Source organism: Nannobrachium achirus (genome assembly GCF_963921795.1).
Source record: "Nannobrachium achirus genome assembly, chromosome: 24".
In the NCBI taxonomy this organism is placed as follows: Eukaryota; Metazoa; Chordata; class Actinopteri; order Myctophiformes; family Myctophidae; genus Nannobrachium; species Nannobrachium achirus.
This window is the reverse complement of record NC_137831.1, coordinates 19540322-19592821: the sequence shown is the minus strand read 5'-3', so window position 1 is coordinate 19592821 and position 52500 is coordinate 19540322. Positions and strand designations below refer to the sequence as shown.

Below are 52500 nucleotides of genomic sequence, written 5' to 3'. Positions count from 1 at the left end.
GTGATACACATTACGTGCCTCTCTGCGTTCCTGTCACCTCACACACACACACACAAGACTTTTTTGGCTCAACATCTCGTTTTCTCTCCCCCACGTCTGGTAATAATTCCCCTCTTCATTAATTACTGTAATATTGCTCTGGTTAGGGTGTTAGTGTGTGTGTGTGTGTGTGTGTGTGGGGGGGGGGGGGGGGGGGGGCACTGTATATAATCCACCGCCTGTTTTTCCAAGTATTCTGAAAATGTGTTTATTAAAAGCAGACTCAAAATTGGGGAGCAGGGAGGGAGGGAGTAAAAGACGGAGAGAGAGAGAGGAGAGGAGGGAGGGGGGGGGGAGAGAAAGAGAGAAACAGGAGGACTCATAGAGTGAGAGAGGGAATGTATCGGCAACAGAGGTGGGGGGGAGAGGCGAGGGATTTCGTTTTATAGTCTGTTAAGATTTACAAGTTAGCTTGTATTCAATGTGATCCGCACGCACTTCACAATCCTGAGTGTTCATTCAACTCTTGAGAGTGCAAAAAAAAAAAAGAAAAAGAAAACGGTCCCGTAATTTGACTGTCGTAGCCTCTATTAGCCACAGCAGTGATATGTGTGGTCAGGGGTGTCGCACCAAATTCTGGGCCCTGGGTACAAGGATTCACTGATGCGGGCCCTCCATGAATGTTCTTCATAGGGGGAACCCATTTAGATTGGGAACGCATTATTACGCTTTATTTTGCCACGGACCCCCATCTCAAAATACTTTGTTCCAGGTACCCCCCAGAAGCAAAATTTTAGTTACAAATGTTCACTTAAAAAAAAAATGTATTCAAAGATTTGCACACATTTTCACGACTTTTCAAAAATAGCAGATCTACAAGCTCGCAGCGCGGCACTCGGTGCCACGCTGTGAGCTTGTATATCTGCTATTTTTCAATAGCTAAAGTATAAAATAATTAAGGCCCCTTCAACTCGGGCCCTAGTGACTCAGTCCCACTTCCCCCCCTTGTGACACCCCTAGTCCACAGCAGTGATATGTGTGGTGGCTGGACCGATCTCTGCACGGGACAGCATGGGGGCGGAACACCCCGGAGGTCTGTGGTTGGGTTTAGAGGATGGGAATGCGCCCAGTAATCATGTGATAATAGATCGATCAATAAATTAGCTAGGACAGCATATGGCTTGGACAGCCAGGCAGCGATAGCAATGGGAGAAGATTGTGTTGTTAACATGGGAGTCATTTAATGACTTATTCAGTTCTTATTCTGTTTTGAAGCGGCCGTTTCGAGGCTGCCCCGGAAGTTTGAAAAGCTCACTGAGACAGTCAGCTTCAGTTGATTTGCAAGTTAATGTAGCTACAGCAATGTAGACATGATGGGCACTTTATACAGTACCTACTTTACGCACCTAATGAGGAAGAGGACAGAATGATTGATTGATTGATTGATTGATTGATTGGTTGGTTGGTTGGTTGGTTGGTTGGTTGGTTGATTGATTGAAGACTTTATCAGAGGTTTGCACAGGAGTACAGTTCACTGGTACAAGGTCAACTAAAACTTAAAGCAGGGGTCTTCAACAGGGGGTCCGGGACCCCTAGGGGGTCCTCAGAGTTACTCCAGGGGGTCCTCCAAATCTTTGAGTGATAGAAAAAAAAATCTCTTTAAATATTATTAACCACTTGAACCCTAGTGTGCATATTCAGAGAACTTTAGCCAAAAATAGCACATCTACAAGTTCACAATGCCTCACGCTGCGAGGCGTTGTGAGCTTGTAGATCGGCTATTTTCGGCAAAGAGCTTTGGTGTAGAGGGGAAAAAGAGCAGACCAAGTACAGGGTGAAAGGTCAAGTTTATTAAGTATTGACGGTTCAAGTGGTTACATATCTGATAACACAAATTACATGAATCCAAAATGCACTGATGATTGTGCTGTCAAACGATGAAACTATATGGAATCTGGGGGTCCCTGCTTCATCTTTCTCTCAGCTAAGGGGTCTTTGGCCTGAAATTGTTGAAGACCCCTGCTTTAAAGGTCTGTAACTTAATACTGCGGATTTCACAACGTAAATTGGTGTCCCAGAGAAGAAAATACGTTTCCACGGCGTAATGAATATCAAACTGGGTGTCCTTTAAAATTAAAAAATGGTTGAGAATCACTGCAGTAGATGATATGTGTTTAACCTTTCATGTCACGCAAAATGTAATCTCTCAAGATAGTTACAGAGAAGTATGAAAAAGATAAAAAGAAAAAACAAGAACAGAGTACAGAGTACAGTAAGTACAGTAAGAGCAAGGTACAACAGGGAAAGGGAACAAATAATATATATACATAAAGTATCCTAAAGCACGACTATCAATATAATACTGTGCCCAAATCAAAGTGACCATAACAGTCAATGCTAGTTAGTGCAACAAGTATATCTACATGTCAAACACAAGCAGAAATACTAAAGAAACTACTAACACACAACCTAATAGTGCAGTGTCCAAAGGTCAGAGCGATAAAAACAACTAGCAAAAAAAACAAAAAAAACAAGAAAGGGTGATGCAGCAAGACGCACAAGAGCACCCTCCCTGGAAGGTCCTTAGAGGTCAGAGTCAGTGCAGATATAGTTCCAGTAAAGAAAAAAAGGCTACTGTCGTCCTACGTTAGGAAGTTAGTCCTTGTCAATCGACCGTTGTGTGTCAGACAGACTCTGATGCTATGCAACAAACATAGTGGGCATTCCCTTTTCTTTGACGATGGCTAGCCAGATTGCGCAAAAAGTAAATGCTTCAGTGGGCTGTAATTCTGGACACAGGGGTGGGACCGACGCGTTGGTCAGGATGTGGGAGAGATACGGGTGGCCCCTCACACCTGACTTATACTTGGTTGTGCATCTTGTTGCGCACCGCTGCGCTGCAGCGCATAGTATGCTTCTAGATTAGCTATTTCCTTTGCACACTGCCTGCGGGCAACCAAGACTCTCAACGGACGCCTGGACTGAACCCCGCGGAGCGGAGCGGTGGTGTGCGATGAGGGAGTGTACTGTTCTCGTTTAATCATGCTGACAGTTTCTGGGCTCCGTGAGGAGGTCCCTTTAAGTTAAAAACTGTTTTCCGAAAGCAAATAAACACTGTTCGTTTCAACATCATCCCAATTGTCCGTGTCCTTAAAGGAGTAGTTCACCCCCAAAATTACTTTTTTTTATATTGATTACTCATGCCATGGAGAGTTCAATGTGTGTGTGTGTGTGTGTGTGTGTGTGTGTGTGTGTGTGTGTGTGTGTGTGTGTGTGTGTGTGTGTGTGTGTGTGTGTGTGTGTGTGTGTGTGTGTGTGTGTGTGTGTGTGTGTGTGTGTGTGTGTGTGTTTTGTATTTGTCGCATTCCTAAGACAAAAAAAAAATATTATAGTAAACTTACCGCCATTGATTCCGGATGGGGTCCCGAATGCATGGCTCTGGATGTGGAAACCATCAGGGTAAATGTACTATCATCACAATTTTGTCTTAGAAATGCGACAGAACCCAAAAAATATGACTGAACTCAAGTCTCCATGGTGTGAGTAATCAATAGAAAAAAGGTCATTTTGGGGGTATCTTCTCCTTTAAGTATATCCACCTTGTGCAGTGATGCCAATCAGCTTTTCTCAACCAATGGCTTGGGGATCCAAAAGTGGGCCCTGAGGCATTCTCATGGGGTCAGGGATCTCTGGAATACTTAGATACACCTAGGAACAATAAATGTAATAGGCATTTATTTTTATTCACACCTATACAGTTAATAACTGTTACCCTATATACAAGACAAGTTCTCCTTAGTGAATGAATGAATGAATGAATGAATGAATGATTGATTTATTTACGTGTCATGCCATAAAATTGGCCCATCCCATATGGGATTATATGACACATTACACAAAAAGATGTCATTACACTGACATCAACATGGTAAATGTACATACAGTATACACATGAACAAACTAAGAACAAACAAGACAAAACAATTTTACATGTAAATGGCCCTCTTTCTCATTGACCAAGCCTTGTCAAGAAATGAGGCAAAAGAATAAATATCACATTCAAAGAGTCGTTTTAGCTTCTCAGAGTCATCCAACCACACAAACTCATAATTTGGATCTACCTTATTAAAGAGGCCTTGCCTAATGTAATTGTAGAATGGGCAGTAGAAAACAAAATGCATTTCATTTTCAATTTCATTGAGATCACACAGACCACATAACCTATCCTCCTCCGCTGTGCCTACAAATCTACCTGTCTCGATATGAAGACCAAGTATGCCAGCCTCCACTAGTGTCTATGAAATAGGGACATGACTTATTTTTTGATCCCGAGCCTAAACTTTAGTATAGTCCTAAGTTTAGTAACACACAAAGTAATTTGTCATTTTGAAAACATCTGACGAGATTAAAAACAGTGGTAGTCAGACTCACGACAGAGTCAAATGGATTTGTAGCTGCTACGTGGCAGCTTGACAACAGCTTACATGCACAACTTGACAGAGAGGGAAAATCTGACTTGATTGAGGAGGTAATATTTCAACCCCGGGCAAAACTCCTTTAAGAAGCACTAATGTAAATATTTCAACCCCAAACAGTTCTCCCTTGCCCTCGAGGGGGACAGAGAGGGTTGATTTAACCCCGACGGTGTATAAATGAACTTGTAACTACCGAGGTTTTAACTGTACAGGAGTCTCTTGATGAGCAGAGCGACGGGGCCTGGTTTCCTCCATACAGCATGGCTATGGTATTTTGTTTGTGTTGGACGGGCCTTCTTTTAAAGGCAGCTATTATTTTTTGCATGTGTGCTTTATTGTAATCATGTGCTGCTTTCAGGCCAGATCTCTGTGTCGTTTAAAAACCACACTTTTTCTGAGACAAACGCGACACAACAAAGGAGAGACGGCATACAACCTTGGTAAAAAAAAACACATTTCACAACACGTTTGACCATGCACAATTCTTTATATAAAATGCATGATTAAGTCTGGAAAATCACAACGTAAGACATAGTGCTGGGGTTACAGTGTTTCAAAAAGGCGAGTTATATTACAATTAAAAATAAAACACAAACGACACATACTACCTACTGTATACCAGGGGTCTTCAACAGGGGGTCCGGGAGCCCTAGGGGGTCCTCAGAGTTACTACAGGGGGTCCTCCAAATCTTCCAATTCTTTTTTTATGAACAACTTGAACCCTAGTGTCCATATTCCGAGGACTGTAGCCAAAAATAGCAGATCTACGCCTCGCAGCGCGAGGTGTTGTGAGCTTGTAGATCGGCTATTTTCGGCAAAGAGGTTTGGAGTAGAGGGGAAAAGAGCAGACTAAGTACAGAGTAAAAGGTCAAGTTTATTAAGTAATGACGGCTCAAGTGGTTAAATATCTGAAAACAAATTGACATGAATCCAAAACACACTGATGATTGTGCTGTCAAACGTTGAAACGACATGGAATCTAGGAGAAGGTTGTGGGGGTCCCTGCTTCATCTCTCTCTCAACTAAGGGGTCCTTGGCCTGAAACGTTGAAGACCCCTGACCTATACGATATGCATTCTTCAAGGCCAGCAGTTGAAAACGTGCACTCCTACATTTATTGATTGATTGACAGTGCAAACTTGTATAGGATACCTCACTTAAAGTGTTAGTTCAGCTATTTTTGACATAAAGCTGCGTGAAATACTTGCCATTAAAATAGTGGTTACAAATGTATTAATTGATTACCAGAGTCCTGTGGTCAGAGTTCTGGTCAGTTTTAGATCAATATTAAGTAGTTCCAATGGGGTGGGGGCCATTTGGCGTGGCCCAATCATTGAAAATAGATTAATCCACAAAACTAGCGTCATTTGTATTGTTGGCCTATTTCTACCATATAGAGCGAGGTTTCGTTCTGATCAGCTGACTGCAAAGCACCTTGTTTTGGGGAAATACGTTGCAGCGGCGTAGTGACACTGGACACAAAAATAGTACCATGTGACAGAGGACTCTGGTAATGAATACATTACATTTGTAACCACTATTTTAATGGCAAGTATTTCACAGCTTTATGTCAAAAATAGCTGAACTAACACTTTAAGACTAAGACTGATGAAGTGCTAACACTATTGTTGACAGGAAACAGACACTCAGATTATCATAGCATGGAGATCGTATCGTATCCACTCTGAATGAACATCATACTGCATTTCCTTAAAAGCGGACCCGGCTCTGTGAGAGACCATTCGCGGGCACCAGTCAGTCAACTTTATTTACCCAAATAAAGAGTTTGTGATTCACTCCAGATGCCCGGGGCTGTACTGTTTGTCGGCTTGCGGTCGTCTCCGCCTCGTCATCTGTAAATAAAAAATAATGTGTTCAGCATGGGCTTAGGGTGGGCAGAGGGGGTAAGGGTCGGGCGGGCAGGGCCCCGGGTGGGGGGGGTGGGGAGTGGTTTGACCAAATAGACCTGTTGATAGAGCTGTTAATCGAACCATTGTTTTGTGACTGGGGGTCCCTGTAATGTTGACAGTGGCTGTGCAGGGACTGGGAGGTCTGGTTGGGCTTTAATGTACAATGTAGACTAAATGCACTAGTCTTATTTATTAATCGAACCATTTTTTGTGACTGGGGGTCCCTGTAATGTTGACAGTGGCTGTGCAGGGACTGGGAGGTCTGGTTGGGCTTTAATGTACAATGTAGACTAACTGCTCCAGTCTTATTTTAACAACAGTTTACACATTAGACTCCCAGCATTCTTTGTTGCTGAGTAAATCAGTATATCTGCCTGAGCTGTAAAGACAATGTGAAAATAGCATTATGAACACTTGAATACTGTCAACAAGGAACTCCCTTGGCAAACAAAATAACAGTGTGGGGAGAGATTTGGCTCAGAACAAGGAAGTTTTTGCACTGATGAAAAATCAGAATTTGTTAGCTGAGTTTTGTCCATGTTTGGTGAGGTTGGTCACAGCCAGTTCAGCCCAAGGTGGCATAGCTGCTACTGACTGGTCATCTGCCATATAACCCCTAGGGCTGATATGGCAGCGCAAGTTAAAGGCTGAGTGTATGCAAATCCCACTTTTGTTTTGAGCAGAGCCCTCTATTGGAGTCACACCAACTCCGTTCACTTCATGGAGCCAGGTCTTCTAAATACACATCTACTGTATAGGCGAATAGTGACAAAGCGCGAACCCGGAAGTTTACAGAATGCATTGGAGTATATGAGGGAAAAGTGACATTTCGAGTTACATGAACCACGTGACCGGCGCTGTTTCTGACTTTCTAATACACGGCTCTGGTTTTAAGCAGACAAAACCCTAGCTCTGTTCCATACCGTTAGTGGAGTTCTCCCTAACGCTATGTTCGTCTACCTCCGCACCTCCTTGGCAAAACCGGAAAACCCACTCGTCTGGTCCGAAAATGACAAAAACTGTGTTGCTCCTCACTGAACCAAAGGTATCAGTGGACAGTTGAAAGCTTGCTCTACTAAAGCCCGTATCAGAGTCGGGTCAGTGCCGTGTAGTCTTTTTGAGCGTTAACGTTGTAGTTTTATGACTCAAAAAGACTACACGGCACTACACCGCGGTGGATAGCCTTCCACCGCGGACCCGACTCTGATACGGGCTTTAGTGGACACAGTCTGGGCCCCCCACCACATGCTTAAAATACATTTCTAGGGCAAAATGAAAAAATATTCCACCGGATGGAGACTCTGTTTCTTCTATTTTTTTTAACAATTTGTCTTCGCCATCACAGCGCCAACTCACTACTGCCGCGCAGGTCAGAGGACCGCATTAACAGAGCATTAGTCTCATTGGGTGTTATTCAGCTCTGCGACGTTGGAAGCGCTGTTTCGTAAAAACAGTGTTCAACCAAGAAGGTGGATTATTTTTTATTTCGCCCTTGAAATGTATTTTAAGCGTGTGGTGGGGGGCCCGACAACTCCGTCCACTAAGTAGAGTAAGCTTTCAACTGTCCACTGATACCTTTTGGTTTGGTGAGGGGCGAAACAGTCTTTGTTATTTTCGGACCAGACGAGACCAGAGCTAACAAAACCCCAAAAGTGAAAACCTCTCCTCTTCCTGGTGCTCTTGCATGTCTCTTCCCAGGTCCGCTGGGGGCGCCCCCTGGAGGTTGGAGGGGGATGGAGCAGAGAGGGGAAGGTGGAGGTGGTGCACACAGCCCCAGCCTGAGGGACAGTGTGAGCCCAGAGGAGGTGGGGCAGAGGGGGGAGAGTCCAGATCCCAGCGGCCCCCCTCCGGTCAAGACCAGCCGCATGGAGGTCAACGGGAGTCCGACGGGGTCGCGAGCACGATTCAACGGCACACTGCTGAGGCCACTGGGAGGTGGGGCAACACGCAATGTACAAGTGCATGACTTGAAAGCTCTGAAAGCGTAACGTCACTGTAGCGTCACTGTCGGGCAGAAACCTCGTATCTCCAAGTTTCAAATGTGTATGTTGTTTGGTAAATTAAAGTCCTACTTCATCATACAAGAGTGTCGCACAAAAGTAGTGAAAATAGCCAATCTACAAGCAATGCTTGTAGATCGGCTATTTTCCCTATTTTAAATAGTTTTTAAAATAATAACAAAAAAGGGAAGGTGTTGGACATACAAGTTTCCACCCGACAACAACGATAAATAATGGACCCAAATGGGAAAATATTAGAGGGCCCTATTTTGATTGTCTTAACACTTATGTTGCAATGATTTTTTTCCGGCCAATGTCCCGCGTTGCCATGGTTACCATAGACTTCCATGTAATTGTGCAATTGTGTAAAAAGTGCACGCCCATGCCTAGATGATGCACCACGTGTGTGCAGGCTGTTCACAGCTTTCAAACAAAAAAATCCGCTTGGAAATCCGTTCAGGCATTCATGATTTATGAGCCATTATGTTTTCTTCAGATGTAAACAAACATGGCTGCCATGTTTGAAAGAATGGGTTGGTATGGGGGTTAAACATGCAATTTCGCGATCGCGATCATGCCTAACACATTTCTGGAGGTCCAAAAAAACAATTTAGATTTTTTTTTTTTTTGAAAAAACGTTTTTTTTTTTTTTTCAAAAACGGCCCAAACTCGGGAAACTCAGGGTTGGCACAGCACTAGTACCAATACAAACTCGGGAAACTCGGGGTTGGCACCAGATGTGTTAAGTACCAGGTCTTATGACTTAACTTCAGACCTGGATGCGTGGCCCATGCTACTTGGCTGTTTTGAGTGGCCAAACAGCATTTGCCATACTCAAGACAATCAAAATAGGGCCCTAGGAGTTAACAGTAAATGAACACTAAAGGGGAACACACACTGGACCCGGAGGCGGCGCGGAAGCGGCACGTCAAAACATACGGCCCCATTACTTTCAATGAACTAACCTACACCGGCGCCGTCAGACGCGCGCAGCCGCGGGTCTGCCGCCTCGCCTGCCGCGCCGATACGCCGCTGTTCTATTTTTCCAGCGTTGCCGCGCGGTGAACATGTTCTCCCATGCTTCTCCCCACCGGGGAAATGGATGTGCTGTGTGGCAGCGTGCCGCATTCAGTTGGGGTTACCGCGCGGCACTTTACGTGCACCGATACCGCGACGTGACGCTGCACAGCCGTCCGCGTTCAGTGTGTGCTCCCCTTTAGGCAGATATACCTATGTTCGCGGATTTACTGTGTGCAGGGGACACCAACAATGACCAGACACAAAAACAGCCCAGAACGAACACAATCTTTGTATACCCGATAACAGATTATTCTCATCTGGCTTTAAACACAATAAATGTGCAACAACAATGATGAGAGAAGAGAAAAGGAGACAGAGGGAGAATGGCTGGCGAAAAAGGGCAGAGAGAGAGAGAGAGAGTGGTAGCAGACTGTGTAGAGGTGGTTTCCAGTGTTAATGAGAGCTCTGTCTTTGAACTGTTAAAAACCACAGCATGGCTATGTGGAGGGGAGAGGGACCACACACACACACACACACACACACACACACACACACACACACACACACTCCCGCATACACTCCCACACACACTCCCACACACACACACACACACACCGCCTACAGACTGGTGTGCATGATCTAAGCCAGTGGTTCTCAACCTTTTCAGGCCGCGACCCCCAAAAAATCATATTTTAACTGGGGACCCTACCCACCCTGGGGACCCCCCCCACCCCCCCACCATGACGAGCACTAAGAGTTGAGGCATTACGTTTTGACCAATGTTTAAATTGTGATTTAAAGGTGTTAAAAAGTCCTTAAATTGTCACTTTAGAAATGTGTAGATACCCGCTATACACTTAAACTTTATGTTGGTTTGTTTACTGTTGAGTGAGAAAACAATGTTGCACGTTCAGTTCATCATCTGGGGACCCCCCAAAATAATTTGGGGACCCCCCCCTGGGGGTCCCGACCCACAGGTTGAGAACCACTGAGCTAGCGTACATATACAGTACATGCAGAAAGTCATGCAAATATGCACAGTCACAAGTGGCATCAAATGAACATACTTTTTGTTTATACATTTATTTTACAAGTGTGTTTGTTTGTGTGTGCGTGCGTGCGTGCGTGCGTGCGTGCGTGCGTGCGCGTGTGTGCGTGTGTGCGTGTGTGTGTGTGTGTGTGTGTGTGTGTGTGTGTGTGTGTTCATTTGTTAGGATCTCCGTTTGCTGTGCCCCATAGCACAACTAGTCTTCCTGGGGTCCACACATAAAAACAATTCATACATTTAAAAACATACTTTTCAACTTTATAGTTCATATAAATCATCATTTTAAGACATATAAGACACAAAAATACATGAAACAATCTTACATTTACAGTCAACACAAATGGCAAAACCTGACACTGCTTGACACTCCTAATGTGTATGATGCATGTTCAAGCACACGCAAATGCACCGGAAAGGAGTTAAGACCACGAAAACGCTCATATATACACTTACTGCATATGGAAAAAAACATACACACATACACACACACACACAAAGAATACACACAAACACACACTTCCACAAACACACGCCCACCGTTCTCTCACACAGTTGACCGCACGATTGTCCCACAAACAACGCGCAAACAAAGTACTTGTATATACAGCACAGCAGACACACACGCACGCACGCACGCACGCACGCACGCACGCACGCACGCACGCGTGCACACGCACACGCACACACACACACACACACACACACACATGAACACACACGCACACGCAAACAAGCATCCTGGCCTGTGTGCTCCATCCCTCCCTTCCATACTACTGCTCTCCGGTTGAGTTATTGGCCGATAGCGTGCGCGACGCTGAGAGCTAGGGTTTTGGCTGGGACACGTTTGTCATTGCCTTGTCACTGGGATGATTGATAGCTGTTGAATTACACAGGCCCATGTGGGAGGGAGCAGAGCGTTGCACCGAACAGTTTGGAGGCTCGGAATAGTTCCGTGTCGGTTCCCCCAACGAAATGAAAAACGCTGCGATGCCTCGCTGCTGAGGTTTGTTTACGCATGTGCTCCGACGGTGAAATCGAGCGCGGATAGGATATTTTATGGCGTTGAGAGAGCGTTTTTTTCCCCTCCAGCACTCGTCATGGACTGTGACAAGAAATACAATTGTGCAAGCGTGATATTAAATGACGCATTTACAGGATCTGAAAATGAACTCGGTCTTTCCCAACCTCTGTATTTATCTCCCTCTCAGTCACTTCCTCCACCTGTGTCTCTGTCTGTCTCTCTCTCAGGCATGTGCACACATAGACATTATCCGTTTGTAAAAAGTGCCCTCTCCAGACAATGAATGCATTTTTGGTGAAAGAAATACAAATGCCCTCTTTCCATGCCATACCCGAAGGCAACATTCAAGAGAATTGCCTTGTCCAAACTCACCTGAACCTGAATGCCGCATATTATGTTGAAAGAATTGCCCTCTCTGTGTAGAAATCCATGCCGTACGCCACATCGCCAGTATTCTCTTGATTATGCTTAGTTCAGTGTGGTATCAATCACCGAAAATAGCTGACCTCCAAGCTCACAACTTGTCGCGCTGCGATGCCTTGTGAGCTTGTAGGTCTGCTATTTTAGATATTTTCACCAAAAGGCCATTTTAGAAATGTCAGCCCCTGCCTCTCTAACATTCTCTGCACGTCCCTGCTCTCTCTCTCGCTCTCTCTCTCAGGTCTGATGATTCCAGTCTTCTGTGTTGTGGAGCAGGCAGACATGTCGTGCGACGGGGAGGGGCGAGGCGACAGGCACGCCGAGTTCGTACTGGTCCGTAAGGACATCCTCTTCACACAGCTGGTGGAGACGGCTCTAGTAGCTCTGGGCTACTCGCACAACTCGGCAGTGCAAGCACGAGGTGAGACTGGAATATGAAAGGTGTGTGCGTGCGTGTGATGATGAACGACCGCTTACTCGAGTGTCTCCAAAGTGTCTTATAATGCATTTGCAGTGGTGTAAAGTAACATTTACTTAAGTACTGTACTTAAAGGGGAAGACCACCCATTTTCAATATTGAACTATGTCATTAATATACGTTAGAGGAGTTGTGTGGAAATAGAAAAAAAGTTTCCCCCCCTTCGCTGTTGCCTAGAACTGGAGGATTGATTTTGGGGTTTGTATTGTAAAGTACAACTTGATGACATCACACCGTTGTACTTTACAATACAAACCCCAAAATCAATCTTCCATTGAAAATGGGTGGTCTTCCCCTTTAATTTTACTTTACTTGAGTATTTCCAATTAGTTACTCAAAAGAGTCAAAAGAGTTACTCAAAAGATTAAAGTTCAGACACACCCATTCAGAAAATCACTGAAATGAAAGGCAAGGCTTAGAGTTAATGAATTTGTTTTAGCTTGAAGAGACACTGGGAAGACCAAAAAACTAGAAAAAATTAGAAATTCATGGTGTGTAGTCCCTTTAAGTGTCATGTTGTTCAGGGAGGCGAACCGTTGACCTTCTGATCACCACACAGCCTCTCCGTTTACCCACTCAGCTATGGCTGCCCATGTGGTAAATGACTGGTTTGCCATGCCAGAGACTCGGGTTCGAACCCAGGTGGTTACATTGAGGGCAGGTCAAGGGCTGGTCAATGTACCAGTTTAGCCCAGCATGGATCCCAGAAGCTTATTGTGCACAGCCAACGGGGCATTCCCCTTTGGCTTAGCAGTAGATGCTTGGTTTACCACACAGGAGACCCTAGTTTGAATCCAGGTCGCTACATTTACAGCACTAAAACCAGTAAGCATGTTGGCAGCGTCACACAGTCATACACACACATTCACACACACACACACACACACACACACACACACACACACACACACACACACACACACACACACACACACACACACACACACACACACACACACACATTAATATACTTGTAAGGACAGCAACATTTTAAGATGCCATTTTAACCTTATACTAAGGCCTGAGTTGCACTTAGTCACACGCTGGTATCATGCACCGAAAGCATAACACGCTGTGAGCTTGTAGATCTGCTACTTTCATCTTTCTGTACTCGACACCAGCAAAAAACGAAGTTATAAATCAGAATCAACTCCAACCCTAGCCCTTAATTATCCCCTAAACCCTAAATGCCAAATCCAAATCCTAAACCCAACCTGAATCTTTCCATAATTGTACAGAAGGTCTGCGCGCACCGGGAGCGATTATTTAATGCGATTAATTTGCATTAATTTAAACAGCTGAATGTGTCACGCACACACCGAGCGTGATTATAATGAGGCGACGAAGAAGCAACGTAATTATCTTTTGAAGCCAGGTTGAATTTTCTTCGCGAATAACCAACCATCAACCAGTATGAACAAAAATTAAAGTTGAATAATCGCATTGTATCGTATTATTAGCGACTTTAAGCTTGATGATTTTCAGGACGGCAACGCCAGGCGGACTACGGCTGCTATGACGTAATCGCCGTAGCGGTCAAAATGGTTAAGCAAAGCCTCGGCGGCGACGGGTTCCCACCCCTTTCACTGAACGCTTTGGTTCCCATGGCGACGCGTACACGCAGCAGACGGAGTAGGTGCTACGTGGGAAGGGACCTTCTGCCGTAGGAGAGACGGCTGCGGCGACGGCAGGTTTATCTATCGAGCGCGAATCATTTCCGGTTACCGTTGTCATCTGCCGTTGCCGTAGCGTTGCTTAAGGTCGCTGTTGTTTATTCTCTTTGCTCCTGGCGTGCAATGACCTTTACTCTAAAAAAAATCTTTTTAAACCATGAAACAACCATTTCTCTTGTGAGGGTTAGGGAAATTGTTCTCTTAATGTCTATATATAACATTCTACTATACTTGTGGCGTGGGACATTTGGCCCTCTCTCTCTACACACACACACACACACACACACACACACACACACACACACACACACACACACACACACACACACACACACACACACACACACACACACACACACACACAAAGGAAGGCTCACATTCCACCGCTGTCCCGTAAACACAGGGCTCTCCAACCAACGAACCAAGTGGACCAACGCCCTCGGACCCCCCGTCCCGCCTCCTTCCCAGACGGACATGTTTTTTGTCCAGTGAAATGAGCTTTTTCTCCTCCAAAATGAATAATTTCTGGATGGAGTCATGCATTTTTTCCCCCCGTTCGGTGTGGTCACAACCAAAATTATACACAGTGCCTTCTATTTTTCCTCTCCTCCAGATTCAATTGTGTCTTTCATAACTTTGGCCAGGGCGGTATTTTTAAGCTCCTTTCCCTTGGCACGGGACCTTTTTCTTTAATTAACTTAGACACTATAGCTGATTAAAAAGGGCCTATCGCTTATTTAGGGCCTTATGTTTGGGTCCTGGGAGTTTTATGTGGACCGGGGTGAATTCTTGGGCAGCAGGAATCTTACCGAATTAAGACCAAGTCTGTATTTTGTAGTTCGTTCATTTGATATTTCAGTTGGCAGTGTGCTCACACTCAGGAATAATTCCTAATTTAAAGGCTCGCAAAAAGCTTAATTGGATCCCAAAAATGAACCTTCCCAAAGCGTATTTTTGGAACCGCACCGCATGCAGGACAGTTAAACTTGATGTATTTTTGGCACATCAAGACATGCAACGACGGACAAGGCAAGTTAAACACTTTAGCCTCCTGCATTCCCTGCTTTGTGACTAGACAGGTCTGTACAGAGGCTGTGCACGCAACATTCAGAATATTTGTTTATTAGATTTAGGTTTCTGTACTGTATTTCCTACATTGTTGGCCTCATCTACCTGGATTCTAACCTTGGTCTCCTGCATGAAAAAGCAAGCATCTACCGCTTATCCAAAGATTTCTGTATTTCCTACATGGTTGTAGGATGGGACGATACGCGATATTATAGTTTATCGTGATAAAAAAACACTCATGATAATCCTATCGCGGATTTGAAGTTACAATGGGTGTGTGTGGGGAGAGGCCCTGGGCCTGGAGGGCCTGGTAACATTTACATAAAATATCTAAATATTCAATCAAGCTAATTAAAAACTGTTCAGGGTATTCATAAAAGCCTGATTAGATGATAAAATTACCAAAAGTTTTTTTGAAAGTGAAATACCCCTTTAAGTTCATTTTGATGCCAATACTTTCAAACTTTTACTCAAGTATATTTTGAATTCTGGACTTTTACTTGTAACAGAGTATTTCTACATTGCTGTATTGATACTTGTATTTAAGTATAAAATGTGAGTACTTTTTACAACACTGGCCTCCGTGCTGATTCGATTTTTTATTTTTTTTTGCCTGGGCTGTGTGATAGGGCAGGGGTTTTCAACTGGTGGTCCGTGAACGTATTGCATGGTCCCTGACTACGTAATTACTTCGGCCGCGTATGTACAGTAGGTAGGTAGCCGTGTGTGTTTAAGTCCGTAGCCTAATCAGGGACCAGTATTTCTGGCAACGTCATCATTAACAGCCAATGAGGGACCAGCATTCCTGGTGATGCCAGTGGTGATGTCACTGGCATCACCAGTGGTGGTGAGCGCACCTCGTAGGCCATACATGGCCTACTTGTGCACAAGGGGAAAGTTGGCATCTCAACAGTTAGTAATGTAGGGAAGTGATTTCTATTTATTTATCAACCGTGTATCAACTACAGTGCACTAAATCACCTGGTGACCTATGATGACGCATCAATGTTATCTGAGAAGTCAGACGTCCAGAATTTCCACAGAAAAGGGAGTTACGAAAAGGGAGTTACGAAAGCGTACCGGATTGCCTGGTTGAGTCACCATTATTAGGAAATGTGCCCATTTAATCAATCGCATGTGTCTGCATGTAGCAACGAATCATTTAATATGAGTTTAATATGGACGGTTAAGAGAACAGAATTAAGGAAACCATGGGAAATTGGTTTTCAATTGTTTTTGAGTTCTGCACCACTAGCATATCTCAGTTTAATAATGTCTATTAAAGGCTTGATTTAATTACACCTCGAAAACAGTCATTATTTAATGTGAAGCTTTTCCCACCACACTACGCCCATATCTCCCCCCAACACAACAGTGGTCCCCAGGTTGATTCTTAGTCAGGGTGATGGTCCCTGGTTCATAATCATGGTTCATACCGGTATACGCACACATACTGTACACATGTGCACTGGCATGCACAGTACATGCCGTGATGCACGTATAAATACATACATGCGTTATTGTAGACGCACACATAGATCTGGACAGAAAATCATGAACACACAGACACACACTCCAGGCTGGCAGGCCAGGTCTGTGTCTGATTTAGCAGATTTTAATGCGATTAGGACTGTTTAGATTTGCGGATCCAGCCAACAATCTTGTGCAGGGCCAGGGGAATGCAGTGCCTCGCAGCACACAGCCTGCAATGATGCTCCGAGAGAGGAGGACGGGAAGGGCAGGAGAGGGGACAGAGCTGTAGGGCACACATTTTTAGCATTTATCTTAGTGTATGTTACAAAGATTGCCCAAAAATCTTTTTTAGAAAACAATGAAACAAGAGAAAGAACGACAGACATAATATTGCACATGTTCTTACAACAGCGCTTGTGTGTGTGAGTATTTCTGTCCTTTGCTAACTTTATCTGTATGTGGACATGGAGTGAGTCATAGAAATGTGTGGTCCAAGTATCTCTAAACACTTGAGCCCTATAAAAATAGAAAAAATAGCGACTATATTGCGGTATTGATACTCTTACTTGAGTAAAAAAATTGAGTACTTTTCCACCACTGGTTGAGGCTTTTTTTGGTCATTGTTGAACGAAGGTAGGCTTTCAGTCGACAGAAAAACTTGTTTTCGTGTCTGTCTGTGAGTGTTCCCCCCTCAACCCCCTCTCTGAGAGGACCCGAGTGAACGGTCTGATGATGTTAAGTAGCCTACAGGAAATCAAAGGCGCATAGGTACTTTTGTGTTTCTGTGAGTGTCCCCCCACACCCCTCTCTCTGTGGGAGACGAGACACTGTGTTTAGCGAGCGACCGCGATGCGAGCAGCAGCAGCAGCCGTGCTCAAACGACTGACTCAGAGCCAATATACATCGATTTGCAAATCCCCCCTCCTCGGAAAAGAGGGGGGACCCAGCAGAGTTCTCAAATTCTGCCCGAACCCGACCCGACATTTAGGGTAGGGTAGGGTCGAAAATCTATGCTATTAGTCGGGCCGGGTAGGGCTCGGGCTCAATGAAAAAAGAAAATGTATATTGTATTACTATTACTCTTTGAACAGTATGAACAGTAAATGTGTGTGTGTGTGTTCCAGGTATCATTAAGGTGGGTCGGTGGAAACCCATGCCCATCCACTACCTGACCGACGCACCAGAGGCCACTGTGGCTGACATGCTGCTGGACGTCTATCACATGGTCACCCTGCGCATCCTACTGCACAGGTACCTGTGTGTGTGTGTGTGTGTGTGTGTGTGTGTGTGTGTGTGTGTGTGTGTGTGTGTGTGTGTGTGTGTGTGTGTGTGTGTGTGTGTGTGTGTGTGTGTGTGTGTGTGTGTGTGTGTGTGTGTGTGTGTGTGCGCCAGGGGTCTTCAACGTTTTCAGGCCAAGGACCCCTTAGTTGAGAGAGATGAAGCAGGGACCCCCCAATCTTTTCATAGATTCCATATAGTTTCATTGTTTGACAGCACAATCATCAGTGTTTTTTGGATTCATGTCAATTTGTGTTTTCAGATATTTAAACACTTGAACATCATTACTTAATAAACTTGACCTTTCACCCTGTACTTAGTCTGCTCTTTTTCCCCTCTACACCTCTTTGCCGAAAATAGACGATCTACAAGTTCACAACGCCTCGCAGCGTGGGTGTACTGTAAATTGTGTCTGTGTGTGTGTGTATGTGTGTGTGATACTGTAGTTTGTCTACGTGTGTCACCACAGCAATAACTTTATTGCCCATAATCCAATTGCCCGTAGTATCGCTTCTGTGATATGAACGGTACATTAGATCATAAATCATTAAACTGGAAACAGTTACTGTAAGTTATAAAATCAGGAAGTTATGTCATCATTCTGTGATGTTACAGTTTGACACATCACACACTTCATGAATTGTGTTGTGTGTTGTGTGTGTGTCTCCTCTAGTCAATTAAGACTGATTTATATTTTTTTTGCGCGAAGTCACATTTCGAAAATTGTCGATCTGCAAGCTCCCAAGCCCGTTAAGTATAAGTCAAGCTTTACATGCCGGAGACCGCAATGAACTTTCTCTAACAGCCAAGCCTCTGTATCTCAATGGGCATATGATCTTACACATTACAGGTTTATTAGTGGTTAACAATGATTTTAAATGTGTCCAGTTTTGCTAGACTGGAGGACTTGCCTTCGGAGCAGTGGAACCACGCCACGGTGAGGAACGCCCTCAAAGAGCTGCTGAGGGAGATGAACCACAACACGCTGGCCAAGGAGTGTCCCCTCTCACAGGTACTTTAGCCACTGTGATGCCGTTACTTCTTTCTTGTCATTTTGTTCTTTCTGTGCCCCTTTCGTTTCTTTGTGTTCCTCTGCATGTTGATGTGTGTGTGTGTGTGTGTGTGTGTGTGTGTGTGTGTGTGTGTGTGTGTGTGTGTGTGTGTGTGTGTGTGTGTGTGTGTGTGTGTGTGTGTGTGTGTGTGTGTGTGTGTGTGTGTGTGTGTGTGTGTGTGTGTGTGTGTGACTCTCTCTCTCTCACATGCATTCACGCACGCACGCACACACATACGTCATCGTTTTCACAGATCTCTGTTTTGCCTGTCTACACAGATACACCGAATCGGATATTTTGGTAGATCTTCACTTATTTATCTGTTTACAAAAAGATCTGTTTTAGCGGCGGAAATCACCGTTTGCGTGTGGCTGAAAGACCCAAACCCACAAAATAATGTGTGTTTAGAAAAAGATCCATACTCATGTAGCCAGAACCTTAAGGTATCTGCATACTACTCTTTAACAACCGGAAGAAGTTTGCTTCAGTTGGGCTCCCTGAACCGAACAAAAGACAGACAAATATAATGTCATACTCGTGCTCGTGCTGTTGTTTGCGAGTGGAGACTCGCTAAAGCAATGTGTAGGCTCACCTGTAGCACTGCTGGAAGTGTAATAGATGGTTAAATTAATGCCTGGATATTGTGACTGCGACGAGCTGTGGGGAATTATTTGTGACGGAGGTATATGGAGGTTTCCCTTTCTAGAGATAGAGGTTTCTAGAGGTTGTGTTTATGAATGGTCTCGAGATTTCAGAGGTGTTTGTACATTGCATATACTAATGCATTGGTCTTAAGCATGACTAACCCTACTTGCATCCCCAATTCAATTTTATCCAGTTCCAAATTTGTCTTCTAATTTCTTTTGTCCCCTTCCAATTTCACTTGTTTATCCTGTATCTCATAATGAGGCCTTTCTCCTGATTGGTAACTCGGCCTCAAAATGGATTTCCTGTTTACTTAAAAGCTGGAGAGACCCCTGTTATTGAATAAACACACTATAGCAATCATTACTATCGGAGCTATTTAACTATTTAAAAAAATATCACTTACATCATAAGTGGTTAAGAACAAACTTTGTTCTTCTGATTGATTGATTGATTGATTGTTTGATTGATTTTATTTGGTGACATCACATAAAAAATAGCACATTAGAATGCAGTCAAGTAGCATCACACAGGATAAAAACAGAAATATTTCAATTGTGGTCCTCTTTGTTTCCTATCATTTCAACATCTTGGGTTTCTCTCTTCGCTCAGGAGTTGTGTGGTGCTTGTCACTCATGTCACTACTTCACCATAGAGGTACCCCTCTACTTAAGTCCTAGAAAAAAAAAGACCAAGGACGTCTTGGGACTTGATAACCATGCCTGGATGTTTTTTCTTTTTTTATCTTCATTTGCAGCCAGAGAGTTGGCAAACGTAACGGTTCCAGTGACATAGCTGCTTCTTCAAGAACTAAATGTTCTTTTACCTCTGGGAATCGTTCGCATGCATGCACACACGCACGCACACACACACACACACACACACACACACACACACACACACACACACACACACACACACACACACACACACTGGGTGTACTGCACCACATGTGGCTGACATCGTTTCAGTACAGAGACACACATGCAAACACAAACACACACCCACATACAGTATGTGCGCGCGCGCGCACGCGCACACACACACACACACACACACACACACACACACACACACACACACACACACACACACACACACACACACACACACACACACACACACACACACACACCATCTGAAATTATTGAGTCACACTTCAAACACACAACCCACACACACACCCACATTGTCTGACGCAGACACCCATGCAGTAGATGTACACACACCGATAAAAGTACACAATCACAGATATTGCTGACTAGAACGGAACACACAAACAAACATGCGCCTGCGTGCGCGCGCACACACGCGCCTCAATTATCATATTTATACACACCCTGCAGTCATTACTTCAGTGTATCATTTAGACCTCTGATTTATATACAGTACTTAGTCATGATCTAATTAGTAATTAAGGGAAGTGTGTGGGTGGTGTGTGTGCAGCCTGACTCATCTTCAAGTTCATCCTCACATTTTCCCATGTATACTGGTTTGACTGGTCTCTTATATGGGCGGCACAAATCTTTTCTTTTTCATTGTGGCTTTGCGAGTTTCCCTCTTATGATCCTCTGGCTGTCTGTCTCGATATACATCTTTATTTGTTTAAATTTATACCGTAGGTACTAAATTATTTAGGTGAGGACTTTATGATGAATTATAGTACTTTTAAAGTACTATACTGTTATAACCTTGTATGTCCAAAACCGTTCATTTTGTGTTTACCATTTAAAGAATGATTTAAAAGAGTGAAAATAGCTGATCTACAAGCACACCACGCCTCGCACTGTGAAGCGGTGTGTGTGCTTGTAGATCTGCTATTTTCACTAGTTTTGTGCGACAGTCTTGTATGATGAATCAGGGCTTTATACTTTATACATACACATTTGACACTTGGAGATATGAGGTTTCTCAATTGTGTGCCAGTTACCAACAGAGGTAAAGTTTGGAGAACATTTTGTTTTGATTATGATTACTATCTATGATTGCTATCTTAAACATTAAATATTGCCTAATATTCTAACCACAAGCTCAGTGGTCTTGTCAGTGTCCACCCTGAGATTGGGAGGTTGGGTTTTAATCCCCAGCCGAGTCATCAAAGACTATAAAAATGGAACCCAATGCCTATCATTGCCTAACTGCTTGGCACTCAGTATCAGCGGTTGGACTGGGGGTAAGTCCCTGTGACGTACTAGCGTCATGTCTAGGGGGTGTAGTTGTACATCAAGCTGCCCCAAGTTAACCCTGTAAGGCCCGAATTAATTTCTACTTGCAAACAAAAAAAATCAACCTTTCAGATGGTGTTGTAGGAGTACTTTTTTTTTTTTTTTTTAAGGTTTTATAGCCATAAATCATAAATCATGCTCTAATTTACATTCGGGGGATATCTTTCAAAATAATAACATAATGTACATGTTCTAGACATTCTAATGATCACCAAAAAAAATATTTTACTTATGTTTTTGTGAGGAATAGCTTCAGTGAAAAAGAGAGAGTTGTTCATCTACTCTAGACTCTGGACTCCAAGGTTCTTGAAGTTGTGTGAATCTCAGCCTCTGTGGGGGGTATTCGTATGCAAATATCGTGGCCAATGACATTGTAATACTAAACAATAGGATCCAATGGTGATGTTTAGGTGAAAAAAAGAACAGGAAAACAAATTATTTAAACGTTTTTTTTTTAGTTTTTTTTTTTTTATAAAATATAAGCGAAAGCGGGCCTTGCAGGGGAGAAACAGGAGATACGCTCCTGACCTCTGGGCCACATGGCTCAGGAATGTCTGGTTCCCAAGAATACTTGCATACTATTACTATTGCTATTGCCTAATATCTTTCTAAAACAAAATGTTGGTAACTGGCACGTGAAGAAGATTCAGAAACATAATCTGCCTGGCATTCACAGCTGTCATGTGCTGTATACCCGTCTCTTTCTCTGACAGAGTATGATCGCAGCAATAGTGAATAGTTCCTATTACGCCAACGTCTCCACCTCCAAATGCCAGGAGTTTGGCCGCTGGTACAAGAGGTTCAAACGGATCAAAGGTAAGCCTTAATGTCCCCAAATCTGACTACACCCAGGGGTGTCACACCAAATTCTGTGCCCTGGGTACAAGGATTCACTACGGGCCCCCCATGAATGTTCTTCATAGGGGGAGGGGGTTTAACCCATTTAGACCGGGAACGCATTACTACGCATTTTGTGCTTTAACTATTGAAAAATAGCAGATATACAAGCTCACAGCGCGACACAGAGTGCTGCGCTGCAAGCTTGTAGATCTGCTATTTTTGAAAAATCTTGATTTTTTTGTGTGTCAGTGGTGCTCAAACCTTTTCATGTGAAGGACCCCAAAATGATATGTATTTGGCCACAGACCCCCATCTCAAAATATTTAGTTCCAGGGACCCCCCAGAAGCAAAATTTGAGTTACAAATGTTCGCTTAAAAATATATCAAATATTCAAAGACTTTTCAAAAATAGCAGATCTACAAGCTCGCAGTGCGGCACTTGGTACCGCATTGTGCGCTTGTGTATCTGCTATTTTTCAATAGCTAAAGTATAAAATAATAAAGGCCCCTCCACCGTGGACCCTATTACTCAGTCCCACTTTTCACCACCCTTCACATTTATAACATTTAGACAAACATGCTGTTCAAAAGACACAGGGAGCCTCTGCACCCTGGGACTATCTGTCAAATCTGTATAATCTTTTAAAGCTTCTCAAATTACCACTTAATACTCAATAAGTCCTGAGTATTTATTTAACTTTACAATTGACACTCAGACTGGCCCTTTTGTCATCGTGTCTTATGTCTTCTATTCTCAAGGATTTATTTCCTAACTTATGACTTAAAATGTATAATTATAACTATAATATTGATATGTTAAGTACTAGTCTGGAGCTGTTGATTTGACAAGGCTCACATAAATATAGTGTATTGTTATTGATGTTTGACACTGGGATGCAGAAAAGAACATAAAATCCAACACATGGGGAATCCTGGGAACATAGACAGGGCTTTGGAAGCAACTGATTGCCTGAAACATGTTTATGTAATTCAATTACAAAATAAATGTAACTGTAATCAATTACAACGTACAAAGAGAAATATGGTAATTAAATTAAAGTTTCTTAACAACATGGTGATGAAAAGCAGTGTTTTCTCGGCATGGAGAGGACCCGACATACTTCCATGTAATAATGATGACTGCTCACATCTTTCACCAGTGTAAACCATTAAAAAATAAACATTTGAATAAAGTAAACTGTGGCTTTGGGAAAATGAACAAAAAATGGCCATTTTCTTACTGTTAAATAATCTGTGGTGTAGTGGTCATGCTGTGATCTAAAAATATTGGAAAGCTTTGTGTGAACAGCCTTTAGTACTGTTCAGACAGATTTGGTTAGACTCATTGGCCCAGGAGTTTACATTAACTTCTTCTGGGGCCAAAATCCTCTCTCAAGTCGCATTAATGTTTTGAAAGCCAAAAAGCCAAATTTATACTTGAAAGTATCAGATCAAACACAGAGAAGACGAAAAGAAGAATATTTACATACACTATAAATATATTTGATTTAACAAATATGAATATTTATTTTTATTTCAATACCGATAACAATAATGCACATGATAAAACTGCCCAGCATTATCAGATCTGATCTTCATCTTATTAATATTCACTCCCAGCTTTTGCTGAGCTACATGCTTTTGTGTTCCTGCGTGTTGTTTATATAAGAATATTTGAAGGCACATTGTTGTGTTGCCCAAGAACTTGCTTATTCAATAAACCTCAGGCTCTACTTCAGCCAGCTCATATATCAAAGTACTGAGGCTTTTTACCAACAAAGGAATCACAGAGAAACATTCCACGAACCTTGAGTGAAGGCTTCATTTAGGCACAACCCTGTTGCCACAAAAAAAGTATTTTCAAGTGGAAAAAGTGTCGACACAACATCATTTTTGTCGAGCGACAGGATCACAAGATGAAGTATGAAATTAGCCTCAAAGATTAACTACAACAGAGGTCTTCAACAGGGGTTCCGGGACCCCTAGGGGGGTCCTCAGAGTTACTACAGGGGGTCCTCCAAATCTTTGTTTGATAGAAACTTTTTTCCTCCTTTTTTATATTAACCACTTGAACCCTAGTGTCCATATTCTGCGAACTTTAGCCGAAAATAGCAGATCTACAAGCTCACAACGCCTCGCAGTATTTTCGACAAAGAGCTTTGGTGTAGAGGGGAAAAAGAGCACACTAAGTACAAAGTGAAAGGTCAAGTTTATTAAGTATTGACTTTTCAAGTGGTTACATATCTGATAACACAAATTGACATGAATCCAAAATACACTGATGATCGTTCTGTCAAACAATTAAACTACATGGAATCTATGAAAAGGTTGTGGGGGTCCCTGCTTCATCTTTCTGTCTCAACTAAGGGGTCCTTGGCCTGAAAACGTCGAAGACCCTTGAACTACAATGTTAGTCAACAGCTTTTTCCTTTGCCTCCCTGAGATGACGCCGCTAACCAATCATAACGGAAAGCAGCCTCTCGCTCCAAACCCCAACGTTTAGAGAGGGAGGATGTGTTTCTCAAAGACACACACACACACACACACACACACACACACACACACACACACACACACACACACACACACACACACACACACACACACACACACACACACAGGCATGCCGTGCTCTGCCCTCAAGCCCAGAGTGGGCAAGGTAAACCCTCATCTTCAGTGCCAAACCTCACTCACTAACCTTTATGCTCCAAATAGCCCCAAACTCCAGACTCATAACCCAAACAGTAAAGACCATAAGCAGAAGGAGAGCCACGCTGTCCACACTGGACAGACGGTTAAATAAGAACATGCAGATAAAGGTATGAGGGCAGTAGGAGAGAGCCTAAAGCAGGGATCTTCAACATTTTCAGGCCAAGGACCCCTTAGTTGAGAGAGAGAGCACAATTATCAGTGTATTTTGGACTCATGTCAATTTGTGTTGAACCGTAATACTTAAAGGACAACTTTAGTTTTTTACAACAAGGGTTCATATTTTAGACTGTAATTAAAGAATATAAAAGATGAGTGTTAAAATGATTTCATTTAATTCTTTCTATTGTTTTAGAGATTCTTATTTCAGTGTTTGGGGGCATGCGTACAAGTGGCTAAATATGTTATTTTACACAGAATAAGCCCATTCCCAAGATACAACGCAAACTTTCATGGTTGGATGTGACTTATGGGGGCTAGAAGTGTTACTGTAAATAGCAATAAAGAAACTGCTGGCTTATTGTGTCTAAAAAGACATATTTAGCCACTTGTACGCATGTAATTGCGTATGCATGCCAAACATTTTAACACGGTAAACACGATTAAACAATAGAATGAAGCAAATGAAAACATTTTAACACTCACTTTTTCTTTTCTCTAATTACAATCTAAAATATGAACCCTTATTGTAAAAAAACAAAGTTGTCCTTTAATAAACTTGACCTTTCACTCTGTACTCTTTTTCCCCCCTACACAAACCTCTTTGCCGAAAATAGCCGATCTACAAGCTCAGTTCTCAGGACACTAAGGTTCAAGTGGTTGATATAAAAAAGGAGAAAAAATGTTTGATTTGAGTTAAAATGTTCGCTTTAAAAGAATATATTTTCAAAGATTTGCACAAACGTTCACGTTTTTTCAAAAATAGCAGATCTACAAGCTCATAACGCGGCACTCCGTTTCCTCGGCAGACAAACTGTTCACTTCTTCCCCAACCTGTCTAATCCAGCATTTAAATATGTGCAGGGTGCACACAAACCTGGCTCTTAAAGAGAATGGGAGACGACACTGTGATTGCTTTTAATTCATGTTTCGCCCAAAAACGCCCATGATTAATTAAGAGACTAAATACAACCCCTTTGCATCTTAATTTGCGACCAGATTATATGCCGTTTAAAGTAGCAAAAGTGCAACTGAACACGCCCTCAAGGACATGTGCTATGCAATTTAGACTATGCAGATAGTTTAATTAGGGCTCTAGACGTGTGGTTGGACAGACAGACAGACAGACAGACAGACAGACAGACAGACAGACAGACAGACAGACAGACAGACAGACAGACAGACAGACAGACAGACAGACAGACAGACAGACAGACAGACAGACAGACAGACAGACAGACAGGAAAGACAGACTGAATAACTGATGTCCTCTTTGATGCCCTCTGTTCCAGGTGAATACCTTGAGAAGCTGTGGTCTGGACGAGATAAACCTGATATCAAAGGTATCACATCACCTGTTACAAAACTAATGTACGCCGCAAACCATTGGGACCTGTGTGTGTGTGTGTGTGTGTGTGTGTGTGTGTGTGTGTGTGTGTGTGTGTGTGTGTGTGTGTGTGTGTGTGTGTGTGTGTGTGTGTGTGTGTGTGTCTGGTGTCGCACCAATTTCTGGGCCCTGGGTACTTTATTGAAAAATAGCAGATATACAAGCTCACGCGCTGCGAGCTTGTAGATCTGCTATTTTTGAACGATGGTGAAAATGTGTTTAAGTCTATGTTTTTTTTTGTTTCTATGTCAGTGGTGCTTTTTCATGTGAAGGACCCCCAAAATGATATGTATTTGGCCACAGACCCCCCCATCTCAAAATATTTAGTTCCAAGGACCCCCCAGAAGCAAGATTTGCACACATTATCACGACTTTTCAAAAATAGCAGATGTACAAGCTCATAGTGCGGCACTCGGTGCCGTGAGCTTGTATATCTGCTATTTTTCAATAGCTAAAGTATAAAATAATTCCAGGCCCCTCCACCTTGGGCCCTAGTAACTCAGTCCCACTCCCCCCCCCCCCCCCCCCCCCCTTGTGACACCCCTGTGTCTACACAGTGGAGAGAGACATGATCGCAGCAGACCTGAACGCTCTCGCCCAGCAGCGTGGGACTCCGTCTCTGTTGCCCTCCCCCAACCACCGAGGACCCCTGGGGAGCCCGGGGCCCGGCCACCCGCCGCCACCCCACAACGCCAGTCTCGGGGACCCCCAGACCCCGGGCCAGCCGCACGCCGTCCCCCACCCTCACAGACAGCACCACTCCAGCCCGCCGCTGCGCGCCCAGGCGCCTCCCTCCTCCATGCCGCCCATGCTGGGCCACGGAGCGCTGCTCTCCCCACAGCTGGTCCGCCAGCAGCTGGCCATGGCTCACCTCATCAACCAGCAGTTAGCCGTTAGCCGTCTGATAGCCCACCAGCAGCAGCAGCAGCAGCAACAGCACCCCCAGCAGGTAGGGCATGGCTCTGTCATTCAACGTTTTCAGGCCAAGGACCCCTTTAGTTGAGAGAGAGATGAATCAGGGACCCTGACTACCTTATCATAGAATCCATATAGTTTCATTGTTTGACAGCACAATCGTCAGTGTATTTTGGATTCATGTCAATTTGTGTTTACAGATATTTAACCACTTGAACCGTCAATACTTAATAAACTTGACCTTTCACTCTGTACTTAGTCTGCTCTTTTTCCCCTCTACACCAGAGCTGAAAATGGCCCATCTACAAGCTCGCAACGCCTCGCAGCGAGGCGTTGTGAGCTTGTAGATCTGCTATTTTGGGCTAATGTTCTCCGAATATGGACGCTAGGGTTCAAGTGGTTAATATATATTTTTTCTATCACACAAAGATTTGGAGACCGCTCTGTAGTAACTCTGAGGAAGACCCCTGGCCTAAAGTAATTAAAAAAAAAGGCGATTATGTAATAACTGTAACTGGCCACCCCGCAGGGCGTCAACCACCATCAGTTCCTCAACCACCCGCCCATCCCCAGAGCCTGCAAGACACCCGGCGGTGGCATGGAGCCCGGCGGCCTCAACCCCTCGGCCTCCGAGGTTTCCTTTGACATCTACCACCACGTCCGCGAGGAGCTGAAGAGAGCCAGCGTCTCGCAGGCCGTGTTCGCCCGCGTGGCATTCAACCGCACCCAGGTAACACGGGTCACACTGCAGGCCCCCCGAGGTTTGTGTTTCCTTAAAGGAGCTATAGTCAACTTTTTCATTGTAGGGCCGACACTTTGTTTACATCCTAGTCTATAGACTAGGATGTAAACAAAGTGTCGGTCTGACAATGGCCAAAATGATTATTTTATCATTATTTTATGCTTTTTGTGGTCATTTTTGAATAGAAACACATATATGAAGCTTATTTTTTTATAAAATATTTTCGAAACATTATTTTTATTTTAGCATCCATTTTTCAAGAAAAGGTTGACTATAGCTCCTTTAATGTCGGGGTGGAAACCTCGCCGTTGCTTTTATCGTTATGGTTATTTGTTTTGAAAACGTTGAAAATAGATGATCTAAAATCTCACAAGGCATCGCAACGTGCTGTGAGCTTGTAGATCGGCAAATGTATATATATTTTAAAAAAAATGGTTTCTGCCCAAAAACGACGATTTATGGATTATTTTAGTCATCAGATCATGAATTCATAAAAGGTGCAAAAAAAAGGAAAAAAAGAAGAAGAATATATATACACATAATATGTATACATATGTGAAAATGATTTGAGGATTTATTTTCCGTGGGCTACTGGCTCCTGGCTGCTGGCATAAGACATAAGACATAAGACATTTGGCGCTGATCAGTGTAGTGGTTTGGGAGATTAGCCACAGACGCACACACTCCCATCTTTGAGACGCCTCACTCCGCAGGAGCCACACTGTAAAAAAGGTTGAAAGGTCCCAAAAAACTGTAAAGAGCTCTAACAATATTTCACTGATTATATTTTGTGTGTGTGTTTTGGACACTGCTCCTACAATTTTTGCCCTAAAATCACGCAAATCGGTACACAGTATGTCTACAATCATCTCATCAACATGAATCTGTCCCATTTAGCGCCACCTTCAGGACGATTTTTTAAAACACATTTTTGGACACTACTCCTACAGATTTTGCCCTAAAATCACGCAAATCGCTACACAGTATGTCTACACTCATGTCATCAACATGGATCTGTCCCATATAGCGCCACCATCAGGCCGATTTTTTCAAACACATTTTTGGACACTGCTCCTACAAATTTTGCCCTAAAATCACGCACATCCGTACACACTTAGTCTACAATCATGTCATCAACATATGGCCTAAAATCACGCTGCGACCTGACGGTCGCTTATCTCCCGATTAGGGAGTCTTACTGGTATTTTGTGTGTGTGTGTGTGTGTGTGTGTGTGTGTGTGTGTGTGTGTGTGTGTGTGTGTGTGTGTGTGTGTGTGTGTGTGTGTGTGTGTGTGTGTGTGTGTGTGTGTGTGTGTGTGTGTGTGTGTGTGTGTGTGTGTGTGTGTGCGCTCCCCCCAGGGACTGCTATCAGAGATCCTGCGCAAGGAGGAGGACCCTCGCTCGGCCTCCCAGTCCCTGCTGGTCAACCTCAAGGCCATGCAGAACTTCCTGAACCTGCCGGAGGGCGAGAGAGACCGCGTCTACCAGGAGGAGAGAGAGAGAAGCAACAACCCCAACCTCAATCTCTCCAACAACATGGTCCCCTGCAGTCCCAGTCCACAGAGACTGATGCAGGTACACTGCCAGGTGCGTCACAAGGGGGGGAAAGTGGGACTGAGTTACAAGGGCCCAAGGTGGATTTTTATTTTATACTTTAGCTATTGAAAAATAGCAGATATACAAGCTCACAGCGTGGCACCATGTAGATCTGCTATTTTTGAAAAGTCGTGAAAATGTGTGCAAATCTTTGAATACATGTATTCTTTACATTTCGCAGCACCACTGACATAGAAACGTTTTTGAAATATCCAACGACTTGCATAACGTTGTTGTCCGATGAAAACCTTGTATGTCCAAAACCGTTAGTTTTGCATTTATCATTTTAAAAATGACTTAAACTAGTGAAAAAAGCCGATCTGCAAGCACACGAGGCGTTGTGTGCTTGTAGATCTGCTGTTTTCACTACTTTTGTGTCACAGCCTTGTATGATGAAGCAGGGCTTTACTTTGCGAAAGAACGTACACATTTGAAACTTGGAGATACAAGGTTTCCACCCGACAACGACGATAAATGTTCACGATTAAAAAAAAAAAATAGCAGATCTACAAGCTCGCAACACAAAGATCTTCCTCACGATCTGTTTGTTCTTGATACATGAATCAGGCAGTCTGTGAGGGGGAACATGCATCCGAAACAATAATACACACCTCTTCCCGTATATAGTTTGAATAATCATTTTGTGAATGTGAGCTATTGAACCAATGAAATGTATTAACAAGAGCTGGTGACTAAATTATAACTACATCGCATCCATTGAAATGCAGTAACAGAATCAGACACGCGGTTAGCGCCAGTCTGAAGAGCTGCAGTCACTGACAGCAGAGGTTGTAATGTTATACTGTTCTCTCCTGCAGCCGAAGCCCATTCTGGTCAGTGCAGACATGCCGTTGAAGCTGGAGAACATGGCAAACATCACCTCTGGGATCTATGAGGAGATCCAGCAGGAGATGAAGCGAGCCAAGGTGTCCCAGGCTCTGTTTGCCAAGGTGGCTGCCAATAAGAGCCAGGTCAGTCTGCACAGAACACACTAACTAACTACGCTACTGGTGAGTTTCACAGTGTTTTATTGACGGGATAAACCCCACGAGGTCTACATCACAAACTACCTCCACGAGCGAGCCCCTGCATCGAGCCCATTGCTCAATGAACTGTTAAGGAGAAATAGTGAAAAGGGAAAAATCAAGCAATCAATTGATCAATCCATTGGCGAATGAGGGGATTCTCAAATCAACACCATTGTTTCTCAAACTAAAGGTCGGTTCCCAGAAGAGGATAGACAGACAAACAGTGTTTTATTTCATCTACTGAGTCTTGACGTGCACGCACACACGCACACACACACGCTGCTGTGTGAGTGTGTGCGTGCGTGGGCAGACTGGGCTAAAGTCTCACATCTCTGATGGCAGTGCTCACACACAGGGGACACGGCTCACTGGCCCCATCTGCTAGCTGTGGAGGGAGAGAAGGAGATACAGAGAGAGGAGGAGAAAGATTGAGAAAAGATAAAGCGTTGTACGGTCTGAAAAAGACGGACGGAGAGGAGGAGGAAGATAGAGCGATTGACAGGAACTAAAGAGAGACATACAAATGTACAATGGATGCAAGCAATGAGTGGATGGTGAGAAATTCAAAGTAGCTAGACTCTGCTACTTAAAGGACAACTTTGTTTTTGGAGCGGTGAAAGCGCTCCCAATAGACAGGTATATCCGTGGGTATGTGGGTGGGTGGGTGGCTGGCTGGGTAGCCGTGTCCGTAGCCTGGCAATACCTTGAGTGGCCACACACAACACACTAGTTAAAGGAGGGGCGCTGTTTTGTGCAGGCCAGGCACACTCACCACTCACTCACAGGCACAGTTTACAGTTTACAGTTTAGGCATTTAGCAGACGCTTTTAATCCAAAGCGACTTACAATAAGCAGATACAAAACACCACAAGATAATATGTCAGTACATTTAGTTAACTATAAAAACAGGAACAGATTGAGGGCACTGTTGTGCAGCCTAGACACACACACACACACACACACACACACACACACACACACACGCACACACACTCACATAGGGTATAGCTGCTCAAATTCACCGCTCCACTTCGAACCAAGGTTTGATTTTTTTTTTAAACAAGGGCTCATATTTTAGATTGTAATCAGAGAAAAGAAAAGATGAGTGTTAAAATGTTTTCATTTACTTCTTTCTATAGTTTTAGCGATTTTAATGACACTTTTTAGACATAATAAGCCGGCAATTTCTTTATTACTATTTACAGTAGCCCCCATAAGTCACATGGTGCATCTTGGGAATGGGCTTATTGTGTCTAAAAAGACACATTTAGCCACTTGTACGCAATCGCTAAAACGATAGAAAGCAGTAAATGAAAACAAAGTTGTCCTTTAAATAAAACAGGTGAACCGCATGAACCCTAGCGTGCCTATTCTTGTAGATCGGCTATTTTCGGTGACAGGATTTGGCGTAGAGGGAAGGAAAGAGGTGGCCTAGTATTATAGCGTTATATGGTCAACAAAGCATACAATGTTTAACTGGTTAAAGAAAGAGATAGATCGCTGCAGAGAGAAAGAAAAAGAGAGAGAGAAAGAGAGAGAGAGAGAGCGAGAGACGACAAGGGAGGGAGTGAAGACGGCGGGGGTTGATCAGATTAGCACCAGGGTGCCGCTGTGTAGGAGCTGGTTCACAAACAACAGCTGGTGGCAGAGTCTAGCTGCGCCTGGGTCAGCCTAGCGGAGATAATCAAATCTTTCCTCCTCCCCTCTTTCAACCCTTTCCTCCGGCTCTGCTCTGCTGACAGACACTGAAACACATGCATGTGCACGCACACACACACACACACACACACACACACACACACACACACACACACACACACACACACACACACACACACACACACACACAAACACACTTGCACACACAGGGAAGCGCCATTCCCTCCAGTCGTCCTACAGCCAAATTGCCCTTGAGCAAGAGGTGCCCCAACTGCTACGGCAACCGCAGCACTGCTGTGGCCGACAGCACAAGGTTGTCGTACGGGAGGTAGCGGTCAGATACTAGATGTGTGTGTCAATGGACTATAAAACTTAACAGCACCCCCACACGCAGGCTGTAAAACAGTCAGTCAACTTGATTGGTTTATATAAAAAGGACCGTAAAGAATTGCTAATATTTTTCAACAGTCGTGTCATACCTAAAACAAACTATTAATTTTGATGGCTGCAGCTGTGTTTATCCTGCTACTATGACACGTCTATGAGTCCATTAATACAAAAAAAGGGTGGGAAAGGTAATATGAAGAGGAACAGATCTACAAGTTCGGCACGTGGCACCAAACAAAATATTTTCAACCTTTTTGCGATCAGGGCCCACAGGTTCATTATCAGTGCTCACTAGACCAGTTGTTCCCAAACTTTTTAGCTCAAGACCCAAAAGAGAAATTAGACGTTTGCCCAGGACCCAAACTAGTGAAAATAGCAGAGCTACAAGCTCACAAAGCGTTGCTTCATGCCGCGTTAAGAGCTTGTAGATCGGCTATTTTCACTACTTCTTAAACATTTGTTTTCTATTTTATGTAATTTCTTAGATTCTTTTTTGGAGCTGTGTGGAACACAAGCTCCCTATACGTGGCGGTGTGTGTCTGTCTGTCTGTCTGTCTGTCTGTCTGTCTGTCTGTCTGTCTGTCTGTATGTAGCCTCTGGTGTAGCCTGAGTACCCTGGGTGACCAGAGAGGTGCTGTTGAGTCTAGCCTGCCCTGAGCATCGACTGCAATACACACACACACACACACACACACACACACACACACACACACACACACACACACACACACACACACACACACACACACACACACACAGCTCCACTTCGAACAGAGGTTCGATTTTTACTTATTCATGAAAATGTTTGGTTGTTTGGGAATGTTTTTTTTTTTTATGTTTTGAAATAATACAAATTTAAAAACTAAATGTAGGAAAATTAAGGGACCCATGCAAATGTGTCCACGACCCACAAATGGGTTCCGACCCAGTGTTTGGGAACCAGTGCTTTAGACAGAGCCTGTAGACAGCTTACCCCAAACTGGCAAGTTTAGCTGCCTACGATAACTACACATCTGGCTTAAAGGTCACTGTATTAACAGACAGGCCCTATTGTATTGTACAGTGCACCCATGCACTGTACATACATACACTTTTACTACTTTCCTGAACCGTACAGGACTTTTTAAACATGATGGCCGCGGCCTCCACCCAGACCAAGCGGGTTCACATCTTTTATTCACAAACACACACATGAATTCTATGTGAAGGGCAGTGGTTTTCAACCTTTTTTCATATCAAGGCCCATTATTCATTCAGCATTTGAGCCACGGACCACCATTAGATGAGATTTTAGCCTCTGAGGAATATTTGGACTCTTCCTTCATCTCTCTCTCTCGGTGCTGCAGGGTTGGCTGTGTGAGTTGCTGAGGTGGAAGGAGAGCCCCAGCCCTGAGAACCGCACCCTGTGGGAGAACCTGTGCAACATCCGGAGGTTCCTGTCGCTGTCCCAGGCCGACAGGGACATGGTGTACGAGGAGGAGTCCAGACACCACCACACAGAGAGGTTCCACACTGTGCTGCACCTGCCCGACTCACAGGTCTGTTTGGTTGGTTGGTTGTGGGCTGCCTTGCTGATTGGCAAGTTGCTTCTGTCTGAGGGTGGCTTGCTGATTGGCAAGTTGCTTCTGTCTGAGGGTGGATTGCTGATTGTCTGACTGGTTCTTAGGTGGGTTAGTGGGTTGGTAGCCTCGCGTTGCAGTGATAGCTGAGTGGTTAGTGTCCATACCTAGGACTCCGGAGGTCCCAGAGGTTGCAGGTACGATTCCCCACTCCAGCTATCACTGCTCCCCTTCCCTCGTGCTCCTTGTGGGCAGCACTGGGTTCAGCTGGGTTAAGCTGAAAACTGAATTTCCCTCGTGGGATGATGTAGGTAAATTCTTCTCTTTCTTCGTAGCCAGGTTTACTGATCTGCGAAGAGATAAGCCTGGGAAAGAGTTCTAGGAGGTGGGGCTTCCCAGAAGTTGTCTTTTTTTCCACAGTACAGTGTCCCTGCAAATGTATTCCCCGCTGAAAAATCTGTTCTACTTCTCCGTCGGTTGCACTCGCAATAAACAATATACAAACAATATTCGGACAACGTTACACCTATTAAGAGCGAGTTAAGAGCTACAATCTATTTGTGTTTGTTTCACTGGGGGATGTAAACAAGACTGCAAACCAGGCCCAGAACAGTCCATTTTACTGTGTGCGCACACAAGATGAACAGTAAAAAAAAATAACAGAAAAGCTATTTCCTGGTTCACATTAACTTCCTTCCTCCTCTTCTTCTTCTCCTCCTCCAGTGTTGTGATGAAGTGAGTGTCATCATAATGAGGAAGTCATTTGTGGTCGCCACTAACTCATTCCACAGTCAGGCCGAGACACAGGGAGGCTGGGATGTAAAGAGCTACTAAACATAGTGCACAGAACGCCCTGCTGAACACTGCTGGCGCCTGGGAGACAGCAGGCACGTGCACACATAAACATCAAAGGGGGCTTGAGCCCCGGCCCTTTTACCCGTCTGTAAAAAAGTGCCCTCTCCAGACCATGAATGCAGTTTTTACTCTGGTGAAAGAAATGCAAATGACCCGCTTTCCATGCCATACCTGAAGGCAGCATTCAAGAGAATTGCCCCTGTCCAAACTCTCTTGAACTTGAAGGCAGCATCTCGTGTTGAAAGAATTGCCGTCTCTGTGTAGAAATACATGCTGTATGCCACATTGCCTTTTTTATGCTTAGTTTAGTGTGGTATCAAGTACCGGAAATAGCCGACCTCCAATCTCACAACGCGTCTTGTGAGCTTGGAGGTCTGCTATTTTCTATATTTTCACCAAAAGGCCCTCTTAGATATTTCAGCCCCTGCCTCTCTAAAATTCTCTGCACGTCCCTGCCTGGGAGACAGCATAACAAACACAGAGAGTGAGAGAGAAATAAGGAGAGGGGTGAAAAGGAAAAAGGGGTGCTAAATTGAGGGAAAAACTGGAGAAAGGTGAAGCAGGGGAAATGAGAAAAGGGGAGAGAGAGAGAGAGAGAGCAGGAAGATAACAGTGGGCAATTGGATGAAGGGAAGGAGCGGGAGATAGAGAGATGAGGGAACACGTCCATACTGTATAGCACTTGAAACCAGGAGTTCCTTGCGGTGTACATTTTGTAACCCCGACGGCGCTAAACCACACATTCACCGCCATTGGTTGTACACTTACACATTTAAGGGAGAAATACACATGAGATATAGGATATTGTTTCCCAAACCTGAACCACTTACCGTAAACCCCCAGGGGTCTCTCCTTGGCCCCCTAATTTTCTCCCAACGCATCGTGATGCAGTGCGAGCTTGCAGATCTGTCATTCTCGCCCGAATGTTCGACATGCCCAGAATTGTTTATTGTTCATTAGATGGGTTAGATCCCCCATTACCCCACACCCATCGGTGACCGCTTATCATCCCGCGATAGGGGCGCTAGATTTCATGTGGTTAATTTTCACCCAAAAACCCTGATCCAAAAACCTTCATTCGTGAATTCTGCGGTGGGAAACCGTGGCAGAAGTATAAGCTCCGGTTTGGCCTGTGCATAGGCGCCGGACCATGGACTGTTTGGGCTGGACTGCCACCCCACTTTTAGGCTATCGAGCTTTTTTTTTTTTTTTTTCTGTATGTTTTCTCCTCGACCGGCGCGAGGGCAGTAGCCCCGCCCAGTGCGACCCCCAGTCACTCATGCTAATTGCTTCCAATACACAAGTCTGTCTGCTTACATGTTCAACCGGTTCTGAACTTCTGATGACGGCCAGGCTGCAGTGCATGGTAGCCTAAAGTAACAAATTAGCCTACATTATACTCAAGTAGCCTACTGTAGTACAATTTTTAGGCTTTCTCAGAGGCAAATATAGTAGGCTACTTTTACTCCACTACAAATATTTGAAAACAGTTAAGTTACTTTGCAGATTTCGATTATTATAAAGGCATACATTAACCAGTTCAGTCTATATATTTAGACCATTAGAAATGAAATACAAGATCTGCTTAAATATTTGTATCTACGGTACATTTTTTAAAACCTGTGAAATGGGACGTTCTGCAAATGACTACGTTTTATTTATACAGTAGCTACATTTTGATACCAAAACGTCATTATGCAAGTATTTTGGACATGGGACTTCTAACAGAGTATTTCTACTTTTACTTAAGTAAAACATGTGAGTAGGTCTACTTTTCTTTTTTCTTCACTGACGGCCGGGCTGCAGCGTCGGCTCGGTCACTCTCTCTCTCCTCACTCAGTCGACTACGATGTAAAAGCAGTTCGTTCTAACTTTCACTATACAGTAGCTGGAATTTCCCTTACTTTATAGACAACATGCCTGGCCACGCCCCCTACTTCCGACCGGAAGCCCTTTTTTGGGCTTGATCGTAGCGCGATTTCCTGTTTACGTTCATCTGATCTGATTCTCCTCTTAACTAATGAGACGGGATTGTTTTACTTTGTAATTTTACTTTGTAACTTATGTTAACAATGTCACTTAATGGCAACACTCATCCACTCTGCTGATAAATAAATGAGTTGTGACGATACACACCCGTTCTGCCGTCATTCAATGTTATGAGTTGGAGGAAAAAAAAAGAGATCTCAATTGAAACAATGCCATAGGCTTTCTTGGGCGTATGCTTTTAGTTGACCTTGTACTAGTGTACTGTCATGAAACTACCTTTTTTCATATGCAAACTTCTTAAAAAATAACGCTATTTAAATTGTTTCAAAAGCTTTATACCCTGTATATATATATAAAATGTCACAATGCGACATAGCTTTTTACACAATGCTGTACTCCCTCCAACTGCATGTCATATTATATGTTCGCCATTTTAAACTGTTTTTATTTTATTTGACACTTGCTTTGGCAATATAAACATGTCTTCTCATGCCAATAAAGCTCCTTTGAATTGAATTGATATAGGCCTACAAATAAACAGATTTGTGTATTTGAAAGCAAGCATTGAACCTAATCAGTATTTCATGGAAGCGAATGTTGTATGATTCTAGCTAGCAAACCTTTTCCCTTCAGAACGCTGGTTGATCATGTCAAACGTCATCTTCTCCATTCTCCACTCTTCTGGGATGTCACCATGAAGTCACAGTTGGCTTGTGTTGTGTGATATGCATTAATGTTTTTACAAATAGGCCTGTCAACAACTCAACCCACTCCAGAATAGACATAATACACATTAGCCCACCTATTATGTGCATCCTATGCTGTGTTCATTTCACTATATCACTGTAAATCATCGATTTAATCCTAATCAAGGCAATATAAATATCCATTCATATTTAATGCTCATTTAATCATTAAATCCTAAACTGTCACGTCAAAACAATGAATACATTTGGCTTTAATAGATACAAAAACAAACTGGATTAATTGAAAATGACAAGTGTTTAAAAGCATTCCTTCAAAGCATCATTGGGAACATTCCTTATCTCAATAACACAATATACAGTACAACATTTGAAACCCTCAACAGTTAAAAAAAAGGCATGGACAAGTCAAAGAAAAGTGTGTATAAATATTTTATTGCAATAAATATGATGAGGAGATCTCGACCCTCACATCTGGCTTCATTGGTCCTGCATGGACGTACAGTACAGGTCTGAAAGACAGAAAACAATTGCATTCACAGATACAACACAACAGCGAAGAGCTTTTATTTCAATTATAATCAATGTTGTGTTGTCACAAGTGAAAATAACTTTTACTTAGTTGTAACAAGAGTAGTAGTCACCATACAGTAAAAGATCGTAGCTAACAATGCTAATTAGCTAGCATGAGAGTTTTACCTTGTTGTTGTTGTTGTTGTTGTGAGTCGTGCTGCTTCTCTGGGGAGTTTGCTGAGTTTAGGATATGTTAAGGATGTCATCAATACTATTAACTGGTGTAGATAGAATAAAAACATCGAAGATAGCGGTGGCTTGCATATCAAGAGACCATGACCGCACCGCACCATCTAGCTGACAGCTGGAAAAAAAAACCTCCGTTGGTTTAACCCTTTCAGTTCATTGTCATAATCTTTTACTGCAGCGCTGGGCAGTGTTGCCAAAATTTGTGAGAGAAATAAGCGAAACAAGCCAACTCTTGCAATATAAATAAGCAAAAAAACAAGATAGTTTAGGTAAATAAATTGACTTGGCAACACGTTTATATGCATGCCTGACAGAGAGAACCCGGAAGTTCCCTTTCGACTTGGGGGCGGGGCCTCCCTCCTGCAATCGGCCAGGAATGTTGTCTATTCACATTTAAACTTCTCGAAAATACATTGAGCGCAGCAGAGCCCTCATTCATGCCGAGATTACAGAAGGCATAACAAGGCATAGGCGTACAACATTGTAGGGCATAATAATTAATATTGAAATAAGAAAAGCAGGATAAAACAAGTTAGGCCTATGTATTGTGAAAAAGTTGAATTCAATTCTTAATCCAGAGCTACTAACAATTGTCATCTAACAACACATTGTGCTAGTGATTGTTGTGATTGTTATACTAAAGTCCGAGGTGTACGTTTGGTTACGGTTATGACGTCACCACCTGGCCACGCCCACATCACCGTCCCCTCACTATTTTACCACTGCCGGCGCCACTGGGCCTGTGTCAAGACCTCGTCCCTTGTACAACTCTGTTCCCTCATGGCAGAGGTCAGTGTAGAATATGGTAGCGAATGCCAAAGAATGGCAGTCTTATCTGCAAAGGGTCCAGTACAAAGCATGGGTGGTACTCCTGTCTTGCGTACTTGTGGATGTGGTAGTATCATTCTTTGTTGGTTTGCTTGTGTCTGCTGCGTCCTTCCGTGTACACCCACCCACCCATTCCCATCTCCACTGTCACCCCCCCCCCCCCCCCCCCCCACACACACACACCACAACACATGGCACGCAGCTGGAGCAACGCACACGTCACGCGCACGCACAGCACCCATGCACTGTACATACATACGGTATCTACTGTCAATTTTGACAGCCAGGAATCTGTGTGAAAACGGGCCCCACGCACGCACGCAGACGCACATGTGTACAGGGCGAGCGCACGCACACAAACATGTGTGAACCAATGCATTTTGCGAAACCTTCTTTGGCCTGGATTTAATTTAACTACGAAACACACACGCGCGCATGCGCGCACACACACAGACATTACACGCACACGTGCACGCTCCCCTACTATGAATCTGTAGCAGCAGTAGTGGTGGCATGCCATGTGTGTTGGAAATGAAGTCAGCATCATCAATCATGAAGTTGATTGATGACGATTACATCTTAATCAGCATGTCTCCAAACCTTCCTTCCTTGCACGCATGTACAAGGTTATTTTTTTTTTGCTCACACATGCGTGTGCGTTTTAGTGTATATGAGCAAAATTCGGACACAATCATTGACAGTGTTTTGTTGATATCTTTAACACTCTATCTATCTATCTTGTAGCCTCTTTTACACTACAACAAAATACATCATATATTGATTAAAAAGAAGGTTTATTTACTAACCCCACATCAGCCCTCCCTCTCTCTCATGGGATATGTCTAAAGGTTCAGCACTATTATAACTAACTATATCATTCACCATATATATATATATATATATATTCACCATCCACTTCTAAGCAATTATTCCATCAACTACTTCTTCAAATACTCAAATCAACGAGAAGCGTGGTATATATATTAACAAATCAACGCAAAAAGATTAGAACAGATTTTTTTATGATCAACTAAATGGAATAGTCTGATTATTTTGTTTTATTTTGTACTTCATTGTACAACAGTGTGACACGAAAATGCAGATATACGAGCTCACAATGCATCGCATTGCAACATGTTGTGAGCTTACAGATCATCTATTTCAGATAATTGTTTTATTTGAAAGAAAAAAGTTAAAATGTATTCTTTTTGCATTAAAATCAATCATCGATAATTTGTTATAACCGATTAAATCGATTAGTTCAATTAACTGTCGCACCCCTACATGTCACCACCTGCTTCTCAAAACGTCCCTCCTCCTAATCTTGTTTTTGTCCCACAAGTCATTTCCTGCTAGAAATGCACCCCCCCCCCCCCCCCCCTCCACACCGCTGTCTTCCCAACCTTCCCCAAACCAAAATACTTGCCAGTCTGGCCTAACCTCAATATTACTCGAAACATACCCTGTAATTATTGAAGCAAGGGGGGGAAAAAAGGAATTACTATTATCTTTATTTAGCCCCTTTAATTTTGACGGACCACAGATTTATAGCGTCGGATTCCTGTGTTTGGGCGTGCTAGCCACCCCACCCTGCTAATAAGCCCTTGTTAGTGTACTTGTTTGTGTGATGAGCTTGGCGGCTTGTGTGTGTGTGTGTGTGTGTGTGTGTGTGTGTGTGTGTGTGTGTGTGTGTGTGTGTGTGTGTGTGTGTGTGTGTGTGTGTGTGTGTGTGTGTGTGTGTGTGTGTGTGTGCGCGTGCGCGTGTGCGTGTGTGCGCACGTGTGTGTTTGTAATGGTGGGCGATGGAGTTCTGGTCAATCAGACTTTCGCAAGCACTGCTTTTGTAAAAGATCTCCACAACAGGGGGCCTGCTAAAAAGGGAAGTGAATGTCGATCATCATGGTGACTTTGGTCAGTCTGTAGTTTATGTGAAGGATTGTGTTAATGGTATGGGCATATGGACTGTCACTTATATGCTATTGTGGCGTGCTCTTTCATTCAAAGTGCCTGCCATCAGGGCAGACATTTTTAGCATGGGGCTCCCACGTGGGAAAGAAATCGTCACTGTTGGGACAGAAACCTCGTATCTCCAAGTTTCAAATCTGTATGTTTTTTCGTAACGTAAAGCCCTGCTTCATCACACAAGACCGTCACACAAAACGAGTGAAAATAGCTGATCTACAAGCTTGTCGATCGGCTATTTTCACTACTTTAAATCGTTCTAAAGTGATGAATACAAAACGGTTTTGGACATACAAGGTTTCCACCCGACAACGACTCTTTTTTTCTTGATGCAACATGAGAGCTACATAGTTTCAGCAGTACACAGACACCATTTATTTAACAGGGTCTATAGTCATGAAATATAATCGATTGACCGATTTCTGGTTTTCTTCACAGGCACTCCACAGACTGCCCCTACCACCTTTGAAGGACCCATCCCCCCCAGTGCGTGAGGAGGTACACCACACCCCTTTACCCGTCTTGAGGTGTCCAGAGGAGGTGCTTCAGCTTGGGCTGGGCCCCAGCCCGGGCCCAGGCCCAGGCCCAGGCCCAGGCCCGGGCCCTGGAGCTGGGGCAGGGGCAGGGGCAGGGGTCGGCGGTGCTGGCAGTGGAGGCCCCAAGAAGGCCCGCTCGCGGACGCGCATCTCCCTGGAGGCCCTGGGGATCCTGCAGAGCTTCATCGGCGACGTGGGGCTCTACCCGGACCAGGAGGCCATCCACACCCTGTCGGCCCAGCTGGACTTACCCAAGCACACCATCGTCAAGTTCTTCCAGAACCAGCGCTATCACGTCAAGCACCACAGCAGCCAGCCCAGGGAGCCCGGCGCCCCCGAGGAGGACGGCGAGAGCCCGGGCCCCGCCAACGGGCCCCTGGGGGCGGCAGAGGGCCTCTGCGCCACCGGCGAGGAGGAGGTGCTCTCGGGCTCCGAGGAGTCCAGTGAGGACGGCGCCGGTTCGGTGGAAGTGTACAGAACAGAGGGAGGAGGCAGCGGGGGTGAAGGTGGAGGGGCCGGGGTGGATATGGAGGTTGAGAAGGTGGAGGTGGAGGACAGAGAAGCCTTGGCCCCAAGGACCACCTCCTCCATGTCGCCTTTCAGTGGTCCAGAAAGCCCCCATGACTCTGGGGAGCAGCAGAGATAACAGAAGGGAACAGAGAGAACATGAGGTGAGACAGGACGTGATGGGAACATAGATATGTGCAAGAAACACCTTATTACATGGTACAAGACACACATCTACTCGCCACACACCAGGGACGTGCTGGGCCCCTGATTCGGCCCGGGAAAAAGAGTTGTAGAGGCCCTCATTGCGCGCTATAGAGAGAGATCTCTCTCTATGGCGCCGCTGCTACTCAAAGATTTGCCATTTCAGATCATGGCAAGTGACGAGCCAGTGGGCCAATTACATGAGTTGTATTTCGTCATTGTCGGGTGGAAACCTTGTATGTCCAAAACCATTTTAAAAATGATTTAAAGTACACATCATGGCACACATCATGGCACACAACGCCTCGCGGTGCGAGGCGTTGTGTGCTTGTAGATCGGCTGTTTTCACTACTTTTGTGCGACAGCCTTGTATGATGAAGCAGGGCTTTGCTTGGAGATACGAGGTTTCTGCCCGACAGTGAAGATTTACTTTGTTGGCCGCCCAGCCCCCAAAATGGAACAAAGGCCGACATTTTATTTTAATTTTTTTACCTAATGGCCGGCCTGGACCAGCCGGGAATGAACCGGCCGTTCGGGAGTTGTCCCGCTTTTCCCAATGGCCAGCACGTCCCTGCCACACACACACACGCACACGCACACACACACCATCTCTCTCAGAAACGCATTGCAATTTTCGTGTGGAGGCAATCATCCGAGTCTGTGGTTTAAGAACTGTGGCAGCGACTAAGAAGTGCTGTGACCAAAGAAAGGAAATAAGGGACACGAGGATGTTGGTGACGTTGTACTTTACTGGTTCTGGAGGGATCTGGTCAGTATAGGACCTGACAATAACGAGGCTTTAGAAAACAAGGCAACAAAGTACCTCACGCGAAAAGTGGCATATTGGACCAATGGCATGCAGCTCTTATATTGTGAGATCCTACACCTCATTTTTCCAAAACAGGAGCCCATATTTCATCAGATTTTTCTGTCTTTTATTTTATCTTATTTTTTTTAAATAAATGTGTCTTTCTCATGATGCTTCATGAGGTCTATGCCATACAGTATGTGCAAATGGGACTCACCTTTTTTTCTCTTAAGTTGCCAAATCTGTCCCACTCTCCAATCAGCACACGTATTTATTGCTATGTCTAATCAAAAAACTCCACGTTATTGTTGCCAGTATCGATGCTATTATTATTATTATTTTCTTTGATAGGAGTGAAAAATATAAATGTTAATGTGAGAGAGAACTGGATAACACTGCAACAAAGGGTTACTGAGCGTTGTGCATCTCAAGATGTGAGAAATGTTTATTTTTATTTACTGTTTCTAAAACAGACTGTGAGACAGTTTCCTGAAATGTTTACTTATGTCATGTGACAAAATGTTGTGACAATCAAAAAAAAAGAAAGTACAAAATGCGGTCGTTGTCAGGTAGAAACCATTATGTCCAAAACCGTTCTGTATCTATCATTTTAAAAATGATTTGAAATAGTGAAAATAGCAGATCTACAAGCACACTTTGTGTTGTAGATCTGCTATTTTCACTAGTTTTGTGCTTGTATGATGAAGCAGGGCTTTACTTTACGAGAAGAAAAAAAAACGTACAAATTTGAAACTTGGAGATACGAGGTTTCTGCCCGACAGTGACAATTTTGTGATGGCATATCTGTCTTTAGGGTGCATGTGTGTACGCTGCTGTGTGTGACATACATCATTGTGATGAATCAGGCGTACTCTTTGCCATCTATTTGTATTCACTTTTCTTTTTGACAATCATGTCTTTGTCTTGGGACGGAGCACTTAAATGCTTGATTGAAAGTTTAATTTGTGTCACTCTGATAAGCATTATCTTTACGTTGTCTTGAAGCGTCGCACACACGGGCAGTCCAAGTGAAGCGGCATTTGTATCCGCTTCCACGGGGTCTTACACACAGACAGTTTGGTTTTAGTACGATCAAGTGCGAAAGGAACGCAAGATCCGTTCCCCAACTTTTCTATGGCATTAAATAGAAGTTCAAAGTCTTCTGTTGTCAAGTGTCTTGATTGTTTTAACCTCTGCTCTGTTACAGCACACTTCATTTAGATGGACAGTATTTATTATATTGTTGAATTGATACATGGCCCCTTCTGGTCATTTGTTTTTATCGCAGATGTTTTATCCCTACTTCCAGTCAGAATTAAATAAATGACATGCATTTCCTTGTGTTGATATTTTTGATAGTGTCCACATTTTATAAAACATTAAGCACATTAACCCTGACGGCACTATTTTAGTCAAATTTGTCACAAATGTGACGACCGGTCGGGCACGACGGTTGTCAAATTTGTCCAAATTTGACCAACATACAGTAGCTGAAATTGCAGATCTACAAGCTCGCCATCTTCGTTTTTCTCTCACTCTTCCATGCGCCTCCCTCATTCTCTCTCTCTCTGTCTCTCTTTCTCTTTGTCTCAGTCTGGCACCATGGGCGCTGCACAGCAGGCTCGTTAAATACAGATTAATTTACGAGTCCAGCTAACTTTCTGCAATTTCATGTCTCGCTTGCCTGCCAGGGCACTGGATAACAATCCAAAACTATTTCACATCCGCCGTGTGCGATGTGCATACGTAAATCGTGCCTGTTCTTCTCCCCTTCTCCATCTGTCAGATTTATTCCCCCCTGACTTGTCTCTGGCTCCGTCCTCAGTGCACACCTCCTGGTTCTCATCATCATGAGCCGAGGAGTGCGTTGTTGTAGCTCCCTAACACAATACATTAATAAAGTAATACACAGTACACTGCTCTGTCTCTCCAAAAGGAAGCAATATGAACGGCAGTTGCAAAGTTATATGAAAAAGAAAACTACATTTATATAATATAGAATAGATATGGGGGGGAAATATATATATATATATATATATATCGTCACTGTCGGGCAGAAACCTCGTATCTCCAAGTTTAAAATGTTTACGTTCTTTCCCAAAGTAAAGCCCTGCGTCATCATACCAGGCCGTCCTACAAAAGTAGTGAAAACAGCAGATCTACAAGCACACAACGCTTGTGTGCTTGTAGATCTGCTATTTTCACTAGTCTAAATCATTTTCAAAATGGTAAATACAAAACGGTATTTGGACATACAAGGTTTTCACCCGACAACGACGATATATATATATTTTTTATTTGTTATATCCAATCTTGAAATACAAATGACATTCACATCAAATAGTCAATCAAAGCGATTAGAGATGCCTCGATTACACGTTAAGCTGGCAAGGCCCTGCTCATTTCGAATGGGGTCCAACTTAAAAGAGGACGATTTTAGTTCAATCTTTGTTTGAATATATTACTCCTACAGATTTTGTCCAAACCTCACATAAATTAGTAAGCTAAAATTGTGAAATCTTTCACACACATTCCCAATTGACCATGGACATTTTTCAAAACAGCCTCATGGTGATGCTACAACAGGCCAATTCAGGGTTTGGCCTATAACTCTTGAGCTGTAGGTCATACATTCAAAGTTATTTCCCCCCTGGATTCCATGGATCAGTATACAACTCCTGCAATTACGCCACACCATTCCCACCTTCCACGCCATGTCATTTCTTAGCTGTGTTAACCGCTCCTACATCTGGCTTTATGTGTATGTTCTCAATTGCATCATTCATGTTAGAGTAGCTCAATAGATAAATCAATGATTTGTAAGTTGAAGGTAAAGTACATTTTCACTACGTTCTCAATTTCAGCTTTTATGTCAGTTTGGCTCAGGAGATATATCAATACTCTGATAAACCGAAGGTAAAGAGTTCCAAGCTCATAAAGAATATTTTCACCATCCATCTAAATTCCAAAAGATGGGTTAAGTTTTACATATAGAGTCAGCGTGGCTCAATAGATAAACGCAGGGTTTATAAACTAAGACATCAAGGTTCAAAACATGCTATAAGCAAATCTAAAAACCACCCATAACAACTCAAATAACAAATAATACACCATGTCAGTGTGGTTCAGGAGATAAACCAAAGGTTTAGGATTTTAAGGTTCAAAACTCTTAAAAATCATTTTCACAGTTTATCCAAATTTTAAAATGTGAGTATTACATTCTCAGAAGTATCTTCTGAGTCAGTCTGGCTCAAGAGATAAATCAATGCCTTATAATCTAGAGGACAAGGGTTCAAATCTCCTAAAGGTGTTTTTCACTGTTCGTCCAAATTCTAAAATATGAGTTAGATTTTACGTTCTCACGTGCATCTTCTGTGTCAGTGTGGCTCGAAAGATAATTCAATGCTTTGTAAACCAAAGGGAAAGGGTTCAAACCTCCTAAAGAATATTTTAGCAGTCCATCTAAATTCCAAAAAGTGGGTTAAATATTACATTCTCGAAATTTTCTTACAGCCAGCGTGGCTCAATGCATAAATGCAGGGTTTGTAAACCAAAAAGGTATAGATAGGGTTCAAAACACACTAAAGGCAAAACTAATAAACAACCTCAAACAATTCAAAAACCTATCAAATCAAAGGGTTGGTGACATACAGTTCTCCTCAAATGTCTGAATAATACAATACAATCACTGTTGATGACAATAAAATTGTGAGAAAGAAAATCTAAGGAAATAATAAAATGCTTGAAAAAACAAGTAAAAGGGTGATCAGATGAAGGAAAAATGGTTCAAAGCTCTTAAAAGGACAGTTTGTCCATCTAAATTCTATAAGGTGAGTTAAGTATTGCGTTCTCAGATGAATCCTCCATCTAAGTGTGGTTCAGGAGATAGATTAATGGTTTAGGATTGGAAGGTTTAAAGTAAATTTTCACAGTTCATCCAAATTCTAAGTACTATGTTTTCATGTGAAACTCCTATGTCAGTATGGCTCAAAAGATAATTAAATGCCTGGTAAGCTGAAGGTAGAGGGTTCAAGACTCAAATTTTCACCCTTCATCTAAATTCATCTAAATTCCAAAAAGTGGGTTAACTATTACATTCACAGAGGTATATTGGAAGCCAGCGTGTGGCTCAATAGGTAAACACAGGGTTTGAAAACCTACGCCGAAGGTAGAATGTTGAAGGCTCACATTTTCACCATTCATCTAAATTCCTAAAAGTGGGTTAAGTATTACATTCCTGTAAATATCATGGAAACCAGTGTGGCACAATAGATAAACACAGGGTTTGAAAACCTAAGCCAATGGAAGAGGGTTCAAGGCCCACATTTTCACCATTCATCTAAATTCCAATAAGTGGGTTAAGTATTACATTCCCGGAAGAATCTTGAAAGCCAGCGTGGCTTGACAGATAAACACAGGGTTTGAAAACCTACGCCGAAGGTAGAATGTTGAAGGCTCACATTTTCACCATTCATCTAAATTCCTAAAAGTGGGTTAAGTATTACATTCCTGGAAATATCATGGAAACCAGTGTGGCACAATAGATAAACACAGGGTTAGAAAACCTAAGCCAATGGAAGAGGGTTCAAGGCCCACATTTTCACCATTCATCTAAATTCCAAAAAGTGGGTTAAGTATTACATTCCCGGAAGAATCTTGAAAGCCAGCGTGGCTCAATAGATAAACGTAGGGTTTGAAAACCTAAGGTTCAAGGTTCAAAACACACTAAAGGCAAAACTAAAAGTCACCCAAAACAACTCAAACAACTAAAAGACCTAACAAATCTAAGGGATATTGAAACAGCATACAACAGTCCTCAATGTGCCAATAAAAACATAATAAACAAACTGGTATAAATTGTGAAAAAAGAATAAAAAATCTTAAAATGTGAAATCACAAAAATCACAAAAATACTTCCTTTGAATAATATGTAAATTAAACTCCTCCCCTTGGAGGTGGTCTCCCTCCATGCTCCGCCCTCTCCTACAAGGAGCCGAGGAGGGAGGTGGGCTTCGTCCGGGATTCTTGCCTTAAAAAGACCAAAAAAGACAAAAAATGAAGGTTAACTGAGACGAAGATTCAAACCCACAACCTTCCGCTTGTGAAGCTTCTGCTTTTCTCTTGCGCCACCAGGCTTTTCACACTAATAAAATGTTGGAGGTCATATTTGAAGTTGAAGGGAGAGGTGACCGGACGAAAGATGAAAATCCAGAGCAAACACCTCTCCCCCTGATAGAATGACTGAATCTACAGGTACACCCTTTGATGATCAGAGTTCATCTCTCGAGACACACATGTGATATTTAGGTTATTGTTTCAGACCATCTGTTAGACTTTTTTTTAACTCTGCAGTCTGCACCCAGATTTACACTTTCATTGACAGCAATGGAGAGGCCTTTCATCTTAGCCTTTGTAATGTCAAATTCATACACTTTTATCATTAATCTCTTACTTTTAGATGATCAAAACAAATTTTTTGTGATTTTGTGAAAGGGAACCCACCATGCTTTTCAAAATATATATTTTATATAAATATTTGTCCATGATACGGTGTTATACAGTTTATAGCCTAAACAACCACTCGCATATTTAAATTTCATGTTTGTCCCTAATTCCAAGCCATTTCAGAGGCAATACCAAAATGCCATTTTATGGCAAAAGGCACTGTCTTTAGGCTAAAGATGGAACAATACAGTAAAAGTATGTACCACAATGAGAACTATGTAGAGTCAATCCATTCAAGCCATTTTTAGTACCACTTTGACTCATGGTTCCACCTCATATAGTCTCAATAGAATATAGCCTCCCAAAAAGTACCGCCCCCTTCTCAAGGGGTCCAATAGGAAATGAGGCTGGAAGAGACACTGGGAAAACAAAAACAAAAAAAATCATGGTGCGGCCCCTTTAAAAGAAAAATGTATTACATAGTATGACTTTATATACTATTGTGTCCATGTGGGAAATGAATTGATAACCAAAAATTCTTTGCATCAACTCCAAGTAAGCCAAGTGATGTAGGATTTTAATTGAAAAACAATTAGACAAATAATCACTTTTGGGGTTTTTACCTCCCAAACACCAGCAGTCCAGTGCAGTCTATAATACAGTGCAGGCTGGGAAGGGAAAAAAAGAAGAAAAAAAAAAAAGACTGGACAAAACAAGCTTGACTAAATATAAACACAGTTGAAGACAACACTAAGAAACAGACAAGAGGCTGTAGCAGGCTATATCCTACTGCAAAGAGCCCTCAGGCGGTTACCTGTGCATCAACTCATGTCTAACTTAACTCTTCACCAGGCTGTAGGCTCCACTTTACAAGGAGTGAGACAAACACAAACAGCTTGGCAATTCAATTAACTCACAATACGCTAAGACCATGCCTATCTTCACAATAGCAGTCGCCGTTGAGAAAAATGTTTGCGCCCATGAGCCGGGTGGTCTGACTCCTACCCATAGACTAAAAAGAATATATATATATATATATATATATATATATATAAAATGTAAAATGTATATACACACACACACACACACATCGGTAACATAACGCTAGTTGTGGAGAGCTCTGCAAATAACACAAAGCCCCTCCATTCACATACAGTGGAAAGAAGCTAGCCTGACTGCTAGCGTCAGTCTCAATCACACACTTCGTTTTGGGAAACCACCCACCAGCAGGGGGTGGTGATGTGCGGACTGAAGTATCAGGCTAGAAAGAAGCAACGCTGGGCTAACTAGACGTTACCACTAAGAACATAACCATTTGTCTACAATGGGAGGCACCCACTTGACAACTAAATACAGACACTGCCACGTCAAATGTGTAAACTGTGCTCATTCTAAATATACAGGGATAGTTAAACGAAATCTGGTTTAGTCGTTATCTAAACCTTGAACAAATGCCAACAGTGGACTTTCAGGTCAGTACTGTATTGTATTAGCCTACACATGTACATAATTTGCATTCCTACAATTAAATTACTTTTGAGTGGCATACCATATAGGAATTCGTTTTGGAATGGTATAAAAAGAAATCAAGCTCATATTGAAACTCGAGATGGGTGTTTAACCTTACACTCAACAGAACAATTCTTGATACCAACACGTGACAATAAATGGACAGAGACAAGGACTTTCCCAAGATTACAAAGTTTTATTCACCAATCCATCAATAATTAAAAGTACTTTATTGTATTGAATAGTTTAAAATGCATATAAAAAAAGCTATATACTCTAAAACTGCAATGAGAAAAGGGAGTAGGCCTACTGTAGAATGGTAGGCCATAGCCACAAGGAAGGGAGGGGAACTAGGGGCCTAGCACAAGCAGGTGCCCTACTCAACCATCTTAAGAGCAGAAGGCTAAGGCATTCAATAAGTTAAACAAGCAAAAGCATGCAAGAAGGTTAAGTATTAGTAAGGGTATTGCCACCTAACCCGTCCAGAAGGCCACATGCTCCACCAATCCTGTAGCACTCCTGCAAACACAGAGAGAAACACGTTTATATTCACAGTGATAGAATGACTGTGAATGCATGAGTTTAAATACTTCTTGGGGGAAATACAGTCGTTACAAACAATGTGCAAAAAGAAACCAAACTAACAAAAGCCACTAAGTAATACCAAAAACTGAAATGCATATCAATCAACAAAACCCATTTATAACAGTGGCAGTCAGTGTCTGCAAAGAAAACAAATTACTGGTATACACAATACACTGTAAAACAGATTATATAACTACAAATAATAATGATTTACCTCTGACTATTGAACACAACCCATGTGGAAGGCACAACACAGGAAAGCAGAGTCACGATGGAGCAGGGCCTAAAGTGTGACAAACAAAAGCTCAGTCTCAAGAAAGGGAAAATATACATGTAGGCCTACTACAGCATGTACTATTACCTACAATATACACCTACCTGTGGCATTGCACAGAGCAGAGGCAACCTGCCACAATAGGGACCAAAGAGGGGAAAGCCCATGCTAAGTGTGGCTTTTATAGTGAACCAAACAATTTGCAAAACAGGAAGCAGGTGGAGCCTGGCTACAGGTATCTCCACAGTAGCCCAAGAGGGACATTTCCTCACATTCATTTATTGTCAGAGAAATATTATAATATACCTTTAGCTAAGCCCCTTGGAAAGTTGCCCCCTCCTCCCACTGGATGACAATTAGGCCTAAATTGATTTGAAAAGTATAGACGAAAATAGTCCTTGGAGAAAACAAGCACAGTAGAGATGTATTACCGTGGGACACAACAATAACATTATTGGACGAGGTTAAAGGGCCATTTCACCTCTGGGACAACCCGATCTTATTTTATTGTTGTTTGGGACACAATCAACACAATCCTGAGTAATGTTTTGTGTTCAATCTGAGTATTTAGATATTTTAGTATTTCAGCATGTACTAGTGATGCATTTTGCATCATATGATGCACTAGTCCTGCTGAAATACTAAAATATCTAAAGACTCAGATTGGCCCTTTAACTACAATTAAACCCCTTTACTCAACATGCATCTGGGAAATCTCATTACATAATGTAGTATACATTCATAGTGCCAATGTGATGTGCCCTTTACACCAGTTGATCTCTCGAG

General features: G+C 43.1%; 1 protein-coding gene and 1 long non-coding RNA gene across 2 annotated transcripts; one reads left to right on the top strand and one right to left on the bottom strand.

Annotated features, from left to right (window-relative positions):
* Nucleotides 1-8073: 8073 nt before the first annotated feature.
* LOC308280129 (DNA-binding protein SATB2-like) lies at nt 8074-43028 on the top strand (the record flags this gene model as incomplete). Its single annotated transcript, XM_080720392.1, has 12 exons — nt 8074-8299; nt 12115-12294; nt 17690-17816; nt 18732-18855; nt 22479-22581; nt 26766-26816; nt 27418-27809; nt 28323-28505; nt 29877-30092; nt 30932-31084; nt 34534-34725; nt 42285-43028. The coding sequence occupies exons 1-12, from the start codon at nt 8098-8100 to the stop codon at nt 43026-43028; spliced, it is 2667 nt and encodes an 888-aa protein (XP_080576518.1). The 5' UTR covers nt 8074-8097.
* On the bottom strand, nt 38709-39159 carry LOC308280465. Its single transcript, XR_013961736.1, has 2 exons — nt 38994-39159; nt 38709-38806 (listed from the first exon to the last, which is right to left on the bottom strand). It is a non-coding gene; the product is annotated as an uncharacterized lncRNA (long non-coding RNA).
* Nucleotides 43029-52500: the final 9472 nt, after the last annotated feature.